A 72,089-nucleotide genomic window follows, 5' to 3' on the forward strand; every position below is an offset into this window, starting at 1 on the left:
AGACACTAAGGACTGAGTTGGGAATGAGTAGTGGGGATCATCCTGAGACGGATGGTCAGACGGAGAGAGTCAACCAGACTTTAGAGGATATGCTGAGGGCATATGTGTCATTGAGGCAACATACATTGGACAAGTGGTTGCCATTGTTGGAGTTTGCCTACAATGATAGGAAACATTCATCTACCGGGTTCAGTCCGTTTGAGCTGAACTATGGTTATAGACCAGCCAATCCGACTATAGTTGGAGTACCTCAGAAAGTGCCTAGTGCCGCGAACTTTGTAGTTCAGATGCGGGAGATGCTAGCACTTGCGAGAGCTAATATCCGCCAAGGTGTATGCGGATGAAAATTGGTCTATAAGACTATTTGAAGAAGGAGAAAAAGTTTTTCTCAGAATTCCTTCGCACTCGAAGTCGTTGACCTCAGGAGAGTGTGCTAAGTTATCACCTCGATACTGTGGGCCGTGGTTAATTCTAAAGAGAATAGGCAGTGTAGCCTATAAATTAGAATTGCCACAGGGATGTAAGGTGCACCCGGTGTTTCATGTTTCGCGCTTAAAGAAATTTTTGCATACAGGTGACTCACTAATCGAAGGTGTGGTTTTGTTTCAGGAGATAGAGGATATTGCAAGGCGCCAGCCAACAAGAATCCTGGACCGAGGAACAATGCAAATACGAAATCGGAAGATACCCACGGTGTTGGTTGCATGGCATAGTCAGCCTCTATCGGAAGCTACCTGGGAATCCGTATAACAGTTACGAAGAGCGTTCCCAGATTTCATCATCGAGGATGCTGATGCTTGAAGAGGGAAGGAATGTTATGCTCTAGCGGAGATAGCATGACCTCGGATAGATCGGTGGGCATTTTCTCTTAGATGACCAACTTTTGTAATAGTTAATGTGCGTAATTAAAATGGTCAAGAGAAGTAACTGCCAAGGTCCTAGGTGAGGGCGGAATGGCATTGACTAGATAGTTCTGAGTGCTAAGGCGTAGGTGCACCTAAATGTGCAATAATGCCAAGGGGCAAGTGGATTTTAATGTGCCCAAGAGAGGGGTAAAAAGGTGCACCAAGTGGAGAGGCTATAATGATGACATTTGGCAGGGAGAACTATCTAGGGAATTGAGAGTCTCATGGATAGGAATGAATGAAATAACGTAGAAATCTGATGATAGCTATCCATGAGAGTTTGGCTGGGTGGAACAACCAAATGCCATCGCCCGTGATTTGTAGCCAGGATAGGAATAGAGCTTCGTGAATTAGGCATAGAGATTATGATAAAGGGCTGGTTAGGAACGTTGTAAGTTGTGTCTATATAAGCTTTCCAAAGACAAGGGTCCTTGGTAGGACATGGTAACAATGAAACAGTAACAATATCACTGTTTTACATGAGCTGTGGTGAAGAGCCCTGAGGTGGCAGGGAGTGATGTCCTCTAAGATGGGGAAGGGCTGGTTAGGAACGTTGTAAGTTGTGTCTACATAAGCTTTCCAAAGTAGGACATGGTAACAATGAAACAGTAACAATGTCACTGTTTTCAAACATCAGTAGCAATAACCAATGCACTTCACATCATCACAAATTTGAACAACTCGGGAAGCCTTCAGGCAATCATTGACTTAACTCCCTAATGTAACTATGAGTTAAGTGGAGCCAGAAAATTGCGCACAGTTGGGTATTTAGTCTAGTCACAGCTGATAAATTTTTTGGCTGTCTGATTTCAGTTGGGCAACAAGGCTGTAACTGGACTATGACAGATAGTTCATGTAGCTAGCAGTTGCCTGAGCATGAAACTGACTGCTTGGTCAAGCTCAAGAGCTGACTGATAGCTTGCTGCAATCTGCTGTTGGTTGAGCATGACAGTGGCGCCTAAGCGGGCTATTGGCTGATTGCTTAGCTGAGCACAAGGGATAGCTACTAGCTTGGATGCAATGGGCTGCTGGCTGAGCATCAAGAGAGAGAAGAGATCGAGGAATGAGCAGTTCAACAGAGTTCTGATGTTCTCTGTGAATTGGCACACTCTTCCTCTCAGGATGTATTCTTCTTATAGATTGTGTTTTTGTCAGTGCTGTTAAGGTACTCAAAGTTGCAGGATGACACAATCTAGTGTGGATATTCATTCTAGATACCCATGAATTCATATTTATCCCATTCATTTCTGTCGACCTCCCTTCATAATCTATTTCCAAGACCATGCTCATAATCAAGCAAGGCCAGATGATAAATCTTAAGAAAGAGATGGAGGAATGTGATGTAAAAAATGCATCCCTAAAGTCTTGGCTTGAGCAGAACGAGATAAGTGGAAAGCTAACTTCGATTAAGTCCACTCACCAGAACAAATCTGCTACCCTTTGGAGAGCATACATTCAAAGGTTGTACGTTATCATAAGGTGTTGATTGAATCATTCTATGCCTTTTGGAGCACACCTAATCGTAAGGTGCTTCCATTAGGCTGCTTTTCTTTAAAACCCTGAAAACTTACCTAATGCCACTGCTCCTTCCACATGGCTTTCAATGTCTCCTTCTTGCCTTGAACCTCTCTAAGCCCTCCCACGCCTCTTTTACCACCTTGCCTTCTCTGACCCTCTTAACCATCTCTTAACCCCTTTCCCTCTTTCAGATACTCAGCCCTCTCTCAGCCCTTGCCTTCTCCAAGATAGTGCTCCTCAAATTAAGATATTTGACTTGAAAATTGAAATGGAAAGTAATCAAACTTACACGAGTCGACATAGCATCTGGAGTGTCTCCCTGAGTGTATTGGCTAATACACATCTTTCTTGAGAGCAAAGGATCCATGAATTTAGTTTAAAATATGAACTTCTCAAGTTGAATCATTGAGTGACCTGCAGAATCCAAACAGAAAATGTAAACAAAAAAAAGCATTGCCATGACATATAAACTGTCAAACTGAAGGACACTTTAGTTAGTTGCTTCTGTAGTTAGAACTCCAAGAATATGTGCTAGATTCTAGTTGAAAGGAAGAAGATCCTTTATAAGCTTTTTAATTGTACAAAATCCTGGACCTCATGATAAATGAGAGTTTTAAATTTTTAATTATGAAAATCTGAATAGATTCTAGGATCTCATTGATTTTGGATCTCAAGCTCCTTCTGGATTGTGAAGACCGATGTTGCAAAAGCATGTGTGAGCTTGATTATATACATTCTATTCACTTCATCGAAGGATGCAAATTCCTAGGTAAAGAGAGTGTCAAGTTATTCAATCAACTGAATTAAAAACTTATAAGTTGCTGACTTTTTAGTACGACTTATTTGATTAATGTTGATGCATATACTTGCCAATCAATTTGACATATTGCAGCAATGGCCTGTCAATGAAGGGCGTCAACACCATGAAAAGATGTCATAATGCTGACGATTGCAGGGCCATAACCCCGTTTGGGTTGTGTATAGACCAGCTTGAGTCCATGGTTGTTAAACACGTTAATACATGATGTTCGACACACTTTAGGCACGGATGTCTCAAGTATGTTAACAATAAGATGCTGAAGACATGTCTTTTCTTTACTACAAACTATTTCTCTCTTTTATTTCGATTAAGTATGAAAATTTCCCCAAGAGCACAGTGCTCAAGAAAAAGTACACCATGAGAATTACAAACTACAAACTTTTTTTTTTTTCAAGAAAATTACTTCATTAAGTATGAATGAAAACCGCGAGAGCAAGCTCGAGTGCGGGAGTACATCATGCAATGCTTGCGGGAAAAAACAGCTCAAAATGAGCTAATAAAAAACCAAGGCGGAGGCTGAAAATGCCACCTCAACCCTGAGGGAGACTCAGAGAAGAAAGGAGATCCTCTCCAAACTCTGAAAAAAGTAACTCTCCTGGCAATACCTGCTCTGGAGGATCCCTGCATGCTCGCCCATATGGCCATCAGAGCGTGTACTGTGTCAGACCAAATACTGGCCATAACCTGAGAAGGGTGAACCTGAATACCCTCCATCGCCTCTATACACCTGGCTCTCCAAATATGCCAAGCTGTAATGCTAGCCAGAATCTCCCACGACGTGTCTACTAAGGCATGAGCAACTCTAAAAGGAGTGAAGGGAACATCCTCGAGGGAACAAGACTCCACTGAGTGTCACCATATAATGAGAGCTGGATCTGGATCATGTCCCTCGAAAAACACCTGAGGGCCAGTAAGAGATAGCCAAGCCACAGAACCCCAGGTCATATAGAAAGGTGTTGTATGAAAGATACTGAAAATCCTAGCAACACTTTTCCAAATCGTCCTCGCCTGTCTGCACTCCCAAAGGCAATGCTGTATTGACTCAACTGCAATGTGACAACGAGGACAAGTAGGATTAACCCCGAACCTGGATCTCCACAGGATCACTGCAATCCCTCCATGAATAAAAAGCCAAAAGAAAAGAGTGGTATTTCTATTCTTGAGGGATTTCCAGAGCCTACACCAAAAGTTTTTCCGCACAACTGTGAAAATCTGAAAACTATCCCAATGAGGCACTCTGGATAACCTCCAACCTCTACTGCGGGCATTTCTAACTGTATAGCGAAATAAATATATAAAATTATACAAGTATGTAGATTTGGTTACTAGCATAGCCATACCTAGAAGCTGCCATATATTAGTAATTACATAGAATCTTAACATTTAGCACATGTCACAAATTAAATTTTTGACTTCAGAATCTAAGCACTAGCACACTATACATTCCACATTAACATACAATAGACTCTAGTCAAGAGCTTTCAAGTCACAACTCAAAATTGAAATTCCAAAATCTGAATAACAAGAAGGCTAGCCTACAACGCAAGGGGTTATATATGACAGTCTAGTGATCATAGGTATCATTACTCAAGTCTAATAGTCTCAAGTGACATTTTAAGAGTGAGCCATGACAAGTAATAGTGGACACGAAGATTGAAAATAGGGTTTAAAAAACTAGGAAATACGTTTATTTTCTAAGTTTTTTAAAAACAAAAATAACTCACCTTAAACGCCCCCCCCTTCCCTTCAAGGTGTCAATGTCGGCTATGGGAGCAGCTACAAGGAGCAATCACATGATGACTCTAAGAATGTCGCGATGTGAGTCACCAAGATTAGAGTAGAACCTCAAATTTGAGTAATTATGCCCAAAGAAGGCAAAATGTCCAAATGAATGTATCAAATAGTAATGAAATTACATCAATTTTGGGAAATTTCCCAAAAATTTACATGTCAGAGGCTTCAATTATGCCAAAGGACTGCAAAAGTCAGAAAAACCCGAAATTCTTTTTTTTTCATGAAAAAGACTTCTATTAAGTAAGAACAAAAACCCACGAGAGCAAGCTCAAAGCGGAATACATCATGAAATCATGAGGATAATAAAAAACCCCCTCAGAGTGAGGTGGAAAGAAACCAAGGCTGAGGCTGAAAGTGCCATCTCAACCCTGTAGTAGATTCAGAGAAGAAAGGAGAATCCTTCCATTCCCTGAAGAAAGAAGCCCTCCTAGCTGAGGCTGCACGGGAGTCCCCCTGCATACCCGTCCATACGGCCATCAGAGTGTGTACGATGTCTGTCCAGATACTAGCCAATGTGTGCGAGGGATGAACCTGAGTACCCTCCATAGCCTCTGTGCATCTGGATCTCCAGATATGCCAGGCTGCTATGCTCGCTATAATCTCCCAAGAAGTATCCACAGAGGCATGTACAGCTGTAAAAGGATGGTGTGGAACCACATCCAACGAGCAGAGCTCAACCCGATGATGTCGAACCGAAATGGCCCGGGAGGAGTCAAGTCCCTCATAGAAAACCTGAGGTCCTGTAAGAGAAAGCCAAGCCACCGAGCCCCAAGTCATAAAGAGTGGGGAATGGGCAAAGTGACTGAAGATCCTGGCAATCCCCATCCAAATTAATCTCGCCTGTCTGCAATCCCATAAGCAATGCTGAATATACTCCGAAGCAGAAAGGCAACGAGGGCAAGTAGGGTCGGCTCCGAATCTGGACCTCCAAAGGTTCACTGCAATCCCTCCATGAATAGAAAGCCAAAAGAAGATAGTGATCTTTCTATTCCTGTGGGATTTCCAGAGCCTCCTCCAGAAGCACCTCTGCTGATCCGCAGTAATACCAAAAGTCTCCCAATGAGGAACTCTGGAGGGTCTCCAGCCTCTACTACTGAGCTGAAATCTCCTGGCATTACTGACCGTGTAACGAAAGAAGGGGATGGTCTTCTCTCGATGCCCCGCGTCAATCCACTCCCACTCTCCGGGGTCCCACTGTAAATACCTGATGGGAACTCCTCCATAGAGCCAAAGTCTCCAAGACCCGGTGGAGAGTAACTGGGGGTCAGGGTCTAAGAACCACTCTGAATCTGATCCCTGCATCAAAAGGCCTACGACCCTGATAGGCTGAAAAGCAGACTCAAGCAATATATCATCTGTAGATCTGAGCAATCTGCCACCATCCTGGACACTGAAAACCAAAGCATCCTCCTGTGCACCTCGGAAGGCTAAGACCTGAAGTGGAACCCCGCCTCTCGAGAAAGTACCTGCCCAAGTGGAGGTAGTGAGAGGCATATCATCTGTGTCTATCCAAGCCTCTGGAAGGGCTGACTCAATCTGCAAGATCCTCCCTGCACTCCCTCTGAGATGTCCTGTCAACCTTGACTTGGTTTCCTCTGGAAGCCTACAGAAGGCTTTCCAAGATCCCAAAGAAGAAGCAGGTCCCCTCTCCCACCTGGCCCACTGCATGTAGAGTGAGGCACCCAGTGGTCTGCCACGATCATCTAAAATACTGTCGTTCCACATGATGGGCTGCCTATCAATCTCTTCCCGGGAGGAAGGAGGAATCCTCCGAAGAGAGCTTTTGAAACTAGCCCAAGCTTTCAGAATGGCAACCATGAGAGGGGATGAAGGTGATCTGAGGTGTGCTGAGGTGAAAATCCATCTAACACTACTCATCCAGTCTCCTCCTGAGGAAGGTGTGCACCTCTGTATGCTGCTGATAAGAAAGTCCTTCCACGGTTCCTGTCCTGGCATAAGTCCTCACACCACTAACTTGCAAAGTACGGCTCTGCACTGTAAATCTGGATCAATAATATTGAGACCCCCATCCTGTGTAGGGAGGATGAGGGTCTCCCAAGCCACTCTGGCTAAGGCATCTGCTGTGCCATCAAGCCCACTCCAGAGAAAGTTCCTGATCGGTCTTCTGAGCTGAATGATGCAGTCCCTAGAACGGCACCAACATGAACAAATAAACCAGGCCGTGGCCAAGAGGACCTGGTTGACCACCACAACTCTAGAGGCAAGATCCAGCTTGGCTGAGCTCCAAAAGAGAAGCTTCCTTCTGATGCTCTCCAACACGGGAGCAAACTGCTGCGTGGTAGAAATACCCAAGCCGACCTGGCAGCCCAAATACCTGATAGGCACACCCCTCTGAACCCAAGTGAACCCTATGTCAAGTCCCCAAACTGGAGTGTCCTCATCACTGATCCAAAAGCCATTGGATTTATGCCAATTTATCTGCGCCCCTGCCGCCAAGCAAAATAAATCCAATGCTGTCCTGAAAGATGTCAATGTCTGTGGAGAGGCATCCAAATAAATCGCTGTGTCATCAGCCAACTCACTGTCAAGCAGCTCCTCTTCTCTTCTGATAGGAAGTCTCAGCCCAAAGATGTCAGCTTGAGATCTAACATAGATGCTCATAGCTTCGGCCACGAATAAAAAAAGAAAAGGAGCAAGGGGGCATCCCTGACGGACTGATCTCGAATTCTGAAATCTCTCACCCCTTACCCCACCAATAAGTACCTGGCTATGGGCTGATCTGTACAAAGAGGAAACACCTCTGATCCAAACATCAGTGAATCCAAAGCGAAGAAGGGTGCCCTCCAAAAAACTCCAATCTACTCTGTCATAAGCTTTTTCAAAATCCAACAGTAGAATGGCAAGATTCTGGCCACTCTGCATGGCCCACTCTGAAGCTTCCCAGAAAGAAAAAATGTTATAAAAAATACTTCTGCCATGCACAAATCCCGTCTGAGTGTCGTGGATAAGATCAGGGAGAAGTGGCTGCAATCGGAGGCTGATAGCCTTGGCCAGAATCTTGTAACAAGTCCCCAGAAGTGTGATAGGCCTCCACTGGGACGATAAATTTCTGCTACCTCCTTTTGGGATAAGGTGGATGAGGCCCTCTGTAAGCGATTCAGGCATCTCGCCAGAGTCCCAAATGGCCTGCATGGCTGAAGTAATATAGTCTCCAATCATATCCCAAAATGCAATGAAAAAAGACGGGGTGAGGCCATCTAAACCTGGGCACTTGCCCTTGTGAAGGGCTGAAAGTGCAGTCCTGAACTCTGTGTTGGTGAAAGGTGCGTCAAGTAGAACATGCATATCCGGATTCACCAACACTGGGATACTCTGCCAAATAGCCTGTCTAGCAGCCTCTATATCGTGTGTCTCAGGATCAGCAGTAAGGAGGGTGGCATAGAAATCTGAAGCTATGCGTAAGACGTCATCTAGCTCTGTCTGTAAAACCCCATGCGAGTCAATAAGCTGAGATACACTCTCTCTACTATGTCTAGGGCCAAGAGTAGAGAAGAAGTGTTTATTGACTCTACCACCTATCTGAATCCAGAAGGACTCCCGTGCAGATGAGCCCTCGCTGCAGATGAGCCCTCGCTGCAGATGAGCCCTCGCTGCAGCAAGGCGCTCCTGAATCCAAGCATCTGAAGGCCGTTTCTGCTCTTCCCTCTGCAAAGCTGCTAACTGCTGGCGAACACCAATCTCACGTCTGAGAATATCTCGTCTCCTGGTAGAAGCAACTGAGCAGTAAAAGTCGCTAATACCAAAGAGGGCAGCGGCTAAATGTGAAGGATGTGGCTGCCCTCCCTGGACATGAGCAAACCATATCCGTAGGGCTGCCTCTGTAAGGTCCTCCTCTGTGTAAAAGGCATCTGGAATCCTGATGCTGGCAGATCGGCCTCTCAAGTGAGGCTCTGAGATAGCCAGAACAACAGGGAAATGGTCTGAGGTGGAAACCCCCGCAGCAATGCATACCGATCCACCTCTGTCTAGTGCCCAATCGGACTGTGGCTGAATAAGAAAGGCATCATCACACCAAGTATCTCTGCCACAGAAATGGAAAAGGAAGGCATCCCAAGCTGCTCTCTCCAAAGAGTGAAGTCCGCCTTCTCTACCCCCTTTTTTGTCTGAAGGTAACTCGACCATGTTAAAGTCACCTCCAATCACCCAAGAATCCACAATGGGGGCCCAGGAGAGCAAAGTCTTCCACATAAGGACACGTTCCCCTCTAATGTTGGAGGCATATAGGTTGAGGAAGCCAACCTTACGCCCTCCAATCAAAAGAATAATCCACTGAGCTCTAGAGGGGATAATGACTCCGTGCCCAACAACTAAGGGGAGAACCGACTGCAAAACTGAAATAGAAGTGCCTCCCCTAGTGCCCAGTGCAGGCGACCAAAAAGTATGTCCTGAAAACAACTTGCCTGACTTGGCACAATCTCTATAATCCAGCTTGTGCTCTTGAATAAATAATATATCAATGGGACCCCCAGTAACACCTGGATGAAGCTGATCTCGGATCAGCTGTCTACGGCGGCGATGTGGGACGCCACCTAGGCCCTGTATGTTCCAACTGATAATCCTCATCGACGGGAGGATGTAGAGTGGAACACCTTACCCGACCTAGTGGCGGAAACAAACCCCTCAACAGGGGAAGACCTCCTTGAAGGAGGGAAGGAACCCAGTGGAGGAAAGTCAATAGGGGAAAGAATCCTGGCACCTGAAGAAGAAGCCCTGTCAATAGGAAATCCAACCACTGGCTCCCCAAAAGTAGCGGGCACAAACTCCTCCTCTGGGAAATCTGAACTCTCTGCCAAGGCTGAAAACGAGTTCCTGTGGAGCAATCCAGACACCGGAGTACGAAGGATCCCTTGTGAGGGAAGAGGATCAACAGTGTAAGCTATCCCCTTCCCCCTGTCCAAGGGAGGGAGTGAGGAAGGCTCTCTACCCGGTGTCTGCCCAGCCGCGGAAATCTCTCCGTCCTCAAGAGGAACATCTGGCAGTGCTGGATCTAAGGAAGAAGCTGCAACTGGGGAGGAGGTCGAAGCTTCAGCGTCTCGGACTGTGCAAGGTGAGACAGGAAGGACAGCTCGAGGTGAAGCAGAGTCTACTAAGGTACCCTCGTGAACTGAAGGAGGGACCTGCACACGTACTGGAACCCACTGTAAAGCGTCGCGTGTGCCTGAGGGAGGTGGGGGTCGAGGAGCAGGTGAAGGACCTGTACCACCCCCCTGACGAGGCCGAGGAATACGTACTGGACCTGTACCACCACCTGACTGAGCAGGACCGCCACGTGAAGAACGAGGAGCTGGAGCTGGACCTGTACCACCCCTCTGTCGAGGTCGAGGGGCAAGTGCCGGGTCTAATCCCCCCCCCCTGTCCCCCCTGTCGATGCCCTGAGGCGGTAGCTGTACCAGAGGGCTTCTTAGGCCTTTTCTTCTTCCTGGGACAATCCCTGGCAAAGTGTCCCGAGGTCCTGCAAATCCTGCACTGGTCCTGCCTGCCTGAAATCTCCACTCTCTGGCGAAAAAAGGAACCATCCGGGCGCTGTATCATGACGTGGTCCATCTCGAGGTTAGGATCCTTGCAAAGGACCCTAACTCTAGGAACCCCATCAGCCTTGGTTGCCTCTGCTGCAGTCAATGGCAACCCAGGGAGGGGTGGGATCTCAGCAACTGCGCCAAAATGCTCCCCAATAACAGAAAGAAGTCGATAGTAAACCTGGGGAAGCCCGGGGAACCTGATGAAGAGCGAGAAGAATTTCTTATCTGCCTCAACTGGGTCGAAACCAAGGTGAAAGGCTTCAAAGAAGATCTTCCTGTGTCCCAAGTGTAAAAACTCGGCCTTGAGCACAGTGCTCGCAGCCTCTGGAGTGTCAAAAACAACCTGGAAAAAACCTCGTCCCAGAAGGCGAACATCTACCAATCGAGGAGCGAGGTCTGGGGGGAGAGCCGCAAGCATCCAGTCTCTGGCTTGGGATCTGGAAGGGTGAGACCCGAAGATGCGTGCTAGCAAAGTGGTAGAGCACTCAATCTCTACATCCTTCTTGAGCTGCTGCAACTCGTCTTTAGAGAAAGTGATAGTTTTCGCGGCCGGTGGAGATGGAGTAGGATTGGCTGACGGGGAATCCATCGCCAATCAAGGTGAGGAGGCCGACTTGAACAGAAAAAAAAAAGCTCCTTCCGTTCCAAAAAAGCTGCGAGGGGCAAGGGAGGGGAAAGGAGGCTAGGAGGAAGCAGGGGGGAAGGGGAGGGAAGGAGGAGAGGGGCTGGGGCTGAGAGGGGAGAGGGGCAAGCTGAGAGGGAGGGAGGGGAAAGGAGAGGAGAAGAAAGGGAGGAGTGAGAGGAAGAGAGGGGGCGGGACAGCAAGGGGGAGGGGGCGGAGGCAGGGAGAGGGAGCGGAGCAGCAGGGGGGAAGGGGTGGAGGCAGGGGGGAGAGGGGGAGCAGCAGGGGGGAGGGGGCGGAGGCAGGGAGAGGGGGCGGAGCAGCAGGGGGGAGGGGACGGAGGCAGGGAGAGGGGGCGGGACAGCAGGGGGCAGGGGGGAGGGGGCGGAGGCAGGGAGAGGGGGCGGAGCAGCAGGGGGGAGGGGACGGAGGCAGGGAGAGGGGGCGGGACAGCAGGGGGGAGGGGGCGGAAGCAGGGAGCAGAGGGAGGGAGCGAGGGACAGGCAGGGGGAGGGGGCGGAGCAGCAGGGGGGGAGGGGGGGGAGCAGCAGGGAGGGGCTAGGGACAAGCTGAGGGGGGAGAGAGACGGGCTGAGGGAGGGGGAGCAGCAGGGGAACGGGGAGGAGCAGCAGCTCAGTTCTAAGTGATCAAAAACCCGAAATTCTGAAAATTAGGGTTTCTGTAAAAAATAAAGGTTTTAAAAAATTTAGGGAATTTGTTGCAGGAAAGTGTCCTAGCAACACTCGGGAGCCCTCTGATCATAAAAGTTCCAAAAAATACTGAGTATCCAACCTCAAATTTCAAAACTCGACTTTTAGATCAAAAAACACATTTTTGACTGTTTTTCTCATATTTCAACACTGGATTTGCAGTACAGAGTGTCATCCAGCAGCAATAGAGGTGGGAGGATGTAGAGTTAAAGTCGGCAGCTGAGAAGTCCTACACTGTCGATCTTAAATCTCGCCATGCTATGGCATGAGGGTAGGCATAGGGCAAGTGAAACACAACCGCATAAATTGGATCTTGTTATGTCTGAATCCTTGTTGGTACATCTACTTCATCCAACTCATCATCACTATATTGCCCAACAAGGATAGAGGATTCTTTCTTGCCAAAAAAAAAAGGATAGAGGATTCTTGTGTACAATAATCAATTTTTTTTAAATAACCAAACCCTAAATCGTCCAAAACAGTGTGGCGGCTGGTAGAGAGGCCACGAACTTGCTGAAAAAGGGGTCTAGAGTGAAGTTTTCGTGATGAAGAGCTCTAAGACCAGCAGCTTCACCAATGGCAGTAGCTCCAAGCTGTACAAGGCTGATCCCTTTGATCCATGCATCTGAAAAACCAAAGTGATGAAGGGTGCCCTCCAAGAAGTCCCAATCTACCTTGTCATAGGCTTTTTCAAAATCCAGGAGTAGAATTGCAAGCTTTTTACCGCTCTTCATAGCCCACTTAGAAGCCAAGCATGCCAATATAATGCCACGGACTTTCAAAGATCTTCATTTTGATGCATTCATGGTATAGATCAAGGTTGGGGCGTCGGTGTCTCTAGCAAGCAATATAAAAAAAACAATGAAAAGATTTTGAGGCAACACATAGGATTAAGCATTGGTGTCTCTAGCAAGCGATATAAAAAAACAATGCAACACATAGTATTAAGACTATGACACATTGCTCTATACTCTTGATGGAAGCAGGCCGGACAACAAATACATATACAATAATGCAATTTTACCAGTACAAGCCGAGGATGTACCTAATAAGCTGTTGCAGCTTGCAAGAATACCAAATTCAAAGCCCAAAGTACTAATGAAAGCCCGTCGAGTCTTAGATACCAAAGCATTGTTTTAAGATGAAGCATAGAAGCTGTTGAATCTCCCACTCAAAGGATGAACCTTTATGTATTGAAGAATATCTAGTTAATTTGGGTAACCCATGAATTGAAGATAGTATAGAGCCAGCTCCCAGTTGTAGTCCTTCCTCTCTCTCTACCTCGAGTTCACCCCCCTACCTGCCCTAAGCTGTAGATCCATACAGCCAGAGTTCTGCACACTGTTCAAGCCCATTCTGTTCCGTACAACCAGCCCGTACTGTTCAGTACTCCAACACTGTATGTTTCGTACACCAGCTCCAACACTGTACTGTTTCGTACACCAGCCCATACTAATGCATCACTTCAAGGCCGTACTGCAGGGAGTCATTTCGCCATACTTTGCTGCTGCAGTCCGTACTTCTGGCCGTACATTTGCTCCTGCAATCCATACCTAAGGGCTGTACTTCATTCCAGTTTCACGCCCATACATTGGCTGCCATTTTCTGTCAGGAATTCCCTTACTGTTTTGAGTTCCGTACAGTAGCTTCAGATTCCATACTTTGCTGATGCAGTACATGTGTACAAATCATGAGCGTATTCTCCCTTTCTTTCTCAAGAACATTGGAGAATCCCTTAGGTTTCCCTCTCTCTTACTTTCCCCCTTAGCCCCTCAGGCCTGCCCTCCTCTCAGCCTTGCCCTCCTCCCTCTCAGCCTTCCCCTCATCCCTCTCAGCCTTCTCCTCTTCCTGCTTTGCCCTCCCTCTCAGCCTTCCTTTAGCCCTCCTGTAGGTTCCTTTCTTACCTCTCCCCCCTTATCATTGACGGACATGTTCTTCAATGGTTTGAGTCGGCCTTCCATCATTGATTGACGAATGGCTCCCACTTCAGTCAATCCCCATTTACTTCCACCGGCCGCGAGAACATGCATTTTTCCAAAAGACGAGCTGCTTCAGTTGTTGCAAAAAGAGGTGGAGCTATAGTGCTCTACCATGCTTTTCATGCGCATTCATGGGTCCCACCATTCCAGGTCACAGGCTTGGGATTGGATGCTTGCAACATTACCTTCGGACCTCGCCAAGCACCTCACTGATGTTCAACTTTGGGCCAAGGTTTCTTTCAAGTGGCCTTTGACTCTTCTGGAGCGGTAACCACTGTGCTCAATGCGAACCCACTAGCGCTTGGTTCCAGGAAGATTTTTCTCAAGCCTTTTTCCCTTGGATTTAGAGGCGGACAAGCAGACGATGTCTCTCTTTTTCAGATTTCCAGGTTTGCCACAGGTGTACCATCGGCTCCTTGCCACCATTGGAGCTTGTTTTGGAGTGGTGGTTGAGATCCCAGCTTTCGAATGGATCACTCATTCACCAAAGAGTCAAGATTACGGGCAGGCAAGACCTGTGTCGTATTTGCAGGACCTATGGGCACTTTGCTAGAGATTGCCCTAAAAAGAAGAAAAAACACAAAAAAGCTTTTGGCATGGCTTCTACTCAACCTCGACCTTTAGTACGGCCACCAACTATTCGTCCTGCCCCTAACGCTCCTCATTGGGTCCTAGTTAGAGTGAGAAGGGTTTCCATACCACCACCTATAGACCAGATGGGACCACCATCTTCAAAATCAGGTAGGACCTCATACTCCGGACCCTACACATCAAGCAGGACCACCACTTATAGATCAAACGGGACCCTCTCACATCCCAGACCCTGCCACTCTTGGGCCTTCATACATTCCAGTTTTGGCTGTGGCTAGTGAGGCTCCTATGGTTGCCACTGTTTTGGCACCCAACCCAAAGCAGGGCCATACACAGGTTGTTCCTACAGATATATCTCCTCAGGTTGTGGCCAGAGCCTCTGCGGATCCAGTTTTAGATAGGACCAGTGTCGGCCTTCCTCCTAACTCTAGTCCTTCTCCCACGAAGCCCTCTCCCTCTTCTTGCATAGAGGAAAGGAGCTGGTCTTGCAACTTCACCTTCCTCGAGTGCAGGGATACTTCGCACACCAGCGCCAGTCCTATTCCATAGGAATTCTTTTTCAGCCTTGGAGGATTTCGGTGATGCGGAGTATGTGCCCTCTACTTTTGGTGAGCCAGTTATTGGCATTCCCTTTGACAGATCATCTCTAGTAGACTTCCCTCCACTCTCTAGATCTTATAGCAGGAGGTCTCTTTCTCAGGAGAGGGTTTCCACCACTAGAAGGGTAAGGTGTTCCATCCTGCTTCCTATAGTCGATGAGGATAGTCAGCTGGAACATACAAGGCCTAGGTGGTGTTCCGCATCGTCGCTATAGGCAACTGATTCGAAATCAGCTACATCCAGGTGTCATTGGGAGACCTATTTATATTCGCTTTATTCGGGAGTACAAACGGGATGCTAGATATTGTGCCAAGTTGGGGAAACTTCTTTCAGGTCATACTTTTTGGTCACTCCCTTTCGGCATTAGAGGTACATGCATTTCAGTTTCACATTCTCTTTTCCCCTTGGTTATTGGACATGAAGTGAATTGGTTTTCTCAACCTTTATGCCCCCAATAACAGAGGGGACCGTGTTCTTATGTGGAAGGAGCTGCTCTCCTGGGCCCCCATTGCAAATTCTTGGGTCATTGGAGGTGACTTTAACATGGTTGAGTTGCCTTCAGACAAGAAAGGGGGCAGAGAGGGAGGCGTTCACTCTTGGAGAGAGCAGCCTGGGATGCCGTCTTGTTTTATTTCAGTGGCAGAGATGCTTGGTTTGATGAAGCTTTTCACATGCAACCTCAATCTCTCCAGTTTTCGTGGTCAAACAAGAGACAACAGATGCCTATTCATGCACGTATTGATAGATTTTATGTTGATGATTGGGCTCTGGACAGAGTTGGTTCGGTATGCATTACCACTGGGGTTTCTACTTCAGATCACTTTCCCATGATATTGACGATCTCTAAACCTCACGCTAGAGGACGCTCTGCTAGTATCGGGATTCTAGATACCTTCTATGCAGAGGAGAACCTCATAGAGGCAGAATCCAGATATGCAAATCTGGGTTTCATAGTGCAAGAGTGATGTAAGTAAAACAAAAGGCTGAAGCAGAATGAAATTACAAGAGCCAACCTTCAACAGAAAGGTCTGTTATACCAAGTGAAGGGGGATGAAAGAGGGGAATACATGAGGTGAAGAGGAGCTAGAGTTGCGAATAGAGGTGGAGGGAAATATAGTATTGAGAGCTGAAGAGAAATACATCAAAAGGACACCACAATGATACACTAGGCGAGCTCTTGATGACTGAAGCCTTCTTGTTACTCTCTTGTTTTCCCTTACAATCATCGAATGCCTCTCCCCCTCCTTTCCCCACCCCTTCATCCTCTCCTATTCTTGGGGAGGGCCCCCTTCTCTAGCTGAGAATCTTCCCCCGTTCTCCCCATTGGTGGTGTCTCTATCTCCCTTAGCCGTTCCACCGCTCTTACTCTTCATGGCTTCAACCACTTCCTGACTCGCTAGGCTCCTCCCAGTTGATGATATAATTGGCCCATCTGCACCTCCCTGTGGTCCATGTACACCGCTTAGCCTTCTGACTCCTAGTTGGTGCGGACTTATCTTCTCCATGTGCAACTCTTGGCTACTCCTCTGCACCATTATTTTGACAGGTCGCTGTGCGAATGACTAAAGTTATGATATGATCGCTTAGGTGTACTTGTGAGGTCTTGGTGTCATATACAAGTGACCATGTTTATCTCAAGTTGACATAGTTCTCACCATGGTTGTCACCTTGTCAGCTCACCGACATAGTTGTCACATGGTCGGCATGGCAACATAGTTGTCACATGGTTGTCACCTTGACGTCTGGCCGACATACTTACCATATGGTTGGCATGGCTTGAACTTGAATATCTGCAAATCATATTGGTTGGATCTACTTCAGCTCTATACATCATGGATTTGCGGGGGGGGGGGGGGGGACCAAGAGCTTCCCACCAAAATCCAGGTCTATCGCGACTACTTTTTGAGAGTATCATAGGGTGGAGTGACTATCAGACCCTAGTACCTAGAGGGTAGGCGAGTCTCGCATGCACTAAGGATAGCCATTGGACAAATGCGGGTCTCATCCCATCAGCTGAGGATCTAGCAAGGAGAGTTGCATGCACACACAGGGAGCAATCTATTGACTATGTACAGTGGAGGAGATGGAGACAGAGGAGCATTCCCTATGTACTTGGTGGGTCTATTACCACGGGCTGTAATCCAAGGGAGAGGCAAGAGAAACCTGTATATACTAGCAATCATGAGAGAAGTCAAAGGAAGAAAACGACGAGCACTGATATCTAAAACAAGCACCCAATCATGTAGGCAATCCTGAAGCTAAAGGGGAGGTACTGGCTGAAAATCTTGAAGCATTTGAGCAAACAAATGCCAGTAGGGGCGATAATGCATCCCCAGAGCAAAAGGATGAGCCACCACTCAAAAGGGCATCACCAAACCTGTGTCATCCAATACATCTACCACAAGACGGATACCCCTGGAGCGTTTGGGCTCTTGCAAAGCAGAGGAGCAGCAAAAGACTTGGACCAGTAAATACGTTTGGCATGCACAGGCATTAGATGGTACTCAGGTCCACCTTGCATACACATTGACCAATATTTGGGCAGATACTGTACACACCTTGGTGACCATTTGGGGGAGTAGGAAAGGGTCTTTCTGGGAAGCCTCTACCAAGAAGACTATCTCCCTCAAGGATTGGAGTGGCTCCCAATTCTCTCGGAGTCCTCCGCAAGGTTGAGGTGGCACTTTCAGCCTCAACTGTTGTTTTTTTCTAGCTCTATTATAGGAGCTTGATTCTGCCCTATTTGGGTTGTTTTCTCATGCCCTACATGATGTACTCATCTCTTGAGCTTCTCTTGGAGTTTTTTAAATATTTAGTAGAAGTATTTTCTTTGGGGGGGAAAATTACTATCCAGGGAAAAATATAATAGCTTTTAAGCTCTCACACTGTACCCCCCCCCCCCGCCCGCCTGCAGCCCTGCTTCCTTTCCGCTCCTACTGCTCTGCCCTCCTGCAGCTCCTCGCCTGCAGCCCCGCCCTCCTGCAGCTCCATCCCCATCTGCAGCTCCCTCCCTCAGCTGCCACCCCGCTCCACCCTCCTCCTTCCAACCTCCCTCCCTCTTGGCTCCCCACCTAACCTCGCCACCTTCCCTCCCTCTTGGCTTCAGCCCCCCCCCCCCCCCCTTCAGCCCTCCCCGTCTACACCCCACCCCCACCCCTACAGCCCCTCCCCCACCCCGACCTACGGCCTCATTTCAACCCTCTGGGAGTTCTCTCGTCATGAGGGGGGGGGGTACATGCTCCCGCTCCTGCAAAAAGACTAAGTCCTACACCGAACGTGGGTCTGCCTACGAAATGGGGAAAGGTGGCAAGGATGCGGATAAAGCCACCAAGAAAGATGAAAAAAAAGCCAAGAAGCAAACACAACTGAAACTCGAAGATGTGAACACACGCTGGACAGCAAAGCAAAGGCGGGACCCACCTCGGCCTCAGCTTCAGTCGCAGCTTCAGCTTCAGTCGCAGGTTCAGTCTCAGCCTCGGTCTCAACTACATCCTCATACTCAGCCTCAGCGCCAGTCTCAGCTTCAGCGTCAGCTCTAGTTCCAGTTTTAGCTACACTTTCAGCTTCACTTACGCCCACAGCCTCTACAGTTACAGCTACGGGCTCTGATATACCCCTACCCATGACATCGATTGCTCCACCCTCCCCTAGGATAGAGGGGCTGCCACTGACACCATCTCTCCCTTCCTCTCCTGCTACAGTTCTCTCTCCGATTATGACACTTACTTTGGAGGGTCATACACTTTCCGCACTACTCGACCTTCTTCTCCCCTCTACCTCTAAGTTAGCCCACGCTCCCATACCCTGTCAGGATCGCCTCCTCTAGACCACTATCGTCTCCATACTGCACCCATCTCACCCAGTCATCACCCAGCCTGCAGTCTCATCCTCACACTTCCAAGACACAATCCTTTCAGTTTCCGTTGGAGCACGGATGAGCTGACCCATCAGAGGCTTGGGAGTACTTGTTGATGGAGGTCCAGAGCATCCGAGAGCGCGAGAGGGAGATGTCACGCTTCGCACAAGAGCAGACACGCTTCACCCAAGAGCAGGCACGTCTCATACAGGAGCCGTCTCAGGCTATCCGAGACCAGCAAGCTGACCTTATTCGGAGGCTCAGACAAGAGATCTCACAGCTCCGACAGGAGGTCACTGCTATACGTACACTCCCTGAGGCACAGATTGCGAGCATGCAATCTGCCATCGAGGAGACGTCTAGATGGGTCGACGTAGCCAAACGGGAACCTGCAAGGGTAACCGTTTCAACTACCCTCCTGGAGCAACAGCAGAGAGCCAGTAAGGCTCTCAACATCAGAGTACGTGGGATTCCCCGCAGTGAGGCTACACCGATGGCAGATGCACAAGCCTTCGTGACCACTACCCTAGGGGCGACTGAGCACAGGAGAATTGAGAGAGCATGGCGGGTTGGGAGGGACCCCAACCGAGAGCAGCCCCTTATCATACGATTCCATGACACCCAGGCACAACTTTCGGCTTTACATCGTAGGTCAACCTTACGAGACCAACCAACGATCTCCATGGATGAGGACCTCACTCCACTACAGGTTGAGGAGAGGCGTTTTCTGTTGCAGCAACGGGATCAGCCTGCAAGGAGGGAAAGTGGGAAGTAGTACGAGATGGACGACTCCTTACAGGCCCCCGTCGGGCACCCGCCTCTCCTCCCGAATAGGGAGGCGGGGTCTATGAGACCCAAACATTTGAGACCCTATCTTGTACTATCTGGAACTGTAATGGTACCTTATGGTCAGAACTAGGGAACTTCTCAGAATCCTATACGGATCACGACATAGTCTTTTACACAGAGACACATCAGAGCCCAGAGTGCCCACTACCAATAGTCAGCGGGTATACATGGGAGTCTGCCTTCAGAGATGAGACGAGGAATACAAGAGGGGTTCGAGGGTCAGGAGGAGTTGCACTCCTTTACAGATCCACACTTTTGGAGGCCATCTCAGTGGAGCAGAGAGATCCATACTCCAGGTTTCTTTGGATCCGTATTCGACACATGGATAGCCGCGATCTGTTTATTACAATTTGCTACTTCCCCCCCCAGACCTCCCGCTTTGCCAAAGATATTCGAGGGGAGGATTAGACATCACCATTTGCTGCTCTTTATCAGTCCATTGTTGACTTCTCTAGCCGAGGGGAAGTCCTCCTAGTTGGGGACTTCAACGCGAGGACAGGCGCTCGTCAGGCACCACTCCTCCACTTCAAAGATGATTCCACTCTATTGCCAGGCATTGACCTTGAGACGGCAAGTATGCTACGAGTTTCAGTTGACAGACAAGGACCGCTCACATCTTATGAGCAGGGCCTATTAGACCTCAGCAGGATGCATGATCTCATTATCTATAATGGTCTTGATAGATGGCCCGCTTCAGGAGGCTTCACTTGCTTCCCACATGGGGGCGGCTCCAATGTTGTGGACTACGTCATGGGATCCCTTGCCTTCACATCTCACATCACTAACTTTACCGTAGCACCTCTCCCTCTAGGGGCTGATCATACATATCTTTCTTTTAGCATTTCTACCCCGCGACGCACAGCACTTTCTACCCCGTTCAGTTCTTACTCCACCTACCATGATATATGCTTTGATCGCGATCACTCACCTACTTATTCTAGCCGTCTGTACATACTTCTCGCATACATTGACTTTATACCCCTATTAGAGGATCGTGCTGCCCTAGTCACTCACTCACTTCACGAGGCCGCTCTTCATGCCTTCCCTCACACCACCCGCCCACCACCACCTAGGACCATACCCTGTAATAGCTGGTATGATGATGGGTGTAAGGCTTTACGCCGTCAGCTTAGATTCGAAACAAAAATCAGCCTTCCAAGCGAACCAAAGACGCTATAAGCAGTCTGGTACGTAGGAAGAAACTTGACTTCGTGCGCCGGAACGAGGAGGAGCTACTGAACAGTAACAACTCTAAGGACTTCTAGTAGAGATTTCTAGAGGGATGGTCGTCCCCCCCACCACTCACTAACACTCAGGTATGATCTGATTATGCACGCACGCTCTATGATATTAGCTAGCCCCTAACCTATCACATATGCCACATCCCACATCCTGCACCCTCTTCACTAGATGGGGGTAAAGGATGCCGTAATGAAACTTCATAATGGCCGAGCGAAGGATCATGAGGGACTATGCACTGAGTTCATTGCATATGGGATTAATCTCCTAGCCCCGATCTTAGCCAAGCTATTTAATGAAGCTGTCTACTTGGGGTTTCCACGCACCTGAACCGTCAACACTATCTCACCCATCCACAAGGCAGGGGATCCCATGAACCCGGAAAACTACAGGACCATTATGATAGGACATGTCATTTCCAAGATTTATGCATCAGTACTTGATTCTGAGGTCAGCAGATTTGCAGAGTGTCAAGGACTCAGAGCAGTGAGACAAGCTGGTTTCAAACGAGATCATGGGACCATGGACCATATTCTCGCGTTCAAATGTATCATCGAGGAGGCAAGGGCACGGAAGCAGAGGGTTTACTGTTGCTTTGTGGATTTCCACAAGACATTTGACACTGTTCCGAGAGCCCGCCTCATATGTCACCTACAAGATTTGGGTTATGACCAGGAGATCATTTGGGCTGTCATGGCACTTTATGAGCGAGTTTCAGTCAAAGTCCGAACAGGATCTGGATGGACAGACGAGATCATGAGCACTATCGGGGTCAAACAAGGGTGCCCATTATCACCTACCTTGTTTGGCCTCTACATCGACGAGCTCGAGACAGTGATGCAGGCACAAGGTGAGGCAGGTTGCTCTCTCGCGGGCACGCTGATCTAGATATTGCTTTACACAAATGACGTGGCTCTCTTGTCTTCCTCAGTAGAGGGACTCCAGAGACAGCTTGACGCACTACAGTTCTTTTGTGAGTCTCATGATTTGAAGGTCAACTTGGGTAAAACCAAGGTTATGATCTTCAATACATCTCGAGCCATCATACGCGATGAGCATTTTGCATTTGATGGGTCCCCTGTTGAGGTAGTTTCATCATACACCTATCTTGGGGTCGTCTTTTCCGGACCCATCTTCACTATGAGACCCGCGATGCATGCACGCTTGAGCAAAGAATATGCTTCATTGGCTAGACTAGAGAGGCAATGCTTCCGCTCTCACTTTTAGGATCCACAGACCAAAGGGTTGCTTTTTGACTCCTTGGTCCGCCCAGCAAGGATGTATGGCAGTCCATGTTGGGGGCCAGACTTATCGGATACAGAGTGGGCCACGGTGGAACGGCTACAGGTTCTCATGTTATCACGGATGATCCGTTGTAAGCCATCCGTCCCTCACCAGATCATCCGAGCGAAGTTTGGGTCACCCCCATTACAGCTAGATGCTGCATTTCAAGTCATTATATATCTGTACCGAGTCAGGGAGTATGGGGATTACACATCCGGACATAGCAGGATACTATGGCTAGCACTGTCCTCTTCTATGGCAGTTGTAGCAGGGGGAGACCAGAGGTGTTGGTATGCACACACAGAGAGATGGTTTGCAAGACTAGGGCTCCACATGGACATACTACCTCCTTTCCAATACAGCATGGATGCTCCTTTCTCTCCCCTCCTATCACACGAGGTCAACCAGGGTATCCGGGAGGATCTACTACAACTACACACATTCCGGACTTGGTTGGGCCCGAGTGATCTTCCAGTGAAACTGGGCTTCTACAGAGATCACTTCTTACATATCACAACGGAGGATTTTATTGATCCACCAGGATACACGCAAATTCACCTACCCCACTCACTGAGGATCTCTCTTGGGCAGTTCCGGATCTCTTCTCACAGACTTCGTATCGAAAGCAGCAAAGCAGAGCGGTTACCCAGGGAGAGGCGCATATGCACACTATGTCACATGCAGGAGGTTGAGACAGAGGAGCATTTCATATTCATATGTCATGTTTACTATGAGATCCAAGGGCGTTTCTACTGCCTCTTTAGAGACAATTATGGGGCTTTGGCCCGTTTCCTCTCCTACCCAGACCAGCGATGTTTGGCTGGTTTCATTCATGAGGTGCTCAGACACTGAGATAGGATACTACGAGCACGGAGACAGGAGCAGACTTCTCCCCTGACTGATACCTCTCAAAGCTCTATCACGGAGACGAGACCTCGACGTGACTGTAACCCGGAGCCTGTGACCCGACGTGATTGTGGCCCAGAGCCTGTGATCCGACAGCTCAGATAGAGGGTTGACTCACAGATCATACTTGGGGACATCTCCTCCTTGTTTAGGATCGCAGCCCAACCGACGGGGGTCACAGTGGCCCTGGTTAGACGCAAAGCTACAACCAGGAGACGTACCAGGATTGCACCCTTTGGGGGGCGTCAACGCTCTATTGCTGACCTCATGCCTCTACTTCCACAGCCTCATCCATCCTGATGTCCTGCTGCTGCTGCTGATGATGATGATGGTTATGATGATGTCGACGATGATGCTGGGATTGATTGATTGATATATACAGTCAAGATATGACTATGTTGTACTTAGGATTTAGTACTACCATTTTGCTTTTTTGCAACAGCTTCTTCGGGTGTTCTGCACCTTGGATGTGCTCTCCAACACTCAAGGAGCTGCTGGAAACTGTCTCTGACTGCACATTTCAATGCATGTCCAATTACGGCAAATGCCCCATCCATAGGGGCCTTTCTCCTTGATATGTTCTGCCTCAGACTGCTACTTTCAATGTATGTCCAATGCGTCAAACGCTCCATCCATAGAAGGTTGGAGCCCCCTAATCTGGCCAACTGGCCTGTAAACATAATCAACTGCTCTGTGGGGGGCTGACCTAATGGCTGAGCCAGCTTGGCTGAATAGTTAGCCGAGCATGTACCCTTCCTGGCCGACCAAGGCTGTGCTTGGAGCATATCAAATAGCTTCCACCTACCCATTAGATGATACTGCTGCAGCTACATCTGCCACTCCTCTGGAACCTTCCTCTAGGGACCTGAATAGGCTGATTTCCAGCCTATTTCAGGCCCCAGGTGCAGCCCAATGGACAGACAGCACCATGGCACTCATTTCATGGACTGTTCTGCCCTAACGGGTGGATCAAATGAAAACTAAGAACGAACCACGTGCTGCCTAGCAGCCTGTGTGCTGCCCCCATGACAGCTTCTCCGTTTCCCCATTATTGCCTAAAGGTGTCACTCCCAATTGCACTCCTCTTTTTTTTCCCCCACTCCTCAATATACTCCCATTCAGAGGCTTACATGTGTGCAATTGACTCTACTACAACCAAAGAGGCTATTCTGTTGTCTTCTAGCTCTCCAAGGGCTCTCCAATCTTGAGAGAAAATGCTTGCACAATGTTTACTGTTACCTAACATCAGTAACATGAAATCTATGACCATTCCCAGATGTCGCTAGGGTTGAATGGAGCATGGAATTGTGCACAAGTCAACTTAATGTCTGATCACAGAGCTCTGCAAGACTGGTAGTCGGCCAGTACCCTATACAACCGCTCCCCCATCAGCTCTTCCAATGCAGTTTTCCTCTCTTCAGTTCCCTTTTGGACTTGTTCCTGCCCACCCTATCCTAACTAAGACTCTCTCTAAAGCATGTGAATTGGAGATCTGTGTCCAGTGGCCTACTTGTTCCTGCCTACCCTAGCTTACCTAAGACCCTCTCTGAGGCACGTGGAATGGAGATCTGGTGCAGCAGCAGTTCCTCATCCTTCTTGGAAACGTACAATGACAGTTTCCACATGGTTCACTATTTTGTATGGTGCAATAAGTTCAGAGTTCCGTCCACTATTTTGTGTTTTCTGAGTTCTTACAGAAATTGAATGTGGTGTCAGAGTCGAAGGTCCTCTTTTCTTTTTGCTACTATCCTGGAGGTCCATGATTAAAAAGATCCTCGACTATGATGAAAAAGACGATGACAAGATGACCGAAAGATGATGACAAGATGACCGACTAGAAGGAGAAGGATGCACAAGCGCTGGTTATCATTGGGATAACAGTAGCAAACAGGGGGATCCCCTTGTTCAGATGGCTACAACCATAACAGAGGACGGTCCTTCTGGACCATATGAGACCTAGAGTCTCACCTGTGTGGTCAAACTCTAGTCCAAGCTTCTCTCTGTATGGCTTAGTGATGGAGATTGTCAGGTCAGATCACAAAAAGTCAAAGAGAAAAGGGATCAGTTGGCTGCAGTCAGCACCAGTTGTAATATTATTGAATCGATCAAGTTTTGTCATGATGCTTACTCTTGGTGAGAGGAGTAAACCACTAACATTCGAGGAAGTGAGGTCCTTGTTGATTCAACAAGAGATGAGCCTTGGAGGAGGGGATGAAGTCGCATTGGTTCCGTAAGGGAACTCTCAAAGAACAAACCCCAGGGTGGAAAGCCCATAAGAGATTCCACTTTGAAGAGCAGTCAAAAGAAGGATAGGAAGCAGGTGAAGTGCTTCTACTGGCAGAAGCTTGGGCATTATGCCAAGGATTGTTGGAAGAAGCAGGTAGACAATGCAAAGAAGTCTGATTCTACTCCAGCAAAGCCACAGGAAGAGTTCACAAATGACACAGAGACGAGTTCCTCTTCGCAAAGATCCGTGAAGTGGCACTTGTATCTACCTTGGAGGATCAATGGTACATCGACAGTGAATACTCGCCGATATAAGGAGTGGTTCTCACAACTTAAACCTGTTCCTCATGAGTCGGCTGTCACCATTGGCGATGAATCAAAATGTCTAGTAAAAGCAAGAGGTTTTAGCCTTTTCCTACTAATAATGGTGTACATAAAACTCTGTAATATTTGTATATGTGCCAACTCTTGCAAAGAATATGCTTTCAGTTTCTGAAATGATGCGAACACGTCTTAGTCAAAAATCACCATAGCAATGATAGGGGCTCAAGGGATCAAGGACGGTGGTCTCTATCGGATTAATGCATTCTTTGCTCATGATCGGGATTCAACAAGCATGTTGTGGCACGAGTGTTGGCCATGTACCACCCACCACATTGGCAGATGCATCAGAAGAATATGGTAATAGGACTTTTCAAGCTTCATCCACATTCTTATTTGTGCATAGCTTGCCTTCAGGGTGAGCAAAATTGGGAGCCCTTTCTACAAATCCAGCAACAGAGCACTAGACCTTTGGAACTAGTTTACTCGGGTCTGTGTGAGTACATGTCCACTTCTTGCATTTGTAGATGACTAGAGCCAGAAGGTATGTGTATATTTTCTAAAGGAGTCGTCGGATGCCTTTGGGAAGTTCACAAACAGAAGGTAGGAGCATAGAAAGCAAGCACTAGGTGAAGACTCCTCGCACTGACAGAGGTAAAAATCCATTGGCAAGGATTTGCTTGGTGTTCTACAAGTAGAGATGATTAAGAGAGATGATAGTTTCTCTCACTCAACAACAAAATGGAGTAGCAGAGCGCAAGAATAGAGTCATCATGGGGATGGCAGGGAGCATGAAGAAGGCAAAGCACGTTATGAAGAGCTAAGGCCGTTCAGAATACAGTCCACATCATCAGTAGGACGAAGACAGAAAGCACTCAATGTAGTTAAGCCAGAGGAGAGTTATTCAAGTAAAAAGCCTTCTGTTGAGCATTTTCATGTTTTTCAGCCCATGTTCATATCCCACATCAAATGCCTGTAAAGATTCTGTGTGTTTGTTGTGTCCAAGCTCAACACCATATTGTCAGCATAAAGCAAAATGCACACAAGCCTTTGCCAGTGTTGAGAACCCACACCATGGAGTGTTACAAAAGAGGCCACAAAACTAAAAGCAGGTAGGTGAGCAAGCCATTTGACTAGTCCGAAAGCTGAAAAGAACCAATGAAATACATGAGTCGTGATCTAAACTATATCCAAGAAAGCCACCCGGGGGGTGAATAAACATAATTTCAAGCCATAATTCACTATGTTAAAAGAGATAACATAACACAATCTCACAGTTTGAAACCCGAGATATCGTCTCTAAAGGCTATGAATAATTGGGATCTCTGCAAAAGTAGTTGCATTGATCTGAGAGTAAACGCACAATTGGAAATGACAACTGTGAATCTTATGTTTGTTATGTCCGTTTTGCAAGCAAGAAGCGTTATGCGCCCATGTCTAGATATGTAGTCCCGATCTTTCTTAATCGTGACTTCGTATTCCATAACCCAATCGATGTGCGAGAAAGAGAGCCAGATACTTAAAAAATTTTAATGTGTAACCAAGCATATCTGCTACTAACACCATAGTCATTGGCCGTAAGCTTTAATGTTTCCAACCTGCCATTCATCTAATGTAACAGACGCATAGCATTATTGGCGCTCATGTTGTTCTTCATTTTGCATCACACATCACATATCATGAATCGCCTTTCACTGTCACAATAACTCGCCCTTGATCGTTCCTTAACATGAACGTGTCGCAATCACAATTCTCCTCCACTCCCCAGACCAGTTTACTACTTCCATCTAGACAAGTACTAAAACAAGTCTCTTAGACGAATCCACCTTTTGTTTCACTTCCCTTCCAAATCCGTCATCTCTTCTACTGCCAATCTCTTCGTCCTCATGAAAAGACGCAGAGGACATGACATTTTCCGTCGCACATCACACGCATTCGAATTGATGCTGAGAAATGTGCAGCTTCGCTCCCGCTAAATATACGCTAGGCCAATGGTAGTCACCCTGATTGGCAGTGCTGCATTGCGCTTGTTGGCATCTATGATCCTGTCAACCAAAGCGGTGATGATGATTGCGTGTTAGTGCTTCGTTAAAATGCATGGCAGATGTTGGGAATCCAATTAGCAGATGTAGACACATATTCATATACATTATAGATACCCTCGCAATGTTGATATACGTTGAATATAACACGAATAATGACAAGACGATCATAACAATCGAGCCTCGCAAATTGATGTCTGAGCCCAGACTGAGGTTAAGACCATGAGTAGACATATACTCCCGAACTAACCTTGGTTGAGTGGCTTCTTGTAAACTTTAAAGCCTTTTACGTATGAGACAGATCGTTCGCCAACCAATCTGTACATTCATCGCTTGCCGAATTCTAATTGAATTCCCAACATCTGCCATGCATTTTGACGAAGCACAAACACGCAATAATCATCACTGCTTTGGCAGCCAGGATCATAGATGCCAACAAGCGCAATGCAGCACTGCCAGCCACGGCAACCACCATTAGTCCAACGTATATTTAGTCGGAGCGAAGCTGCACATTTCTCAACATCAATTCGAACGCGCGTGATGTGCGACAGAAAATGTCATGCCCTTTGCGTCTTTTCATGAAGACGAAGAGATTAGCAGCAGAAGAGATGACGGATTCGGAAGAAAAGTGAAACAAAAAACTAATTCGTCTGAGAGACTTGTTTTAGCACTTGCCTAGATGGAAGTAGTAAACTGGTCTAGGGAGTGGAGGAGAATTTTGATTGCGACATATTCATGTTAAGGAACGATCAAGGGCGAGTCATTGTGACAGTGAAAGACGATTCGTGATATGTGATGTGCGATGTAATATGAAAAACAACGTGAGCGCCAACAATCGCTATGCGCCTATTACATTAGATGAATGGCGGGCTAGAAACATCAAAGCTTACGGCCAATGACTATGGTGTTAGTAGCAAATATGCTTCGTTACACATTAAAAGTTTGTAAGTATCTAACTCCTCCTCGTAGTCTATAGGAGCGGGAAACGCAGATTTCTTGCTGTTTCTGCATGTGACGATCTCAGAGCTTTCGACAGATAGGGAGCAGAGAGCAGACGCAGACGAGCGAAGAATACCAAGCCTCCTCTTCTTGAAGCGGAGAACTTTTGCTTTTGTGGACAGCTAGCACTTCAGCGACGACTGTGCATCTTGCAAAAGAAGACCACTATGTTTCTGTAGCCAGGTACTCTGGAAACCACTCACCCTACGCCTCCCAATCATGATACATATTCAGATACATTGTAGATACCATTACGCTCGTCCTTGCCCTTTTTTTCCACAGAGAGCAATTTTTTAATATGCCACGAGTCTCTCTGTCTCTCGTGCCGCTCTTTATTAAACCTCTCTCGCCAAATTCCGTCATCCTTTTGTTTCTTCGCTCTTACATCCTCTCGTACATCTTTTACTCTCGCAGATTTTAATCTCCATCTATCATTCCTTTCTCCTCATCAGCTTTACAAATCCTTGTCCTTCAACCCCCTCACCGACTCGCCTTTAGACCATAAACGTGAGCGCCTCAAGACGGGGCCCCTGCACCTTTGCCGTGGGACTTCCGTCGTTTGTGACAATAACATTGAGATTCCGAAGGAGAACAAGCTGCCTCTCAAGCCTCTTCCGTCATCTGCTGCTAACAAGAAGGGCGCGTGCGAAAGTTCGTCGGGCGGAGAGTGGAAATGCGGTTTTAGGAAGCGAAGGTGGAAGCTTACGAGACCGCTTCATCCTCCACTTGAAAATGGCTCCGGAAAGCCTCCGAAGTTGCGCAGTGGCGAAGAGGTTGTCGGGGCCCTTCTTCCAGCATGCCCAGAGCTCAATGAGTTGGATGAAAGGGCACCGCTTTTTGCTCCTCCCACTCCAAACCGTCCTCTACATGTGTGGGATGATATCCTGATTGTGATGCTGCCCCTGGCAAACAGGTTACCAAAGTCTTCGACGTTCTTGCTGCTGCAAATTAGGATTTGTTTGCATGATTTGCTCTCCTTTGGACGGGGGGTTGCAAACACGAAATGCGGCAGTGATCGTCGTGTATCTGCATTGCAGCTTATTAAAAATATGCAGATACATTGTAGCGAAGTAACGATTGAGAAAGATGAGCGACTACATATCTAGGCATGGCAGATGTTGCTCGAAACCAACTGCACATTTCTCACGCACCATTTGGTTTGTTTGCATGTTTTTCTTCGGGTGCCAAGCCGGACGAGTTCTACTAAATCGTTCCCATGGGCTGTCTCGCCATCGAAGATGCCCGCAGGACGCTGTGGTGAACGCCATAGTTTAACTACTTTCGTCTCATTGGATGGTGGATCGATGGAATGATTACCATCAGGCTCCTCTAAACCCACCCTTTTTTTTTTTCTTGGAAAATTAATTAAATTAAAAAAAAGTGGAAATACAATTAAGCAGACTCGCAAAGCGCTCGAAACGCTATAAGCACTTCAGGCCACCTAGCGCCAAAACCTCATAAATAAGATTAGCAATCATATCATCCTGAAGTGGCACTCCTTGGAAGTCAGAGCATTGCGAACTTTCCATATGAACTGAAGAGTCACTATGCGTATGATATCCCAAACACGAATCAAACTTGGATTGAGATTGCCACGATCTAAACCCATCCTTAGCTTTCAATAGATGTCTACTCTCAATAATGCACTTGTAACAGCCCTCCTTATCTTGATGAGTAAAATTGTTTGAGGCCATGTGGACAAAAGGCACAAAAACACCAATTAAAAACTTGATTACTGAGAGCCACAACACGATGTAGGCTCATGGAGGGGATATCGCCTGTGACAAGGGGAGCAGGTGGAATGCAATGGTATAAACCCAAGCTTGATAAGCCAAAAGCAAATTCTTGCTCAATCCATGCAGGCACACTAGAGGTCTCTCGCAAACACACAAATGAACTTACAAGACATGGACACGAGGAAGAAAGCACTAGTGGAAAATTAAAGTCGTACAATAAGACCAACCCAACGGAAATAAAATAGTTACATCGCAAAGCGAACACAACATCACTGCCCATAAAGTCGTAACAATGAGTGTCAATGATTAATCACGTTCACACCTTATGGGATGCATTCCCTATTCAATTGCTATGTCATTAGCCCTTACATTGCAATTACTAGAAATTGATTTCTCTCTCCTAAATAGGAAGTGTTTTGTAGTAACCACTATTTCACACCACTTTGGGCAAGTAGGGAGCCGAGACCACCCGCTTCCTCTCTCCAAAAATGTGTGCTTGATCAATTTGTCATTGAATACAACACTTTCTCACATACACAAAGGGGGAATACACACAAAGGTGGAGGCTAAAAACAATTTTCCTCTTCTTAGTTGTGAAAGCCAAAAGAACTCCCTCTTCGTACAAAAGGAATAGATGAACCCTGTATGTGGGTCTCAAACCAAACTCAGCTAACCTAGGTGGCATATTAATTGAGCCATTGACTAGAGTACATAAAGATAGCTGTCATCTAGCTATTATTCATGGGCAGTGTACCAACTGCATCTGCAGCTAACAAGTCGGTGACATAAATGCACAACGGTCACCCTGGCATATCACGAGTGGAGCTCGATATCTCAACAGTAAAAGCATATGCTCTTAGTCTCGCATGTATTGGACCTCATATGCTACTCAGTTGGCACAGCAAAAATTGGAAATGGTCCAATATCATTGCATCCTCCTTTGTCACCTTTTCCTAGTTAGGTTGCTTAGAAAAGAGCTTGTTCTATTTAAGGAGATGATCTTGCTCCCTATATAGAGCTGCTGTATAGGACGGGTCCATGATGGAATACTAGGAGACTGCAATAATGACTACCAAAGGAAAATATTTCCCCTCGAACATTGCCATGCTGCGGTGTAAATGCATATGAGTGAAGAGAGAAGCCGGCCCGATGCACGAAGATGAAGGTTGGGAGGGAGAGGCTAATGGAGTACTACCAATAGTCTAGCATTGGGACATACATGCTCTCTTGGGTGCTAACTAATTTTCCATAATGAAGCTCTGCTACCAGGACTTCCTCCAACCTACTTCAGATCAGATTGAACCATCTTGCTTTGATACAAATTTGACATGTGAGGACTAGCTGTGTAGAAATATAAAATGGGCACTCCTCAGGTACCAAAGTCCTTTAAGTTAGATCATAATATCTCCCAATTGATGGCAGAGTTTGCTGATTTGGAATTGCATTTGGTTAATGCACGACAACCTAGAGCACCAAAGAGTGAAGATAGGCCTCAAAATAAGAGTGGGGTCACTTGCTATGAATGTAATGAAAAAGGTCACTATCGCCCCAAGTGTCCTAGATTGAGAAAGAAAGAAGAAAACTTGTTAGAAGCTTCTTCAGGAGATGAGGAAAGAGAGGTAATGATGGCTAAACGGGGGCGTGGTGAAGCAAAAGAAGAAGAAGAAAACAAGGAAGAAGTAGATGAGGAACATCAGGGAGAGGAACACCGTAGTAAGAAAAAGAAGGCATCTAGAAGGAGAATTAGCCAGTCAGACTTTCCTTTAGGACAAGGAATTGGAAGCTATGACTTGTTGTCCGACCTTAAAGAAAAGGAAGCTCATATCACCTTTGGTCAATTACTTGCTTTGTCTCCAAAACTACGGAAGGAATGGTGAAAACTAGCAAGCACAAGAGTGTCAAAGAAGAAAAAGAAGAAAAGTGCCATTCCTGTTGTTCAGAAGGTAGATATAGATGTTGGTGATTATGTACCTGTGGTTGATGTGATCATTGATGGTCAAGTGATTTCTAACGTGTACATTGATGGAGGTGCATTGGTTAATGTCATGAGAGAAGACCATGATAGATGCTGATTTAAATACTCTAGTACTACCTCTCCTTATCGCATCAAATTGGCTGACAACACTAGGGTTAAGACCTTGGGAGTTGTGAAGAATCTAGAAGTGGATGTATGTAGAATTTCTGTGCCGACTACTTTTTAGGTGATCCCTACCAAGCCAGATGCACGTGCTTATCCATTGATTTTGGGAAGGCCTTGGCTATGCAAGGTGAAGGCTGTTCAAAAGTGGGATACTGGAGAATTGATTTTGCAGGGAAATGATAAGAAGGTGTGCTACAACATCAGAAGCTGCAAAAAGGAAGTTGTCAAGGAGGAGACTTCAACATCGGAGAGTTTAAGCTCTGACTTAACCGATGAAAAAGAAGAGACAAGGTGTAGCTCCGAGGAGTCCAACTCAGAGGGTGAGGTGGAAGGAGTGGCCTTTGGTCTTTGTCTTGGTGCTGATTGGGATGAGTTAGGAAGGAACAAGGTGGTGGTGCAAGAAGATCATGTAGAGACACTTCATGTGGAGGATGTGGAGCACACTAAATGACGCCAATGCAATGAAGAGCTTCTTGGTGATTCTCTATCAGGTAGTGAGAAGCTCCAATACTTGGATATGTTAGATGATTTTCCATGTCTCTTTGCAACAAGCTATTCACAGGTTCGACCAGTCTCTCTTGTGGAACACAAGATGGAGTTGATGCCAGAAAGCAAGCCAGTTATGCAATGCTTAAGGCGATTGGGGGTGATCCAAGCTGAGGCACTAAAGAAAGAGGTAACACTCCTATAGTTGTCACACCAAAGAAAGGAAATAAGTGGCGGGTTTGTGTGGACTTTCGTCCTTTGAATGCATGTACTAAAAGGGATCATTTTCCTTTGCCATTCCAAGATGAAATACTAGACCAAGTAGCAGGGCATGAGATGTATTCTGTATGTGATGGGGTATTCTTGGTACTTTCAAATTCGTATTCGGAAGGAAGATCAAAAGAAAACATCATTTGTCACACCTTGGGGAGTTTTTGCTTACAGAGTGATGCCTTTTGGGTTGACTAATGCACCAGCTACATTTCAAAGGTTCATGAGTCAAGTCTTGGAGCCTTACTTGGGAAAGTTCATAAGGGTGTTTTTGGATGATTTTTGCATTTATTCTCAGTGCATAGATCACATGGAGAAGTTAAAGATGGCCTTAGGTAGGATTGATGAAGCAAAAGGGTGTCTAAATCCTAGCAAGTGTCATTTGGCTCAAACAAAAGTAGTCTTGTTGGGGCATATTGTGTCTAAAGAAGGCCTGCAAATGGATCCTGACAAGGTTCAAGCAATCATGGCATTGCCAAGTCTTGAGAATGTCATTGGTGTTCACAGATTTCTAGGAAAGAGCAAGTACTATCAACGCTTTTGTGATGATTTCATAGAGATAGTGCATCCCATGAACTTGTTGACAAGAAAAGGAGTTTCTTTCCAATGGGGTGTGGAGCAACAATAGTCTTTCCAGCAACTTAAGGAGGCCATGAGTAAGGGCCCAATATTGAAGCCCCCTAATTGGTCTCAAGACTTTTATGTAAATCCAAGTGCATCTTTGCATTCAGTTGGTGCTGTATTGCTACAAAAAGGAGAGGTAGGTAGAATGCAACCCATCTATTATGCCAGCCGATAGCTTACAGATGTGGAAACAAGGTATGAAAAAATGGAGCAGCAAGCTCTCTCTTTGGTATTTTCACTCAGAAAGTTTCGCTCCTATTCATTACCTCGCCCATTTTTCTTCCTTGCCTCTCCGTCTGTATTAGCATATCTAGTTCGCAAGCCTAATCCTAGGGGGAGATTTGCAAAATGGTTGTCAGAGCTTCAAGAGTTCTCTTTCTCTTTTATCACTGAAAATACCACTAGGTCCACTATGGCAGATTTGCTCACAAGACGAGACGATCTAGGAGAAGAAAAGAAATGTAAGGAGAACATTAAAGATGAAAGGGATACACCACCAACAGCTTTTGTTTTGTATTTTGATGGGGCTTTTAGTCCTTCATGCCAACAAGGAGCCGGGGGGATGGTCTTGATGAATTCTAAAGGTCAAGAAGTATGGGCAAGAGGACAAGAGCTTCCAGGTATCACAACTAACAATGCAGCTGAGTATAATGCTTTGATTCTTGGTCTGAAGGGTTGTCTTCAAAGTCAAGTTAAAGAATTGGAAGTAAGAGAAGATTCTCAGCTTATTATAAAGCAAATGCAAGGGCATTACAAGACAAGAAGTCCTCATTTGAAGGAGCTTAATCAAAAGGCTCTGGCACTATGTAGTCAATTTGACTTTTGCAAGTTTGTTCATATAAATAGAAAAGAAAATCAAAGGGCAAATGAGTTAGCTACTCAAGCCATTGTAGTCCAAGTCCGGGGGGGGTCTCTTTGGTAGACACTAGATGGCCAGAACTGCAAGATGTTCAGTAATATGTGGAAGAAGGCATGTTTCCTTGAGGGTTAACTCCACAACAGAAGTAGACATTAGTAAGGAAGGCTTGTCCCTATACTATTGTTGATGACATTCTTTATAAATTGGGAAAAGACAAGGTGCTCCATCGGATGGTTCATCCCATGGAGACTAGGAGAATCCTAGAAATGTGTCATGAATGCTCTGGTCATTTTGCTTCAGCAAGCACAGCTAGGAGAATTCTTAATGCAGGTTACTTTTAGCCACGCCTCCATAAGGATGTATATGAATGGCATCAAATTTGTAAAGTATGCCAAAAGTTTGGAAGGCGACAGTTGATTCTTGGGCCCTTAAAGCCTATTCCAGCATATGGACCATTTGAGAGGTGGGGGTTGGACTTTGTGGGACCACTCCCTCACTCATCTCAAGGCAAGCATTATTTATTGGTGGCCACAGATTATGTGACTCGGTGGCCAGAGGCCAAGGCCAGAGTCAATAGCAAGGCAAGCACAGTTGCAAAATTTCTCTTTGATCAAATTTGTTCATGCTTTGGTTGTCCTTTGCAAATTCTCACTGATGGAGGAACCTCTTTTAGAAATGAACTAATTGAAGATGTGGTGCATAAGCTAAAGATAAATCATAGCATGTCCATGCCATACTATCCCCAATGTAATGGCTTGGTTGAGAAAACAAATGGATTGTTATGCAATTCAATGGGAAAGCTTGTTGACACCAAGAAAAGGCATTGGGATAGGCACTTGGCAGAAGTTTTATGGGCTTACAGAACCACACACAAGCTAGCTATTGGGTTTACACCATTCCAACTAGTGTATGGAATAGAAGCCATTCTACCCATTGAATTGGAGATACATAGTCTTCGCACAGCTGTTGCAAGAATAGAAGGACAGGAGGATGCCTATGCTCAACACTTGGTACAGCTAGAAGCCTTGGATGAATGCAGATTACAGGCCTTATAAAACTTGGAATCTTCTCAAAAAAGGTGCAAGGCCCGTTTTGACACCAAATTATGCAAGAAGAAACATATTGCAGAAGGAGATTTGGTAATGAGATTTGATAGCTGTCTGGACAAGCGGCTAGACAAAAAGTTTATCAGTCGATGGGAGGAACCATATCGAGTCAAAAAGAAGTTCACGAATAGAAGAACCAGAGGATGTTAAAGCTCTCACTGCTTACAATACCCAAGTCAATTCTGACAAGGGTGAGAAGCCATATGTTTTCTAAGTTATGTGTGTATGAGGTCAATAATGGTTCTTTGCCATGGATAGTCCATCCTTAAATGATTGTTATTATTTTCATATTTTTCCTTGTTGGACTCATGGGGATTCTTATACATAGTCATTGTCTATCTCCCAGTTGTAAACCAAGAGTCCTAGGAGTGAGTCACAGGTTGGGGCCATGTGTGTTGCCACATGATGGTGGCAAGCCATGGAGCAACCCAGGTTGGGGCCATGTGTGTTGCCACATGATGGTGGCAAGCCATGGTCTATGCTCGACCACCTTGAGGGCCAGCAGACCCTCTCTGTACTAGAGAGGATCTACTAGGGGGGGAAAGATGTGATGCCAAAAATTGATATTTTTAATTTGGCATTAGTATTGTTTTTCTCTATGTTTGATAAGAGTTTGAGTATCAAGTGATAGCCTAGCAGCTCTCACTTATTTCGATTTTCTATGATATTGTATGGGATTGAGAGGATGAGTGGAATGGCTCATTGTAAATACCATAGGTATGAATTATAAATACCTTGGTATGGGGTGAGAGTTATTTGTGTATGGGATATTATGGAGTTTTTTAGAAAATAGGAAGAGTGACTCATATAAAGAGGTGGGCTCATGTCCATGTGTTCCAATAATATAAGAGATGCCACATGCCAAGCATGTGGAAGGCATGTGGAGGAGTGTGAAGTCAAGAGGAATCCTTCTAGAATTCCTATGTGGAATAAGGAGGATGTGGACATGTGGAAAAGAGAGGGTCCCTATGGGCTCCATGTGGGGAGACTCTTAACTTTCTCAATATTTTAAGAGTCTTGAGCATCTTGTGATGGGACACATGGCAAGAGTAGCCAAAAAGGACATGGATGGTGACATATGTGCTTATGTGATTGATGGGGAAAAGAATCTATAGGCAGCAATTGTAAATGGGTGAAGGAGGGTGACAAAATCTCTATAAAAGGAGCCCTCCTCTCCCTTGTTCATCAATCTCTTCCACCATTAGGCCTCATGTTGCTGTAGCTTTAGTCTCCTCAAGCCTCTTCCATGAGCCTTCTCTCCCTCTTGTAGATATTCTCTTATGTAGACGCTTGAGTCCATCTCTCTCTAGTTTATTCTCTCTCTATGAGTAGTCTTGGAGCTTCCGCTCCCTCTTGTACATATTGAACCTCTTCTTGTCCCTTGTGTTGGTAGTGTTTTAAGTTGTGTTGGAGTGGAGTCTCACTCTATTGGTAATGAAGGTCACTTCAGGTTCTCTCTCTTGAGTGTCTCTTCCCTTTTCTTTCTTTCAAAGCCTTAAAAGTCCTTTCTATTCGGCCACTCACTGTGCACACACGGTCCATCTATTTCCCGAGCCACCATGCAAACTTCTTCCCCTCTTCTAAACAAAATCTATGAGGGGTGGATCGTTGATGAAGGTGGAGTCTTGAGGGAGCATCCTACTCAGGCGAAATTAGCATGGGTGGAGGGCAGTTTTCATGACAGTTTGACCCCCTATTAGTATTTTGCTCATAACTTTCTGGTCGATAGTCCTATTTTAATAAAATTTATATCAACACGAAGCTCTCATTAAGAGCATGTTTATGTGTGATCAGATCTTGAATAAGATACTTCTGCAAAAAGTTATGAGTCTCTGTGTCTGATAGTATGTTTTCATGATAGTTTTTACCCCTATCTAGTAAACTGTCCATAACTTTTAGGCCGCTTCTCTGTTTCTTATGAAACATATATCACATGAAGCTCTCTTTAAGCCGCATGTCTCTAGCTACTTAGATCTTGAATCAGATACTGTTGCAAAATGTTATGAGTCTCTGTGTCTGACAGTCCGTTTTCATGATAGTTTTTACCCCCTTCCAGTAAACTATCCATATCTCTTCAAGCGTCTGTCTTTTTCAATGAAACTTATATCAGTACGAAGCCTTATTAAGGCACATCTCTTTATGTGCTTTGAACCTCTGATATCATATCTCTACTGAAAGTTATAGGCCTCTATGTCTAATGATAGTTTGTAGAGTGTTTTGAGCTAAGTATAAAGGTGTCTATGAAGGAGGTGCAATGTTTCCTTGGAATCTACCCATCCGACCTAATCAGCCCCTTCAAACTCCTCGATATATATTAGTTCATGTCATGTTGAGCCACAAGATCTTCTTTCAAAAACGTATCGCTCTTCTCTTTGGCACAGACCGACTCGCTGAGATTATGGCCTCTGCTGATCCTTTCCTTCTCCCTATGCTTGATTATAACATCACTTGGGATGTTACCATCTTCATTCTCATTTGAGGGAGGAAAGTATGGTGTGGTATGTTGGCATAAAAGCTTCTTTCTAACGTCCCATTCTCAATGATAAATATCTTTGTCAGTTAGTTCGAAAGAAGCAGGAAGTGAAGAGGTGCGTGAAGTTTATTATCCCCAGCTTCATGTCATAGCAGGCACACACGAACCAAAGAACACGAGCTCCTATAGTGCTCAGTGCTTAGACAACCTCTAGCTCTCGCATTGACCAGATCTACAGCAACGACATGGTCCTCAGCCAATGGGCTACACGACTAACGATGGAATCTTTTTTGAGATTCTGTGGAATCTTAAAGATTCTGACTTCTTGTGGTAGATAACTCTACCATAGACATGAGAGGTCAACACTGTGACACGTGGTAACCATCTTGCCACATCACTCTTATCCACCACATCACAGACACGTAAGAGTGCCATATCAACATCTCAAGAATCATGCCGCATTAGCATCCTCATTCGCCAGCTGTCACCACCATTGACACATCACCTTGCCATGTCACCATGCTGACATCAACTGCCATGTCATCTAGCTCAATGACAAGTCAGCACTAACACATGGCACTGTGCCATGTCATCATAGTCAAAGACAAACTACCACGTCATACTGCTAGCTCATCACTACCGCATGGCAGTCCCCTTTCAGGCATTCTTACCTCCTGCCACGCAGACACATTTTCTTCATGTGAAATCACCTGCCACCTCAAGGGCTTCACAGGAACACCCCTTGCTAAGCACAATTACCACATCATCACTGCATGTGACTCACCCTACCACATCATCCGTAAGCACTTTGCACCTTTTTTGCTCCTCCACCTAGATCAAGCCGTATCTCTTTGATCCAGGAAGAATTTAAGGGCACTCCAAAATAAAAAATCGCTTGATTTTTTGTGCTCTATGCACTCGTCACATCACACACATATTTTAGTATAAGTTTCACACACTTTTAAGCCTCAACCACAAATCCATTTCCTTCATGCACATCAGCCTCTACATCGATGCATCTGACCCAGCACCTAAAACGAACAAAGAAAATGAATTATTTGCTACTTTTTCATCACTCGATGATTGGTCTAGATCTAGTTTGGAGTAGATTAGATCATCCATAGCAGAGAGGACTCCAAAGCAACCAATTGAAGCCATGTCGAAAAATTCCTAAATAGTTCCTACTTAGAGTCAATCCATTCACTCACATGTGGTGTCACATCATCACATTATCTGAAACCTAATATTCATCAATTCCATGAGTAGACTTTAGAGTGTTGTGAGATATTGATCAACTGATCAGTGGGGAGATAGCACATGATTTGATTTCACACACACATGCCATCATTATAAAGCCTATTTGGCTATTTTTCGGCATTGTGCACTTTATTCATGCCTTGTAAAGCCTCTTGCTATTCCCAGCATCATTTGCCACAAGCCTTGTAACAGATTGAATTATATATATTGTAGTTCTATCTTCACCGACAGTTTAGATCATTGACACAGTCGGTGTTTTGCAATTGATTCAGACAATGATTTCACAAACACTTTGAGTACATTTCTTGCACCATGTTTATGACTAGTAACCTCAATCTGGAGGCATCTGCTAAGCTAGACAACTCCAATTATGGCACATGCACCTATCACAGTAGATCCTGCCATTGCTCGAGCACAGGCAAAATGGGACAAGAAAGACAAGTATGCATATCGTATGATCAAGCAGAATGTACAAGATGTCATGCTAGGGTAGCTCAACATAGTCGAGACATCAAAAGAAGCATGGGATATGTTTGCAACTCTTTATGAGTCCAAGAACACTTCCAGAATTCTCACTTTGAGAAACTAGATCAACTAGAGTTTTTGCAACAGTAGTGAAACCGGTCATGCTTACATACTTAGGATCAAGGATTATAATAATCAACTTGTAGTAGAAGGAGAGACCATGAATCCAGCAGAAATGGTTCAAGTCATCTTGAATGGACTAGGAGAGGGATATGAGAATCTAGTCCAGAGTATTACCATCCAATGGCAAATTCTGACACTGGAAAAGCTCTAATCAGTTTTACTTGGTAAAGAAATCAGGACTCAAGCCATTCGCGCACACAAAGGTCATTCCAATGATATAGCTTCAAATAGAAGCAGAGGCAAGGCAGAGGCAAAGATAGATAATTCAAGTGAAGTGATCATCATCAGTAACAAAATTAGCATCAACATCATCCTCAACATCAGCATCAGCAAAGAGGAAATCATTCTAATCGAGAAAGATTCCAAGGACAAGGTAATGCATCCACCAATATGTCAAACATTCACTACTGCAACTACTGACATAAGTTTGGACACTATGAAAGAGATTGCCACAAGAAGCAGTACGACCAATGCAGTCAATCCAGCAGTAATCGAGGGAATTTTTTAGGAAGAAGAAATCATCATGGTGGACATTCCAGTCACACTCATTATGCTAATGAACTTGAGAACATGTTTCTTGCAAGCAAGGAAATGCAGAAGATTGATATAGTGTATCTTGACATTTATTGCAATTCAAAAGAGGATTTCAGTTATCAAGTCGACCAAGCAGATCAAGATCCTTCGTACATCAACAATGGTACATCATCTCATATGACAAAGCATCAGGAATGGTTCACAGAGATGAAACCATTAGAAAAATAGAAGAATGTCATCTACAGAGTAGATAACACATCGAATCCAATTCAAGGGAAAGGCATTGTCCCTATGAACAATTTCACTAGTACGAAAGAATTGGTGAAAGATGTACTTTATGTTCTGAAGCTCAGCAAGAACCTCTTGTCAGTAGGTCAAAGGACGGAACACAACTACTATCGAGTCATCTTCGACGAAGATGAATGCACTATCAGAGACAAATGCAGAGGATATTAGCTACTAGTAGGAAAAGCAGTCAAGGAAGGATGCTTGTTCAGAATGCTAGCCATAGCACTAGATTTGCATGCCATGTCAGCTCAACCACAATAGATGCCACTATCCGTAAAATGGCACAAGAGATATGGACATGTCAATTTCAAAAGCTTGATAGAGCTCATAAATCAAAATATGGCAGTTGGAATTCCAAAGCTACAGTTTCTTGGAAAAGTTTGCTAAGCATGCTGCTTCGACAAACAAAAGTGAACCAACTTTGGTAGAAGCACCTCTCGAGCACGAGGTATACTTGATTTGATATGTACAGATGTATGGGGTTATTCCCAGACCCGCACCATCAATGGTTCACTTTACTACTTTACTTTCATCGATGACTTCAGTAGATATTGTTGGGTCTACTTTTAGAAAGAGAAATCTAAAGTGTTTTCTAGATTTCAAGAATCTAAAGCCATGGTAGAAAACTAGAGAGGCAAAAGATCAAAGTCATGTTATTAGACAGAGGAGGTGAATAGATGAACTTTTGCAGAAGTAACGGCATTCGAAGACAATTCACTTGTACAGAGATACTCCTTAGTAAAATGCAAGAGCTGCAAGAAAGAATGGTACTTTAGCAGATAGTGCTAGAGCAATGCTCAGTGAGAAGCATCTTCCAAATTAGTATTGGGCTGAAGCAATAGCCACTATAAACTACTTGCTTAATCAGCTTCTTACCAAACCAATACAGGGTATGATACCTTATGAAGCATTCATTGGACATAAGCCACGCATTGGGCATCTTCACATATTTGGTTGCATAGCATATGCCCACATACATGATGACCATCATCAAAAATTGGATGCGAAGTCACTTAAATGCATCAAGGTTGGCTACATTGAAGACAGCAAAGCATACAAGTTGTATGATCCCATCAACCATAAGGTCATTATCTCCAAAGATGTAATCTTTGATGAGGAATTAGAATGGAAAACCACAAATACAGAGGAGATAGGCACACCAATTACATAGGCATCTATAGAAAAGGTTGATGAAGAAGAGCAAGAATTGCTAGAAGCACCCTAAGAAGAACCTCAGCAACTCAAATGGTATACTAGGGAAAGCAGACCTCCATCTAGATTGACATATGCTTAGAAAGGAAAAGCAATTCAGGTTGAAACCACCAATTATGCTCTTATGACTACCATCATTGTTATAGAAGAGCCAGTGTACTTCAAAGATGCAATTGATAAGCCAGAATGGCAAACTGCTATGAATCAAGAAATGGAAGCTTTGTACAAGAACAATACTTGGGAATTATGCGCCCTTCCACCAAGAAAGAAGGCCATAGCAAACAAATGGGTATACAAATTGAAGTACAATCCAGATGGAAGTATTGAAAGATATAAAGCCAAACTAGTTACAAAAGGATTTGCATAGCAGCAAAGTATGGTCAAGATTATGATGAGACTTATGCTCCAGTAGCAAAGATGGATTCCATACAGTCCTTGATATCACTAGTAACACTCAGCAAATGGAATGTGTACCAGCTCGATGTCAAGAATGCATTTCTCAATGGTTACCTAGATGAGGAAGTCTACATGCAACAACTTGCAGGTTATGTTAAACCAAGAAAAGAGAATCAAGTTTGTTATCTCAAGAAAAGTCCCTACGATGGCTTAAAGCAAGTATTGTTATAGCAGAATCGACAAATATTTTGCTGATCTGGGATACATGAAGTGCAATGCAAATCATCCTCTCTACTACAAAGTTCAAGGGGAAGACATTACTTTTGCACTTTTGTACATAGATGATCTAATTATGACCAGAAGCAAGGATAGCTTCATCAAAAAGCTAAAACAAGACTTATCTGCTGTAGAGTTCGACATGAAAGATCTTGGACTTATGCACTATTGTCTTCATATTGAGTTATCGAGAGATTCAAATAGCACCTTCATGAGTCAGCTCAAATATGTTGGTAGTCTCTTGAAGAAGTTTCATATGGCAGATTGCAAGATTGCAGCCACTCCCATGGAACAGAGTTTGAAACTTATAAAAGATTCAGAAGAGCCTACAGTCAATGACAGGTACTATCGGTGGCAACTCATCGGATCTCTTATATATCTAACTATCACACGGCTAGATATATCTAACTATCACATGACCAGATATTTGTTATGTAGTAAGTTCACTAGCACAGTTTATGGCAAATCTAAAACAGTCTCACTGGAATGTAGGCAAAATATTCTTGAGATACATCAGAGGTACAAGACAGTTTAGGATAGAACACAAAGGAAGTCATCCAAGGTTGCATGGATACTGTGACAGTGACTATGGCAGAGATCATGAGACTAGGAGATCAACACAGGGATATGTATGTTTCCTTGGCCAAGGTTCTATATCATGGTTATCAAACAAACAGCCAATTGTTTCGTTGTCGTCAATACAAGTAGAATATAGAGCTCTCACTATCACTGCATATGAGGCTATATGGCTCAGAAGACTATTGTCAAATTTGATGAATCAAAGCCAACAACAATATATTGTGATAATCAATCAAGCATTGGCCAAGAATCCAGTATATCACTCCAAGACAAAGCACATTGATGTCAGAGAGCACTTCATCAAAGAAAGAGTGTTACTTGGTGACATCACATTGTAGCATTGTGATAGCAAAGAGAATGTTGCAGAAATCTTTACCAAACCACTTCGTAAAGAGCTCTTTGAGAAGCACCAACAAGATCTTGGTTTGACGTAGAGAAAGGACATTCCCATTAAAGGGGTGTGATGGAATTAATGCTCAGCCCTTCTTCGATTCCCCAGGATCATCATCTTGAAGGATAGCCTACTTCATGATGTTGATCTTGAGGGAAGGTGTTGAGAGATCAGCTCAACATCATGTGGTCATATGTATATAGTACTAACACATATAGAGTGCTATATAGTAACTCCACTGTTACTATATAGTGACTCCACCGTTACTACACTCATTGAAATTATTTGGATCTAGCTATCTCTCATGTTGTTCCTCATTCTTGAAGACCATTTGAAATTCAACAAGAGCTTAACTTCTCCCTGATTACCACCTAAGTCAACATGTCTGCAGGATTCTAGTTTTAACTGTCCATCCTCCAAAATAGATTGGATGAAATGATACCTCAGAGCTATATATGTTTCATTCTTGAATGGAAGGCTGAATTCTTTGCAAGATGAATAGCACTCTATCACTATACAAGCTACAATTTTCTTACTTCTTTCCAAGTTCCTCCATAAATCTCTAAAACCAAATCATCTTTTTAATTGCCTCTATAATAGCAATATATTCTGTTTTCGTTGTATAAAGTGTAAAGACCTTTTGCAACTTTGAGACCCAGCTTATTGTTGTCCACGTACAGTGAAAACATAACCAGTGGTGCTCCTTCTTCGATCTTTATCACGTGCCAAATCTGAATCAACATATCCTTGTAGAGAAATGTTGGAAACTTTTAAACATAATACATGAGGGGTGTGATTTTTAATTGAGCTTTTTCTCACAAGCTTTTAAAAGAATTCAATAAAATTTGTGAGCCTTTTTTACATCCCCCTCCTATACATATAAATCCCAGAGACATTGTATTGGTATATTTAATGAAATTTTGATTAAATCTCAATGCACCATGACTATTACTAACACTCCTAAGTAGTGTATAATGCTTTTAGAAACAAGGGTTAAGATATAGATTAGCAACAAAATTCTAATTATATTAAAATTTCCCTAGGCGTTGGTACACCTTTAGTCCAATACGAGCATGATTAGATCATCAATCTATATGGTAATAAAGACTATGGATGAGCTCTCTTAATGTAATGATGTATTCAATGTTCTTGATGCCTCTAATGAGTCCCTTAATGTTTCAATGAGAAATGATTACAAAATGGAAATAAATATCTAGTAATCATATGACAAAATCTTTGGAAGCTCCAATTTCTTTTTAAAAAAATCAAAACTTTTTATATATGCATAATTCTGCATTTTTTACACTAAAATGAGATCAATGGGACCCAAAACCCTGGAAATGAATGTTTCCTTTGACCTCGTATCCCTATGGCTGCTGCATACAAATCTCTTCATCCAAATCTCCATGAAAAAAAGTTTTCACATCTAATTGCTCAAGATGCAAGTCCTCTACAGCCACAAGACTCAAAATAGTTCTAATTGAAGTCATTTTAACAACAGCATAGAATATTTCATCAAAGTCTATACATTTCTTCTGTGCAACCCCTTTACAACAAGCCTTGCCTTGTACCTTCTTTTTCCTCCATCTTCTTCCTTTACTCTATAAACCCATTTATTCCGCAATGCTATTTTTCCCATAGGCAAGAAAACCAAATCCCAAGTCTGGTTTTGTAGTAGCAAAGAGTCCATCTCCTCTTTCATGACTTGCTCCCACTCCTTTTTGGATTCTACCCGCATTGCTTCTTTATACATTTTTGGTTCACCAAAATCAGTCAACAAAACATAATTGAAAGAAGAAGAAAATTGCTCAGGTGGTCTACTTACCCTCATAGTCCTTCTAAGTGAATCTGCAAGAATTTGAGATTGTTGTTGTTGCTACTACTACACATTCTCATTTTTTGCAACCTATGGAATTTCATCTCTTGTGATTTCATTAAGAGTTTTGTATTATGTGTCTACATTTTCTTTCTTCTTTTTTTATAATTGATCTTTATATATAACTATTTCATTGAATATAACATCCTACTCCTAATGATCTTGTTACTTCATAATTTCATAGGCGATAACCAAACTCACTAGCACTTCTTGCATTTTTCCTCAAGCTTTGTTCTCAACTCTTATCAACATGGACAAATGCTTCACAACCAAAATCCTTAGAAAAGATAGTTAACCTTTTTACCTATCCATGCTCGTCTAGAATGCCATCATTTAAGGAACTTCAAGGCGGTTTGTTTATCAAGTAAATAGTTGTATTCATTGCTTTAGCCCAAAGCTGTAAGGGCAGCCTTGCATGTAGTCTCATGCTCCTAGTAGGCTGCATGATTGTTTTGTTTATCCTCTCTGACACATGATTTTCTTATGGTGTACTTGGAGTTGCCTTCTCCCATTGTATGAATTGTAACTATCAAACTCTTTGTTGTAGTATTCACATCCATTATCAGATCTGAGAGCCTTCAACTTCTTTCCTACCTCATTCTTAGCCAAAGCTTTCCATTTCTTAAAAGTTTCAAAGACATCAGATTTCTTTGAATGCAATAAACCCAAGTTTTTCTAGTTGCATCGTCAATAAAAGTAACATAATAGTGAGAACCACCAAGAGATATCAATAGGAGCCCATACATTTGTATGCACAAGCTCTAACTTCTCTCTCCTCTTTTCTTTCCCAACTCTAAGAAATCTGACTCTCTTTTATTTCCATAAATACAGTTATCACAAAAATCCAAATCAACCTGCTTTAAACTTGGCAACATCTTTCTTGAGTGAAGAATCTGCACCCCCTTCTCACTCATACGTCCAAGCCTATGATGCCACAGAGAGCTGTATCTGCTCTTGTAGAAGCTAAAGCAATAGAGGAGTAAGAATTAATGGTACATAAATATAATGTCCGTACCTTGGTTCCTTTTGCTATTACCATTGACCCTTTTGTGACCTTCCACAATCTTCATGCAAATGTGATCGTGCAACCTTCATCATCCGATCATCCTACTAAAACTAAGTTTCTTTTTAAATGACGAACATGCCTTATCTCCTTTAGCAACCATTGGTTTTCCTGTAATTTTATCAACACCTTGCCTTTCTAGTAACCTTCAATGCTTCATCATCACCTAAATGAACTTCTCCAAAATCACCTTGAACATAGTCTTGAAAATATTTCCTATGAGGTGTAGCATGAAATGAAGCCCCTGAGTCCACTACCCATGCATCATGATAGTATCCAATGAAAGAATTAAGGCTTCTTGCAAGATAGGAGCTACTACATGTGCTTCCTGCATATTCTCTTGTTGTCCATCTCCTTCCTTTTTTCTTCAAAACTAATAGTCTTTCTTCAGGTGTTCTTTCTTTCCACAATGCCAGTACTCTAGGTTCCCTTTGGATTTAGATCTACTTCTTCTTGACTTGTGATGATGTTTTGGGCTCGTGCTTGTCCTTCGTTTTGTGTAGGTCTTCACTTTGATCTTTGTTTCACGTGAGAATTTGCTTCGACATCGCTTGTGCCTAGCCTTTAAGTAGCTTTGTTTGCATGTATCTTTGCAAGTTGTTTTTTTTAATAATGTTGAAGGCTGGCTATCCTATTTTGCATCATTAGTGTAGCTCGTTTGTTTTTAGCTACCTACTTTGTGCTCTATGTAGTGATGCTTGAGTCTTTCTTTTACTGTAGTGAGTCATGAAGCATAGTCATTGCGTAGCTTGACATGATTGTAGAGTCATCGTGTATTTCTTTGCTCTGCTTGTAGACTATCACATAGCTATAGGTAGTCATCTTGTATGTATCATAGTCTAGCGTTGACCTTTAATTATGATTAACTTTGCTTTGTTGAAGTAGTAGTCAGTCTAGCTTGATGGATCACTAGGATCTCAAAACTTTACATAGAGGAACTTATCTCTCCTTCATAGACCTTTTAGAACGTTCACAAATAAAAATTCAATTTCTTTGTCTAAAAACCTTACAAAATCTATGAACTCATAAGGTAGGAATGAACTCAAAAACACATAATCACTCAAGAGAGAATAACTAAAGCTCCATGAAGTAGAATGGGGAACTTTTTGAACCAAATCAAAGAGGAAAGATGAAGATGCCTCAAGGAGAGGGCCTATTGCCTTGAGGGAAGCAAGGGCTTACCTGTTAGCATGAGCAAGGGCTTGCACCCTCTCCCAATTGATAGAGCATGAGTGGCTCTAATACCATGTTGGAGGATAAGGGGAGAGTGTGGAGTACACAAGATAGCTAATTGTATACTATGTTGTATTGAGCATAAATATGAATATATACATGAACCCCTTAGGGTTAGAGTTAGGGTTAGGGTTAGGGTTTGACCCTATGAATAGATAAATTAATCCCTTAAGGTTAGTGTTAGGGTTTAAACCTATTCCACATCTATGATGCAACTTAGAGCATCCTTAATGCCTTTTCCACCAAGGTTCTTTGTTTTTGCAATAAAAAACATACTATTTTAGAAGCTTATAACATTATCAAACTTAGATCATTCAATCCTATTCCATATCAATGGTGCAACTTATAGCATCCTTAACACCTACTCTACCAAGGTTCTTTGTTTTGAAATATAAAACATACTATTTTAGAAGCTTATAGACATTCCCAACTTCATATCTTTATTTTCAGATATTAGAAGATTTTATTTTATGGAATAGGTCCTAATCTACAAAATAATGTAGTATCTTTCTACCTTGAGCACATAAGAATTGGAAAATCCACATGAAACTTACTAAAGGTTACATTTTTTAGAGTTACAAGATATGGAGCTAAAAAAGGACGACAAAATCAAATCACAAAGTGACTCACATGATCAAATGAACAAGACAATGTAATTTCAAATTCAATGAGAAAGAGATGAATTTTGTATCGGGGTCTTAGATAAAAGCTAACCATACAATATAGACCTTCACATGAAACTAAGGAAGTTGGGACAACATAAGGTGACCATACCAAAGATGTAGACCGAAGAAAATATCAATGCATTAGTAAGAATGTAAGCTCTCATCACTCTAATATGATATACGTTGTAAAATATGTTCAATAGTATTGAAATAAAGAAACCTTGTGTACTTTTACAATGGTCCTCTAAAGATAATCAGGGTCTCAAGTAAAAGCTAACCATATAATATAGACCTTCACGTGAAACTAAGGAAGTTGGGACAACATAAGGTGACCATACCAAAGATATAGACAGAAGAAAATATCAATGCATTAGTAAGAGTGTAAGATCTCATCACTCTGATATGATATACATTGTAAAATATGTCCAATAGTATTGAAATAAAGAAACCTTGTGTACTTTTACAATTGTCATCTAAAGATATCATTTCACCTTGTTTGGTTTCTTACAAAATCAGTTTAATAACTCTCATTCTTAAAAACTAACGTGTGTCACCATAAATGTAGTAAGGCTATTATGTATTCTTCAAAATCTTGAATTGCAAAATCTTTTGTTTTTAGAACAACCCCTTTGCATTTTGTTGAAGCTTAACACCTCTACAATATTTTGACATTGCATAACATTGCCATCTATAGGTAAAGAAGCATAGAGTGCCCATACATGAATGAAGAAATAAGTAAACAATAATACTCTTTCCATAATATAAGCAATCGATTTGGTCACCTTCATTATGTTCATCCATAGTCTCTACTAGTTTCTTTCATACCATTTCCTTGCTTGATCTTTCAATGTCAATAATCACCATACTTTGGTGTCGATGATCACCATATTCTACCCTTGAATCCGATCTCTTTATTGTTACATTTTTGGACTATGAGGTTTTTAAATCAATAGTTTGGTGGTTTTATAAATGTCTCTAAATTGTATGTGTATAATTCTTTGGTCTATGCAACCATCTAAATAGTTTGCAAGATCAAGGGCAAAGTACATCTCTTGGATTGGATGCATGTGATCCATTACATCCAAACTTGCTAAAAACGTCTAGTACTATCTCTAATGTCAAAAAAACCCGAGAGCAATGCTCATGGTAGAAACACATCATGCAAAGCATGAAAAATAAATACCTTGAGTGGGCAAACAATCTGTTCATCAAGAAGAGCTCTTAAAGCACCAATTTTGAGGATGAAAATGCAACTTCAATCCCGTGATCATCTTTGAGAAAAAAGAGGAGAAACTCCACTCCCTGAGGAAAATGGTCCTTCTAGCAAAGGTCACCCAAGAAGGCCCTTACATGCTCAACCAAATGGCCATCACAGTGTGTGCAGTGTCTGCCTAAATACTAGTCAATGTGTGAGAAGGGTGGACCTAGGAGCCATCAAGAGCCTCTATGCACCTATTTCCTCACATATGCCATGTTGAAATGCTTATAAAGTCTTCCAAAAAGAATCCCCACTAAGGCATGTGCATGTATGTAATAAGAATGGGAACATCAACTAAAGAGCGTGACTCAGCTAAGTGTCATCAAACCAAAAGATTGCCACTAAGCCCCAGGTCACGAACAAGGGGGAGGGAACAAAAGGACTCAAAATTATATTAGTCATCTTTTGGATTAACCTCACTTGTTTGCAATCCCATAAACAATACTAAATGGAGTTCTTGGTAAAAAGGCAACAAGGGCACGTAGGGGTTGATCCAAACCTAGACCTCCACAAATTTGCTGCAATCCCTCCATGAATAGAAATCCAAAGGGAAATAGTGGTTTTTCTATTCTTGAGGGACTTTGGAAGTCTTTTTCAAAAAGATTTTAACAAGACTGTAGAAATATAAAAAATCTCCCAATGAGGAGCTCTCAACCCCTAAGACTAAGCTGACACCTCTTGGCATTGTTAAAGATGTACCAAAGGAAAGGGAGGCTCTTCTCATGGTCCCTTGTACCAATCCACTAGATCCCCTTGCAATTTTAGGACACCTCTTGCTCCATAAAACCAAATCCTCAAAAAACCCCAAGGGAATGTGATATGGGTTTGGGTCTAGGTACCAACCTGATCCAAATTTGGGTCTTAAGTACCAACCTTCTCCCCATGGCCCAAAACTTTGACATGCTCAAAAAACGACGTCCAACTTGGATGACCTTCCCTAGAGTGAGCATCAAAAACCAAGGCATCCCCGTCGGAACCTCGTTGAAGCCCTATGACCTAGACAGAGTCATCCCCATCTGAACATCGTTGAAGCCCTATGACCTAGACCAAGGCATCCCCATCTGATCGCATTGAAGCCCTATGACCTAGAGTGTGATACCTGATCCCATAAATCCCCAAGCCATGGGGAGCTATGGTAAGGCCTAGCATATGTGAAAACCGAATCCAAGAGTAGGGCTGCATCAATCTTCTCAATTCTTAATCTTTTTTAGAGTATTCTACAGATAAAACCTCTTATCGACGAAGTCAAATTTATTTGGTCATTTGTGTAGTCAAGAATCCCATACTTTTGCTAGTATATATGCAATGATATCTCATCCTTTGAAGAGGGGGAGCTACCACAATCAGAGCTGTGAACCAAGGAAGTTCTCTTAATTTTTAGCACTAGATTCAATTTCTAATGTGATAAGAGACCATGGATCCCTAAATATTATTGTACTTGGATAGCAAACTTTGAAACTCCTTTCTCTGGATTTTAATAGACACGAATCTTCAAAAGAAGAAAGTCAAACTTTTGTGCCTTCTAAGAAAAACCCCCTTAGAAAAGCAGTAGGAAGGACAAAAGTATTAATAGAGTAACAACATGTCCTAAAGAACTATCAACGAAAGAAGCAAACTTTTTATTAGCACAACAACAAGGGCTACTAAGAATGGATAACTTTCCATGTGTTGTAAGGTTTCAACCAATGTCTCCATAATTGAAGGTGTTTGTACTAATATTTTCACATATTTCCAAGCAATTACAAGATAAACTCCTCTAACCGAAAGAGGAAGAGCACTCATAACCTGAGGTGAGTTCAATATGTCAAGATTTAGAGAAGTGAATATAGTGATCATAAGATCGTTAGTTTTAAGGCCAAGAACTGTTGAGGATGGTGTAAATTGCACCATCTACATAGGGCATAGGGGCAAACCCTAACCTTAACTTTAAGGGGTTCTCACATGTATATCTTCATGGTTCATGCTCAACACACTAAGTGTACAGGAAGCTATATCGTGTGCACTTCTCTCTCTCTCCCTATCTCACTTCCGCTATCATGTTATCAAAGTTGATGGTGCTCCACTCCCTTCATGAGTGTCAAGCCCTCCTTCCGTGAGGCATCTTCCCTCGAGAGAGATTTTCGTCAAAGAGAGAGAAAGCCCTTGCTTCATCAAGGCATAAGCCCTTGCTCCATTGAGACATAAGCCCTCTGTCTAAGGTATCTTCATTCCATCTTCAGCTCTCATCATAGATCTCTTCTCCAACTTCATTTTGCTTCAGAAAGCTCCCGGATCTGATATCTAGAACTCATCTTATGGTGTTATGAAGGTTAGAGGGTTTCTTTGTCATCTGTGTAGGATTTTGTGAAGGTCTCTACATCTCTTTCCATTGCTAGGAACTTCAGTGAGAGAAAGTTCTTAAAGTATGGCTCACAAGCAAGCCTAGAGCACCTAAGCCAAGCCCAACCTCCTTCAAACCACATGACAAACTCCTAAGAAAACTCCAGCAGTTTTAATGAGCTCCAAGCTCAAGGGTGTCTAGCAGAGCTCTAAAGCTCGAGGGACTACAACCAGCCTCGCATGAGGGGATCCCTCAATGAGCTAAACAACAAAGGCAAAAGCTCCAACCTCCATGGCTTTCCATCAACTCAGCCATCAACTCACAATGCGGCCATAACAAACTCCTCTATATAGCCTTCGTCAACCAACTTTATCAACCTTCAACGAGCAGCTCAGCTCTCCACGCCAATGACCTACTGCGCCTACAGTAACGTTGATGCCCGCGGCTCTCCATCACCACGACAAGCCCGCAGACGGCCACAAGCTCTCACAGCTCGACTAGTAGCCGTGCACAACAGCTCCCTCGCCATCTCTAATGATGAGCTCTCCAAAACGACTAGCTACAACGAAAAATGTCCATGCAACAAAGATCATCGACCTAAGGCCTCCCTAAAGGCTCTCGGACCTTAAACACGACACGTGTCAAGATAGAATTGAACCAGGGTCAGGTTCAAAGTACCTACAGTTAGGCAAGTCTGGTCAAGGCTTAGTCAGCTAGGATGACACATGACAGATGGGGCTAGGATGACACATGACAGATGTGACACGTCATCGATGGCCATGTGTCATATGATACCTCAACAGGCCCAGTCAGCAATGTACCACGTGGTAGCCTTATCCATGTCATGTGCCACATCAGCATTCTACCCATTAACAATGCCATGTCACCATGTGCCACCTCAGCACACAATGCCTCATAGGCACACTTTGCATTTAGCATGTGACACCTCACTGCCACCTCATCACAAGCCACATGACCCTTCTTAGGATCAAAGTTTGGCCTATCTTTTGATCCAGGCAAAATTTTGCAATGCTCCAAAAAGCAAAATTGGTCACCAACTCGCACTCTACGCACCTGTCACATCATATTTCACATTCGAGATTTTCATAGGTCAAGAATAAGCTGCCACCTAATTTTGAAATCCCTTGGGTCCTACTAAGCTTGAAATCCCAAACCAAATTATAAAAACTTTGATAGCAAAAAGGTATAAACAAAGCAAAAAATAAGAAAAAGAAGTGTGCACGTGTGCGAGAGAGAGAGAGAGAGAGAGAGAGAGAGAGAGAGAAGGGGGGGTATATATATATACCCCCCCTCTCTCTCTCTCTATATATATATATATGTATATATATACCCCCTCTCTCTCTGACTCTACCTCCCTCTCTCTACCCCTCTCTCTCTCTCTCTCTCTCTCTCTCTAGAGATGGGGTCTCTCTCTCTCTCTCTCGGGGGGTATAGAGAGAGAGAGAGGGGTATCTCTCTCTCTCTATACCCCCTCTAGAGAGAGAGAAGGGTATGAGAGAGAGAGACCCTTCTGTCTCTCTAGAGAGGGGGTATCTCTCTCTCTCTATACCCCCTCTCTAGAGAGAGAGAGATACCATATCTCTCTATCTCTATACCCCCTCTCTCTCTAGCCCTCTCTAGAGAGAGAGAGAGAGAGAGAGAGAGGGGGGGGTAGAGAGAGAGGGTATAGAGAGGGGACATCTCTACCCCTCTATAGAGAGAGAGAGGGGGTAGAGAGAGAGAGAGAGAGAGAGAGAGAGAGAGAGAGAGAGAGAGAGAGGGGTATATATATATATATAAAGAGGTGGTATATATACCCCCTCTTTATATATATATATATAGAGAGAGAGAGAAGGGGTAGATATATTATAAAGAAAGTTCTTGGAGACAAATAAAACAACACTGAAGACTAATGATAGCTGAAGAAGAAATATATATCACTAAAGGAACTCAATACAAGAGAAGGTATCAGAGAGAAGCTTTGGAGGGAGCAAACATCAGTCCTCCAGGGCAGCCAACTGTAGTGGACTTCTGCACTAGCTCCACAAGTTGGAACTAAACCAGATCTGGGATAGCAAACTGATGCAAGGTTTGCTGCAGATCTGGAGCAAAACACACTTCAACAAAAGGTAGTAGCAATTAGAGAGAACAGCCCCTAGAATGTATCTTGCGAACATATCTTTTATCTTAGCATGCAATGGTGAGTGTAGAATATAGTATAAACATAACCTCTTACACATACATCTCAGACAAAGCCACATTTTCTGAATGTTCTTCCACTATAAAAGCTCTCATTTCTCCTCATATATTAGGGATATTGGAAATAGTATTGTCATATATTAGGGAAGCAATTACGTATCCACATACTCGAAACACAGATTTGAAACGTTCCAAATGTGTGAAAGTTCAAAGCTGTAAAAAGTTTATTTCATTAACTGTGTTGAATGACGTGTCATAAGACATGGCATTCTTGCTCCCGGTTCCACATGCCCCCTTCCCAAAAAATTGCCGTAACCCGTTACGGCATTCCCAAAATGTTCCTATCCCCCGGTAACTATGATCCACACACGCACACATACTTGAGCATCCATATACACAAAGGTTTGAGTCTCCATTAGCACTCTAGGGATGAAGGGCAGAATCAGCCGTGACAAAAAAGGAGAACGCTAGTCCACATTCTCTTCATTCAAGCTACAATTGCTTGTGAAGACTATACCATTTTATTTTAGTCTCTCTAAATGAGCATTTCTAAACAAAACAATGCTTAAACGATCTAGTTAATAGAACAACACACTACTTAAGATATTGCAATATCAGCAATCTGCAGCATGGTGTCCGCTAATTCGGCAGGAACAGATATCTAGATGAATCCAGGAACATGTGCCAACTCGTCCTCTAAAAACACAACACAGTGTGCAGTTTCATTCTCATGACAGTCGCTCACGAGGGTGAAAACCATAAACTCCATCACACATAGCAAGGCCTGCTACAGCAGAATGTTTGGAAACTTTGACCTGTTTTTAAAAGGAGGGTTAAAGTTGATTTGGGTTCAAAAGGTACCATGAGTGGTAATATCCCATTCTGTCTGCACCAAAATTTTTAAAAACCTGCCATGATTTCATTACATGGGTGGGGATATCAGAGTAACTCCTAAAATTTTTTTTAATTTTTTTATTTTATTTTATTATTATTATTTTTCACTTCAGATTCCATCAGGTGACAGAACTTATCTGATTTTCAAGACTGCTCAACCGAAGTGCTATATATTCCTTATTATATTCTGAATATCAAAGACAGAAGCCTCTTTACATTATTATAAATAGACAGTTTTCACCTGAGAATACAAGTTAATAGAAAGGCTAGACACAGTCCAATACATAATTAGCATATATAGATATAGCACATAAGCCTCCAGTGTTCTTAGAGCTGTGGCAGATCTTCCTTGCTAGGGATAGATTTTCCAGCTCGTCTTTTCCACATGTTCTCAACCTCCTCAAAGGAGAGACCTCTCGTTTCAGGGACAAAAAAGATTACAAACAAAAGAGCTACAACCGAGACTCCACCAAAGAGCAAAAAGGTCATGGAGGTGCCCAATGCATGTGTAAGAGAGAGGAACGTTTGTGCAACAATCAGATTTGAAACCCAATTTGATGTCGCAGCAATCCCTCCACACATACCCCTATACTTCAGAGGATATATCTCTGAGTTGACTGCCCATGGAACAGGTCCCATCCCAGGGGAAAAACACACAATGTAGAGAGCTAGTCCGATGAGAGTGAGCCAGCCATAATGGCTAGGGCAACCTTGGGTAAACCATGCTCGAGATTGTGCCTTACAAAAGTTACCAACTGCCATGTTTGAGACAAGACAAGCTCCAGGCGAATTCTGCATCAACAACAAATAATGACGTCATATGACGTTGCAAAGCAGTCCCAATATATGTAAATGCATGAAGTAACCACTGGCATGTACCTGATCCACCTTTGCCGCACAAAAACCACAGCCTTCCTTCAGACAATGTGTACAATCCCGCACCATATCCATGGCCCTTTGATAGGCTGGGCATATGGAGGTTGAGTTCTGCTGAGAGAGAGCCGCACTTATTGCAGGTGAGTGGTATGATGTTTCGTGAAACGCAGCAGTTAAGACTGCTAGTGCCAGAATCACACCAATCAAACTGCTCATTACCAGGGGACGCCTTCCTGCACGCTCGATTAAATACATACCTGCAATAGTTCCTAGTGCATTCACACCAGCCACTATTAAGGAAAGTAATAAAGCTGTACTGTTGGATGCGAATCCGGCCATCTGTACAATAGATGGACTGTAGTACATCACAGTATTTATGCCTACGAATTGTTGAAATACCTGCAAAAGGGACCCATCCTCAAAAGCCATATTCACAATAGGACTATTTCATAACTCCGACAGTGCGATTCCATGATATTACCTGAAGGCCAACACCTGCTACAAGTGCCAGTCTAATCTCTTTTGTTTTAAGCAAGTCTGAGTAGGTCACACTAAGCAACCCTTTTTCCCTGATCTCTAATTCCACTGAGCTTCTTAGCTCCTCGATTTCAGTTTTCAATTGATCAGCAGGGTAAATCTTCTTAAGGATATTGTGTGCTTCTTCTGTTTTCTCCTGCAACATAGCCACACAAGTTTTAAGAACTCCAAAATCTCACCAACATCCAACATCACTCAATGAGATTTCGCGAGTGAGATTGTATATGTGCATACATTCCTATAGAGCCAGCGAGGAGACTCTGGCAGAAAGATCATCAGCATGAACTGAACAATAGCAGGCACCCCTGCTATGCCAAGCATCCATCTCCAAGTCCCTGGTGCCTGCAACCAGTTTCTCAATGTTTGAAAGTAAGCATGCAACAATGGGAACCCCCTGCCCTTCTACCCTAGAAACAACGTAGAGCTTGGAGATAGCACACATATCTTGGTTACATTCTTACAGCATGGATCTCATACTACTCACTAGATACTTCACTAACGCTAGCGGTTCTCACCTTTGTGAAGGCCAAGTTAATGGCATACGAGAAGAATTGACCGCTAGTTATGAAAAGCACATTTGTGCTTACTAACGCTCCCCTATATTTGGCAGGTGACGCCTCTGCAATGTAGAGAGGAGCTGTCATTGAGGCAACTCCTACTCCAAGCCCCACAAAGACTCGACCAACAATTAAGACTGATGGATTCGGGGCAATGGCCATCAACAAAGCTCCAATTAAGAATAATACATCCGCCAGAAGAATGGCTGGCTTGCGCCCAAACTTGTCATTTATCCAGCCCCCGACTGCGGCTCCAATGATGGCACCTGCAATAGCCATACTGACAATAGTCTCCTGTTCATGTTCAGGAAACAAATTGCTTAGCTAATGCTTTAAGACTGTTACCTTGCAAGGTAAGTAACTTGAGCAACTCTGATATCAATACCTGTAAAACCGTACTGTCATCGACTGATTTGAAGTCATCTCGAATATAAAGCAAAGCTCCTGATATGACTCCTGCAAATATATGCAAGTCATTAGAGCGCAGCTTTTGTAAGGGGATTGCTATAGGGCCTTCCATAGATACCTTATTTTGGGTTTACATGATATCTGAGGGCCCTAAAGATAATGCAATTCCATGCAGGTGGCAATTGTTTTTTTTTGTTTTATCGTCCTTTTTTCTTTAAAAAGGCTCATGAACTTTGTCACATAGCTGAACATGAACATGTCCATGATTTTTAGAAGGCATGGGTGCACTATTTGTCAGAGAGAGACAAAGAGAGGAGATGTCAAGCACCTGCGCCACACAAAAGGGAAGAGACAAGAAGGAGAAATAATGTGTTCTGGTTTGTGCATGAGTGTCCCGTCGAGAATACAACTAGTCGAGAGGAAGAGGGAGGAATGAAGAACGGTGTGAGATTTCCTTTCGAGAAGATACCCGATCAAGAAACTTTCGCGAACATTTACCTGTGTCGTAACCGAAAAGGAGGCCTCCAAGCCCAGCCGCACAAGTCAGAAGTAACAGATATCTGTTTCCCAAAAGATCCCTCCAAAGTCCTGAAAGATGTTTCCAAGGTCCGGAATTATCCACACTCTTATGATAAATCGCCTCCATTGAAAGCTGCTGGACAGAAGTTTAATCGCAGTTAGCGCTTTGGAGCCCTTCAAATCAAGCTATATGCTAGCGAGAAAATGACAATTCAAAAGACCGATAGGTGACAAGGTCCCCGACAGCCAACCGCCCATGATTTCTCCTCATCGGAAGTAAAAATCCGGTGCACAGGGAGCGGCTCTAACTTAAAGTCCTTCCAAGGACGTATGATGTCATTAATTGCTGTCGGAAAGTGGCTGGGCAAATGGGCACTAATAGTCCGACTGGAAATTGGCAATCTACTAGCAAAAGAAGCAGGACTGGAAAATCTATGCAAGAATGAGCTGAGACGTTGATCTGCATGGATGAGCAGGACTGGAAAATCTATCTTCAGCAAGAATCAGCTGAGATGTTGATCTGCATGGATAAGCCGGACGGATATGTCTGGGGGTGCAGCGTGCAGCCAGCAAATTCAGCGGTCGATTCTCGTCGAAACGACAGTTAGGAGAGATTCCTTGGAACTTCAACTGATGGCGGTGCAAGCAACTACCTTCTGGTGCATGGTGCATTCACACAAATGATGAGAGCTCTCTTGATGAGCGTCCTGTCGCTCTGTCGATCGTACCAGAGGAGCAGGAAATGGGTGGAACGATAATCGCAGCCCGTCAATTCATTCAAGCGATTCGAGATACAAATCAAAAGCGCTCTCTCTCTCTCTCTCTCTCTCTCTCTCACACACACACACACATACAGCGGCAGTCTCGTACTTGTGCTGCTTCTGCAGAGTCTGTCGAACCCAGAAACGGCCCGAATCTTCAGTGGGTCGCAAGAAACTGCAGCTCTCGGTGGATTGCTCCGATTTCAGCTAAATTTGGGTCGAGCAGGAGAAGATTCACGAGAGTGGGGATGTTGCTGCGGGTCGAAATCGACCGAGCTTTGTTGACTGGCGTCACGATGGCGACCAGAACAAGAAGTTGAGAGACCCAAATCGCACGAGGAGCCAGCACCTCATCGAGTCATCATCAACGAAGCCGCCCAAATTTCTTGTCGTTCGCAATCCTATCCGGATCATAAATTTGTCGAGTCGCTCTTGGTGTGTCTTGCTTGCTTTTCTCGGCCTTTTCCTTTTGGCTCGACATCCTCCAATGAGTCCTATCATCGCCCTCGCTTTTCTCGCTTTTCTGCAAAGCAAGAATCTCCGCGCACGCCGGGACTGTTTTTTCTTGAATCCCGTTGAATATCCCCCGTCGAGAGACTCGAATTTCCTTGAAATTCAGAGACTCCTGTTGCTGTTGCTGACGCCGGAATACAGAGAGCGCACGCTCCTCGCCCTCGGGAGAAGGCCGCGCATCACCATCATCAGAGCATCATGATCGTCGAGTTACGTCTGCGCACTGCCACTGCCCACTCGCACTTCCAACTTTCAAGTACCAAACGCTCCAATAGCATCATTGCAGCATGATGAGGCCCCTTGTGATTGGAGCACGCAGAGAGACACACGGCGAAGACGCACTCAGGCAAGAGAGATGTCACTTGAGTGTGTCTAAGAGATGTGTGTGTGAGTGCATGTCTTTGTGTGGTGGGGGGAGAGGTTGTTGTGTGTGAGAGAGAGAGAGAGAGAGAGATTTCACTTGTGTGTGTGTGTGTGTGTGTACTCCATGGCTCTTAGCTTCATCCACACTCCAACACAGGCACCTTGCGGCGGCTACAGAGGAGGCAATTTCTCCCAGCCCGACAGGTTCAACCAATCCAAGCATGTGGAATGTTGGGTTGGAATTTGGAAATTCTAGGCAGCCAAGCAAGCATTTCACCGCCAGGAAAACTCCAGCTTGCAGCATTTTCCAATCATGGGACTGTGAAAATGTTCTACCAGTGAGGCTTCCCCTAGCCCATTGGATGTGCGTGGGCAGGTCCTTTAAGATGTGTGTGTGTGCGCGTGCACGTGCGCGTTAAACAATCATGGATTTCACTAAAAAAGTGTGTGTGTGTGTGTGTGTGTGTGTGAGAGAGAGAGAGAGAGAGAGAGAGAGAGAGAGAGAGAGAGAGAAAGACAGAGAGAGACAGAGAGAGAAACAGACAGATAGACACTGAGACAATCATGCGTGTGTGTGTATTGTAGTGGGTTTGATATTTCTTGGTGATTGGATGCTTAGACACACTTTGTTGCTCCACAAACCCTCTCTCTCTCTCTCTCTCTCTCTCTCTCTCTCTCTCTCTTGTCCCTTAATATATTTTTAATGTAAAGACTTTATCACAAAATCATAGAGGCCGTCTAAAAGTTCATACTGGGACAACATTGTAAGACTATAATTGACCTTGACAAATTAAATTTAATATCACCAATAGTAGAGCTTGTACAATTCTAAAAACATACGACTTCATGTCATCATGTAAAGGACTTGAATTTAAGGATAATCACCAATAGTAGAGCTTGTACAATTCTAAAACCTTATGGTTTCATGTCATCATGTAAAGGAGTTATATTTTAAGATAACTAATATTACTTTAGATTTCATGTCATGATGTTAGATTTTAGATGGTCAATGTTCACACAACCTTTTAAGCACTTTCACAAAGGAAAAGAGAATAATGGAAGATAACGTCCTCAAAACACGAAATACTTTTTAACTACTTCGTGTTTACAAAGGAAAAGAGAATAATCTAAGATATGTCCTCAAAATGTGCTAAGATTCTAGAGAGGCAAGCGTGAAGATCCAAGTGTAATATCTAAATAAGTCGTTAGATTCATGATGGCTCATTTGAGACTATAAAGAAAGTTTAGTTTGCTTTGTTTTATTGTTTGATGTGACTATGTCACCCATGAGAATTATGTTCTGGGAACACCCATGAGAATTTTGGGTGACGCTTCTCGAGTTGAGGACTTTTTGCTTGTATTTATGGACACAAAAAGAAGGCTTCCCCTTGTCACTTTTAGTGAATCAATTGTTATATTGGAAAAAGAAATGTGGCAAATGTGCATTATCATGTGGAGTGGACATTGTCAAAGTTATTAAATTAAGCTTACTAATCATGTTTTGATATTGGAAAAAGAAATGTGGCACATGAAGCTTAAGTAAATAGCTTATGATACGATAATACAAATTCTTGGAACATGTAGAGGTTGGTACATTGCCTTGGCAAAGATAGGTTATCCCTACCTTGACTTTAAAAAAATAATAAATAATAAATAAATATAGATATTTATATATATTATATACTCACCCACCCTTTTTGGCCCTATCTAGGGGCACCCTGCCTTGGGCGTGCACAACAAGCTACAGGACTCGACTTCTTACAATGGTGATATCATAGTTGCATTGTTCTCTTGGGCCTACTTGCATAAAATAGATCCCTTACCCACAAGCTTTTCACCCTTATTCAAGCAACCAAAAATACAATTATAAATGTAATAATTCCTAATAGTGAGCATATTCCTTCTACATATAACTCAAGATATCTCATTTGAAATAGCAATAAATCCAATGATCCAATTATCTTTACTTGATGCTCATATTGAATTTGGATGTCATCTTCTTGGACCTAAAGCCATCCATCATCAACTTCATGTTAATGGTGCATCTACACCATCTCTCTATACCCTGGTTTCCATCATCTTCATCTCAATGGTGCATCTACATCATCTCTCTATACACATCATTTCCAATTGGTGCTTCTTGCATTGTTGTCAGGTTTGACAAACAATACTTGGATGTTATGCCACCCATTGCTTTTATGCAAAGTCATGTTCTCTCCCTCCCTTCCTTCCCCACCATTTTCCACACTTCTCCCACCCCCACGGGCAGCGCAAGGAGCCACACAATTTATTTAAAAAATTGTTTTGGCAAAGAATCCAAAATATCATGAGATGTCAAAGCACATTGACATTCGCTACCATTTCATAAGACATTAGGTGGAGGAAGAAACTATTCAGCTAATTCATCATTTCTCCAAGGATCAGGCAGTAGATTTATTCACAAAAGCCTTACCTCATGAGAAATTTGAGAAGTTCAAATCCTACCTACCTCTTTGTGATGTAGAGACCATCCAATGACGGTGGATTGTTGAGGTATATGGGTCATGGGGTTAGTCATCATGCATGTACTATTGGTTGTCACATATGTTGTATATATGGGTAGATGGATAGGAGGATATAGGACTGTAGAAGGGATCCTAAGTCCTTGTGTAAATATTCCTAATGGACTTAGGGAAACCCACTTAGGTTTCAATATATATTGCACCATACTCCTCTTTTTGGTATGATAGAGTGTGCACTTTGTATAGCCAACTGTGTGTGATTCATGTCATCCTCTCATAGCTATGTGCATTAAGTGCCTTGGACCACATGTCCAATGTTGGACTATGTGCCCTCTTTCACAAGGATTTTTAGGAATGGAGCTTAGGGTTAGAGTTTAGGAGTAATGGAGCTTATCATGATGTTTCCATGGATCCAATGAATCTGATGCATGCATAGGTTCCTCATCCTCAATCGATATAGGTGGCTTCCAAGTTGTCGTCACTTGGCGTAGAGCATCTTCAATCTCTTGACGTTGTTGCTTCTGATGCTAATAGCGTTCTCACCATTTCCTCAGTAAGTGTCATCGGTGTTGAACTTCTTCTTGATCGATGATGATCATTTTCCACATCCTCATCATGATGTAGATCTTCAGGATAACCTATCTTTGATGGAATACGCCTTCCAGACATAGTTAAGTATGTGCACGGTGCAAAGAAGAAATCACTATGAAAGGAAATATACACAAACACAAGACGTATCTCAATTCGGTTTCTAAGCTTTGAAAGAGGCTATTTGTCGAATAGTATCTCTGTGGGCTCTCGAACTCACACGATTCCAACAAGTGAATCCACGTTGCAAGGTACAAAGCAAAGCTTGTGTTCGATAGCACTTGTCGACTGCCTCCTGCTCTTGTGAACACTTGCTTTTGAGATTCTCCTCTTCCAAAATCCGTTGGGTTGCTCCCTTGTTTGCACTATTGCCTTGAAGGATATCTTTATGACTAGGAACTTCAAAGAATAGAGCAACAAAGTGACTTGATCTAGTGGATAGTCACCAATTGTTAAGGGGACTTGAGTTAGAATAGTACTGGGATGGGGGACCTCCCGAGAAGTTTTAAGAGCGATCTCCCAAGGCTTCCTCGCGCGTAGCCAATGGTGCCAACGATGCCTTCAGTGCAAGGTATGCCAAGGACTATCCCTTGGTCGTCGTGGGTGTGCGTTCACAGTCTTCGACCTGTCTACATATGAACGACTTCTTTTGTTGTGATTTTTTTTTCGCCGCACGTTTTCCTGTCTGCAAGCCATTATGCGCTGTTCGCTTTTACTGCTTCGTTGCGCTCTTGTGCACAGTGTCCGCAATCTGATGCGTACTGCGGTTTCTTGTTCGAGGATGCGTGGTGCGTGTGCTTCTCGTGCTATGGGCGACGAAACTTGGCTCTGATACCACTACGATAGGAAACGCTCACGAAACTTGCAAATCCTTGAAAAACACAGCAACACTCTTCGAAAATACGCACAAACTCTCAAAAGTCACAAACGGAAGAGACAGAATAAGCTTGGTGGGTACAATCTCCCCCCATAGGTATGGTGCTCTCCTTCCACCTCCTATGTATTTATGTATATTTCCCAAAAAGCTTCCGAGCAAGAATCATACAAAAAGCCCCTGTGCTTTCCTCCTTACACCCTTTTACAAAAAGCCCATCCACCTTCTAGAATAACTGGCTTTTTCTAAAAATAAAGCTTTTTCTAACTTTAGTTTATACACTTAGCCAAGCCACTAATATTCCAAAATTCAAATATGTACATAAGCTTTTGTAATATCAAAAATTAGGCATAAGCCTTATTCATCCCCACATCACTGGAGTTGCGCCTATGCGCCCAAAATATGGTGGATCATGCTTGCCAGATGCCATCGCCCGATCAATTACTCTTTCCCTGAATTCACACGATCAATAGTAATGAAATATTTCAAACATAAGATAACCTTGGAATTCATCACCACAATCAATCAACCTTTCAGTATTATAGCAACGTGAAATCAATAAATCACAGATGAATGGTGCACACATGCGACACGTACCATCTCATGGTGCACCTGATGCTACACATGAATAAAATTGTACGGATGGTGCACACATGCTACACATACTATCATCACGTAAGTGGTGCACACAATGCTACACACTCATACAGCCGTAGCCGTAGCCGTTTATCCAGCCATGTAAGTGCACACATGCACCACTACGGAACAACGAGCACACATGCATCAGCTGCACGACAAAAATGATGGATCTCACTAAACTAAATACTGAAGGATTAAATTAATGGGATAATTCCAATTCTCGTAACACCCTAACTCTTGCACGTGAAAGGCATAGACTTTCTTTCTCCTCAATCAATGCTCTAACGAACCGCCAGCCTGCTCGTGCGCTATCGCATTCACAGAACATTCTTCCATACCTTGGATCAAGAGCTTCACAAAATGAGAACTTCACCTATAGACAAAAGACAAGACCTTCACGAAATCAAGAAATATATCATTTCACGTACTTCGGAGCGCCTAGGAGCAAGACTGAATGCCTAGCATCACCTATGCCAAAAAACCTTTTAACAATCTCAGGTAACGGATGTAGAACGTTCATTCAAGTACAACGTCAAACACTAGAGTTTGCTCTCATCCTGTTGATTAGTCCTCGTTTATATCCTTCCTCTTGTGGGAGTACAAATGACTAACAAGCTTAGGAGCAAGAGAGCGGGAGTGAAATGCGAGTAAGCCAGAACAATGGAGTGATACAAAAGCTGAGTGAGACCAATCGGTCACCAGCTAATGTATATATGTGTAAAGCACAGAGTGCTTCAAGAAAAGAAAGGCTGGGTGAGAGCCAACAATTGTGCCCACTACTAACGGTCTCCTAAAACTACTCAGATACGGGATTGTATGATCCTATATTCCCCCCCTCAATCCGAATTCTAAGGAGTGGAAACAAGACCAATTCCGTGACGAAGGTATACAAAATGATCTTTGGAGAATGGTTTTGTAAAGAGATCTACAAGCATCTCATGAGTGGGACAGTATTTGAGTATGAGGGCTCCTCATTGGACAAGATCTTGAATGTAATGGTATCGAATTTCGACGTGTTTGTTGCACTTGTGATTACAACCATTTTTGCTGAGACAAATGCATCTGTTATTGTCGTTGTAGACCACATTGCTTGCGAATTGAAGACCAAGTTCATTTGCTAAAGGGTTGAGCCAAACATGTTCCTTGGAGGTGTGGCAGAGAGAGATGTATTCTGCCTCAGTGGAGGACAAGGCAATAGATTGTTGATTTGTAGAAGTCCATGAAATCGGTCCGCCAGCTAAAAGGAAGATGTACCCACTCGTGGATCTTCAATCTTCAATGTCGCCTGCCCAATCGGAATCTGCATAGCCACCAAGGAGATGAGGTTCCATTGTGTTGTAGACAATACCAAAGTTGGATGTGCCTTTTAAGTAGCGCAAGACGTGCTTGGCTACCATCCAATGTTGTGGACCAGCATTGGTCATGAACTGTGCAAGCTTGGTGACTGCCATGGAAATATATGGCCTGGTGCAGACCATAGCATATATCAGGGAGCGATATGGAATTGAAGCCATTTTGGATCGCTAAAGTTTGTTGTTGGGATGTATTTGCTTGTTAATTTGATGTTTGGATCCATGGTTGTCAAGAGAGGCATACAATCACACATGTTGTAGCGTTGAAGCATCAATTGGATGTAGTGGTCTTGGTGCAAGGAGATGCATCAGGGTCTTGTGGACAGTTATCAACAGTATGTAGAGGTGCTAGAAAAGTATGCAAAGCCTGATCAAGGATTGGTAGGAACTGTTTTAGAAAGTGCATGGCCTCAAAAGGAAGAATCAGAGGCATCACAGCCCAAAACCACCAACTGGGAGTTGGCCAAGGAGTATTTCTACAATTTGAGGGTATTTGTAAAATCATATCTCCCATGTTTCTCTTCCAAAAATCCATTATCATAAATTACAATTATGCTTTACTGCTTAGGTCGCTTAAGAATTTTATATGATGCAGTTAGATGGCTAGGCTATAGAGGGCTCCAGGGAACCAAGTGAGGGTTTCAACTTATGGACGTATTTTTCAGTCACATTTCCCCTCTTGCTCCTTTGGTGGGGGATTTCTCACAATGTTGATGATGATGATAGTGAGAGGGCCTCCTCCTTGATTGGAAGTGACAGAAAGATAGCCCAAAAATGCAACAATAATCTATAGTCTATTTTCAAAGGACATGAAAAAGACCTTGTAGCCCTGAGTATGACTACAAGCTCAAGAGATGCAAAATGTCTCTTGAGGAAGGCAGAGAGCCCAAGATTCAAGGAGAAGCATCATACCTGAACCCTATAGTCATCTATGGATTTTCAGTAATTACAATTCCCATGACTTCCTATGCCTACGAGATCAGAATTCAATGAGCTACTTAAGCAACTAAGTAGAATCCATGAGCTACCTCATCTCTGTACTATATTTTGCTATCGTCAAGCTTCATTCCAGTATATCAGGTACTCAAATCGTCATTATGCTGACTCACTACCACAAATCAAGATGCAACTTCCTTGATCGATTTGCATTTACACAACAAGTTGGGAGCTAATCTTGGTCACCAATTTTGCGTAGCAAGTTGATGCATCTAAAGCACAACCAAATCTATGGGACTTGGAAAGGAATAGAGGAGATCAAGTGTGAGTTTCCCTCTTCTTATTTCATAGTATTCTGGGGTACCAACACCATGATCAACGGGCTATTGGCATTTTGGCTTAAATTAGGAGCAGGTGACCAAATTCCCTAAGAAAGACAAACCTGCTATATATAAGCCATAATGAGGGAGGCACTTTTGCTATAGCAGCATAGGCTTGTTCTCACCATCATTGTCTATACTTTTGATGATATCAGTCTACAGCTTGACAGAGCTGGTATGTGACTTCTCGTTGCAGGTGAAAACAATATATGGGTCTGGCATTCCATCCTCATTGGAAGTTGGTAAGTTTGTTGCCCCCACAAGGGTAACTGATAGCAACCATCCATATGCGAAACATTGAGTGTATTTTTGGCACATAACCATGATACAGTTCAAACAGGGACATCAAATTACAGTATACCCTCAATTACCTCTGCAAAGCCTTGCCTGCACAAATTTCCTTGCCATATGCAGAAGTTGCTCAATTTCGACTCCCAGTACAAGTGAGGTGACAAGTTCACGTAGGGTGTCTGGTAAATCAAGCTTCCAAAACTCAAGGCCACCTTTTGGACATGGCCTCGAAAAAAATATATGCAACAAAACCGCAAGCAAAATGAAGGGGTCATGCATCAGTCATGGAGAAGTGCGTACATAGCTCGTGTTTGAAGAGAACCATGCATTGGAGATTGCTGCAAACGATGATGAGGTCATCAATGTACAAGCAACAACTAAGAATAGATCAGCTAATGTGCAAAAGTAGAGACTTGGAACACTGTAGGAGCATTGGAATCCGGTCTGGTGGAAGTAGTTGTTGATTTTGAGGTACCATGAACAGGATGCCTATTTTAAACCATATAGTACTTTCTTAAGGCAACAAGCAGTTCCAGCAACGTGAGGAAAACATGGCGGTGGTTGGAGGTAGATCTCTTCATCAAGCTCGCCACCATGAAGAAATCAGTTTGCACATCCATTTGGTGGACGTGCATGGAGTGAATAGTTGCCCAGGTGAGAAGAAGTTGTATGGAAGTGATTCGCACTACAGGTGCAAAAGTGTCAAGATAATCTACTCCTTCTTGTTGTGTGAAGCCTACAACGGGAGCCGAGAAGCAGGCAATGGCACCAGTGGGGGAGTATTTGACTTTGTAGATCCATTTGCTTCTGATAGCCTGACGACCAAGAGGGAGAGGGACAATTTCCCATGTATCATTCTTTTGAATTGAAATTAACTTGTCATTCATGGCAGCCTCCCATTGGGGGCCACTGAGGAGAGTTCTTGGCATCTTGAAGGGATGTCGGTTTGTGGAGAATCGAGTTGTGAGCCAAGAGAGAGAAGGCGTTGAATTTGCATGGTGTTTGCTAGACACGTGTAGAGCGACATAGCGTGGAGGTGGGAGAAGATGGCGGGGACACATGGCAATCAATGGTGGAGGGTGAAGTTTGGGGATTTACTGGAGTGATTTCGAGGACGCGGACAAGAGTGGCTATTGGACATGTGGCACAGGCAGTGGTTCTTTTCCTGGATGGTGTTGTGTGAGCATGGGGAGGGAAGATTGAGGTGGGTTAGTTGAAGCAGGAGGTGTTGGAGTGAGTTGCGGGACTGTGGGACCAAGAGGACTGGGGGGTGAACTAAATGACAGATGAAGAGTGGTGGGAGGGGACACGAGATGAACATATGGAAGCATGTTTGTGTTGGGAATGGTGGTGCATGGAGGGACAAATGTCGTGATAGCATCATCTTCCACAAAAATGACGTTTCTAGAGAACATGAAACTTCGTGAATGGGGAAGGAATATTTTGTACCCACGTCCATTTTGGGCATAGCCGACAAAAACACCCGCTTTGCCACGTGGATCAAGTTTGTGGCATTTCTCCTCAGGGACGTGGACATACGTTTCACATCCAAAAACTCGTAAATGTTGAACATTTGATCGGTGCCCATGCATGAGTGTGTAGGGAGTTGAATTTTCGATGGAAGATGTGGATACATGATTTAAAAGATAGACTATTGTTGATGCGGCTTCATCCCATAGCATCTGTGGTAGGTGCTCATGGTGTAGCATGCATCTAGTCATCTCAAGAATGACGCGGTTTTTGTTCTCCGAGATGGGATTTTGCTCAGGAGTGTAGGGGATGGTGAGCTTGCGATGGATGCTAGCATCATCAAAGAGGTAATTTTTGTATTCACCACCATTATCCGACCGGAGGTGCTTGATGGTCTTCCCCATTTGATTTTCGATGTAGATTTTGTATTCTTGAAATTTCCCAAAAACTTCGGATTTGTGCGAGAGAAAATAGATGAAGATGAACCGGGAGTGAGCGTCAATAAAAGTAACATAGTACCTAGATCCGTCGATTGATGTTGTTTGGTCCACAGACATCGCTATGTATGAGATCGAGGATTCCAGGTGCTCGATTGCCGTGGTGTCATTGAAAGGATTCTTTATGTTGCTTTCCATAGATGCATCCGGTACATAGGTTGAAATCAGCAAACTTGTTGTAGGTGATGCCTTCAGTAAGGTCATGAGAAGCCATGGTCGAGTTTGCGAGTATTGATGTGCCCAAAGCGACAATGCTAGAGAGTGTCATGTCGTGCTTTGGCCACAACAGTGAGGGTAGTGTGGTTGGAGGGAGGATAGGCAGTGATTGCATTACGGCAATACAGGACATTGTGACATGTGCCGAGTTTGCCATTGGCAAGTTGAATGTTGATAGAGCTGGTTCCCACAACACTAATGGATCCATTGTCACCAATGACAATGTTCTTTGCTTCAGGCAGATCTTGATAGGAGGAGAATGCATGATAGTCGAAGCTCATATGGGAATTGGCACCAGAATCGAGGTACCAGTGTGAGTCAACATCATCCGTAGGGATATGCATTCCATTGCATGCAAGGGCAAATTCCACGTTTGTGGGAGGAGTTGTATTAGCTTGGCAGATGGCTAGAAGAGCTTTGGGTGATGTGGTATTTGTTGTGTGGGCAAGATAAGCTCGTAGTTGTTCTCGTATCTTGAGATCCTCTGCCCAAGTAGGCTTCCCTTTCTTTTTTCATTGCCCTATTTTCTAGAATTGAGCATTGTAGGCATCTTTGACAACATCCACCAACCAATCAAATTCCTACTCCACCGACACAGGGAATTCCTCCCTCAAATGACCCATTTTTTCTTCTTTTTTGAATGCTTTGGGAAGTATTCCATTACCTTCTTGAAGATGGAGGAGGCAAGATCATGCATTCCCTTGTGTATTTATTATGATCTCATTCTGGTTATTAGAGTGGAGGAACTCTGACATACATACATATATAAATATAGCAAATTTAAGAGGGGGTGTTAAGGATGGTGTAAATTGCACCATACCTATAAGGCATTAGGGGCAAACCCTAACCCTATCCCTAACCCTAACCCTAAGGGATTCTCATGTATATATTCATGTTTATGTTTAAAGTAACATAGTGTGTGCGCCCCCCCACCCCCCCTTCTCTCTCTCTCTCTCTCTCTCTCTCTCTCCCCACTTCATCATGTGTGTGTAAGCATCTAATCACCAAATATTATATAATTTTATAATAATTAAGAACTATTGCAATAAAAAATCAAATCCATTATAAGAGTTCATAAAATAGATTGGAAACCCAACATAAGCAATAATTGACTCTCTTATACCTTTCTCCCCCCATGTTTTCACCCTTTTTTCAAGCAACATAAAATGCTATTATAAATGCAAATATTCCTATTCAATTATAAATGGCATATTCCTTCCACATATAACTCAAGATATCCCCTTTCAAATAGTAATAAATCCAACGACCATCTATAGAATTATCTGTGCTGGATGCCTCATATTCACATTTTTAAATGTTTTGGATGCCATCTTCTTTGACTTTTAAGTCCTTGCCATTGATCATAATATTATTTACGATCAATGGATTTCATCTTCTTGGACTTTAGGTGTTTGCCATTGATCACCAGATTCATGTCGATGGTGCATCTACATCATCTCTCTATACCATAGTTTCCAATTCAATTGGTACTTCTTGCATTGTCGTCAAGTTTCACAATTGGATGTTATTTCACACATTGTTTTCATGCAATCATGTTGAAGTCAAAAGTCATGGTCGACTTACCCTGATAGAAATCAATCGATTCACATTGAATAACAAATGTTTCTCTGAACAAAAGTACCTTTTTCATCGCAACCTCAAATACCATGTCCAACTTTGTGTCTATTGTAGTTGGTCTACACTTGGACTCTAGCATGAATTCCACAACAATTCAACTACAATATCACCATTGTAAGAAAGTACAAAGGTGCATCAATTCAAGGTAGGGATGGCCTACCTTTTCCAAAACAATTTACCAACATCTATGTATTCCAAGAATTAAGCTTACGTTGATAACATATATGTGCCACATTGTCTTGTCCCCACTCTGGCTTAACATCGTCTATCTGAATCTTGAAGGCATAAGAGTGTTTCTGCCCCATCATTTGCTTCTGCTTCTTTCGCCTTCCATCCAAATTCCATGCATAGAATTCTATGTGCATCTTTGTCGTGTAGTGGGGTGAAACCTCCTTGCAGCTTTTTCGCCAGAACTTCCGCATACAATGGTAGCTCATCATTGATTCCCTTTAGGAGGAGATCCTCCTGTTGTCCCTTCTCCCTCTCCACCTCATCATTGGCCTCCCCTATCGGCTCATTTGCCCTACCAATGCCTTCCTTGTTGAGCTCACTGATCACCTCATTTGCTTGTCGACATTTGAGATGACCA

The 72,089-nt window shown here is 43.6% G+C and overlaps 2 protein-coding genes across 7 annotated transcripts in view; both read right to left on the reverse strand.

Annotated features, from left to right (window-relative positions):
- LOC147887637 (cilia- and flagella-associated protein 100-like) overlaps nucleotides 1–2,820 on the reverse strand; it is a 251,901-nt gene extending 249,081 nt beyond the window's left edge. For all 4 annotated transcript variants that reach the window (XM_087393883.1, XM_087393882.1, XM_087393881.1 and 1 more), the window contains exon 1: nucleotides 2,713–2,820. In XM_087393883.1, coding sequence (XP_087250009.1) covers nucleotides 2,713–2,790 — 78 coding nt within the window. In that variant the 5' untranslated portion in view covers nucleotides 2,791–2,820. The remainder of the gene's footprint in view (nucleotides 1–2,712) is intronic.
- A 52,943-nt stretch (nucleotides 2,821–55,763) lies between these two features.
- INT2 (inositol transporter 2) lies at nucleotides 55,764–59,683 on the reverse strand. Of its 3 annotated transcripts, none has more exons than XM_087393133.1 (8): nucleotides 59,336–59,683; nucleotides 58,461–58,614; nucleotides 57,940–58,010; nucleotides 57,513–57,848; nucleotides 57,232–57,339; nucleotides 56,942–57,133; nucleotides 56,464–56,859; nucleotides 55,764–56,376 (listed from the first exon to the last, which is right to left on the reverse strand). In XM_087393133.1, exons 2-8 carry the CDS (start codon nucleotides 58,606–58,608, stop codon nucleotides 55,912–55,914), a joined length of 1,716 nt encoding a protein of 571 aa, XP_087249259.1. In that variant the 5' UTR covers nucleotides 58,609–58,614; nucleotides 59,336–59,683; the 3' UTR covers nucleotides 55,764–55,911. The 3 variants fall into 3 exon arrangements, with proteins under 3 accessions (XP_087249259.1, XP_087249260.1, XP_087249258.1); XM_087393134.1 differs by lacking the exon at nucleotides 59,336–59,683 and adding an exon at nucleotides 58,733–59,316; XM_087393132.1 differs by having other exon boundaries at nucleotides 55,765–56,376; nucleotides 59,352–59,673.
- Nucleotides 59,684–72,089: the final 12,406 nt, after the last annotated feature.

This window comes from Dipteris shenzhenensis, chromosome 22, assembly GCF_047967505.1.
Source record: "Dipteris shenzhenensis isolate YYH24624 ecotype China chromosome 22, Dip_SZ_1.0, whole genome shotgun sequence".
NCBI classification, from domain to species: Eukaryota; Viridiplantae; Streptophyta; class Polypodiopsida; order Gleicheniales; family Dipteridaceae; genus Dipteris; species Dipteris shenzhenensis.

Coding starts and splice junctions, on each gene's coding strand:
- INT2 (XM_087393133.1), bottom strand. CDS start 58,608: ATGGAGGCGATTTATCATAAGAGTGTGGATAATTCCGGACCTTGGAAA. Junction 58,011..58,460: donor CCTTTTCGGTTACGACACAG/GTAAATGTTCGC, acceptor ATATATTTGCAG/GAGTCATATCAGGAGCTTTG. Junction 57,849..57,939: donor ATGACAGTACGGTTTTACAG/GTATTGATATCA, acceptor GAACATGAACAG/GAGACTATTGTCAGTATGGC.